The sequence below is a fragment of the Dendropsophus ebraccatus genome, chromosome 8, assembly GCF_027789765.1.
Source record: "Dendropsophus ebraccatus isolate aDenEbr1 chromosome 8, aDenEbr1.pat, whole genome shotgun sequence".
Classification (NCBI taxonomy): domain Eukaryota; kingdom Metazoa; phylum Chordata; class Amphibia; order Anura; family Hylidae; genus Dendropsophus; species Dendropsophus ebraccatus.
This window is the reverse complement of record NC_091461.1, coordinates 101339625-101411713: the sequence shown is the minus strand read 5'-3', so window position 1 is coordinate 101411713 and position 72089 is coordinate 101339625. Positions and strand designations below refer to the sequence as shown.

Here is a 72089-nt window from a genome sequence, read left to right as displayed (position 1 = left end):
AAACGGAGCCAGACCCACGACATTACAGGGGCACTGCAGCTCAAAAGGGAGGAACTCCGATCTCATCTTTTGCACGCCGCGAAGGCCACCCTCTCCAAGTGTAGGAGATATTATTACGAACATGGTAACAAACCTGGTAGGGCCCTGGCGCGCGCACTATGGACACAACAGGCACGCTCATACTTCCCTCTCATTCAATCAGACTCTCATACCCCACTACACCTCCCGGTGGCGATTGCTAAGGCGTTTCGGACATATTACGCCGGCCTTTACTCCGTGGACTCGACCAACCCCACCACTAACAGTTGTGACTTCAGGGAACGTATTTGGGCATACTTAGCGGACGCGGGCATGCCTAAACTGGAGGCGACAGTAATAGAGGCGCTGGAACAGCCCATCTCCACTGGAGATCTGGCGATGGCTATTTTAGGCTCCAAAACAGGGAGGGTCCCGGGCCCAGATGGGTTCCCCTTGGCATATTATAAACTATTTCAAGTGCAACTGGCCCCGCACTTTGTTAAGGCCTTTAATGCGGTCTCCGACACGGGAACGTTGCCCCTAGACACCACACGCGCCCACATTTCTGTGATACCTAAGGAGGGGAAGGACAGCACCCTGTGTAGTTCATATCGTCCCATATCATTGCTCAACGCGGATCTCAAGCTCTTTTCCAAGATCCTCGCTACTAGACTCTGCGGTTCTGGGGGGGACCATTCACCCTGACCAGGTAGGCTTTATGGCAGGACGGGAGGCTAGAGATAACACCATAAGGGCCATAGCCTTGATCCAGAAAGCTAAATCCTCTGACCTACCGTTGATGTTACTATCAACGGATGCTGAAAAAGCATTTGACAGGATTAACTGGACCTTTATGGTGGACACTCTCGCTTACCTGGGCCTCGGTCGCAATTTTATGAATTGGATCACGGCACTATATCAGACTCCGAGAGCTCGTGTCGGGGTGAATGGTCTCCTCTCCGAAGAATTCGAGATAAAAAACGGGACTAGACAGGGTTGCCCCCTATCCCCTCTTATTTTTTGGGGGGTTTTAGAACCCTTCCTGTGTAAAATACGGGATCACCCGGATGTGGGGGGAGTACCGATCCAAGGCACCACTCATAAGGTTGCTGCGTATGCAGACGACTTGCTCTTCTTCATTACGAACCCGACGATCTCCCTCCCCTCCTTGATGAGGGAGTTGGAGGACTTTGCTCGTCTGTCTAACTTTAAAGTTAACTTCACCAAATCAGAGGCCTTAAATGTTGGCTTAGCACAATCGGTGGTGTCTGGACTACGGGGCTCCTTTCGCTTCCGGTGGGCAAAAGATGCAATCAGATACCTTGGAATCCGTCTTCCCGCAGATCTACGTAAACTTTACTCTTTAAATTTCCCCCCCTTGCTATCCCAAATACAATCTCAATGTGCGACGTGGTCTGGAGGTTACTTCTCATGGTTTGGGAGATGCGCTATTCTTAAGATGACTATTTTGCCTAAATTCTTATACCTTTTCCAGTGCATCCCCACCAAGATCCCAGTCTCTTTTTTCAAAACAGTGACCTCCATGCAGACTAGGTTTGTGTGGAATAACAAACCAGCCCGTCTACGACGGGCCATGCACTGCCGGCCCAAGTCCCAAGGCGGGGTAGGGTTGCCCGAACTAAAACTGTACCATCAGGCAGCTCTCCTGACAAGAGTAGTGGACTGGTGTAGACATGGAGACACAAAGCCATGGGTGACGGTGGAGCAGTCTTTCACGAACGTGCCCCTCTTCTGTTTGCCGTGGCTGCACCCATCCAATGTCCCCTCCCTCCGGGTGCACCCTACCATCGGCCCAACCATCCTTGCCTGCGCAGCCATGATTAGCCGTGCTCACATGCTTCCTCACCGATCACCGTGTTTTCCAGTCTTGGGCAATCCCTCCTTCCCATCGGGACTTACTGACCCGGTGTTTAGGTCCTGGGTATCGGCAGGTAGGTTCAGACTGTCCACTTTCCGGGCGGGTTCGGGATGGGTCTCGGCGTCGGAGCTGGGGGGGGGGGTGTGGCGGATCCGGTCCCCTTGGGGCCTTGGAGGGTCATCCAGGTCAAGCACTTCCTGGGCACGTTACCAGTGGCCTCCGCATACGCCTCGTCTCCCACTCCCTTTGAAACGCTATGCCTGGAAAAGGGTCCCATGAGGCATACCCTTTCTCACACTTACGCACTACTGATCACGCCTCCGAATCCGGAACCCCCGGAGTTTCTCTTGAAGTGGGAGGGAGACCTGGGGCTGTCATTGTCCGCGGTCCAGAGGAACCGCATTCTCACCCTCGGCCACGGGTTGTCCATGTGTACCAGCTATCAGGAGACGGGCTATAAAATACTTACCAGATGGTACAGAGTACCAGCAAAACTTCATTCTATTTGGCCGGAGGTTGACCCTATGTGCTGGAGATGCGGCACTTCCGAGGGTACACATTTTTTGGTCCTGTCCTCTATTAACACCCTTTTGGGATGAAGTGAGCAGGATCATTAAGAAGGTATCTGGGGTGTCCTTTGAGCTTTCCCCAGCTCTGTTCCTCCTGCATCATTGCTCACTCCCGACAGGGCGCTATAAGAAATCCCTGCTGAAATTTTTGGTGATGGCGGCGAGACTTTGTATTCCGCTTTGTTGGAAAAAAGACTCCCCTCCCCCAGTAACACTCTGGATTGCCAAGGTCAATGACCTAATGCGTATGGAGGACCTGACCTCCTCACTCCACGACTCCAATGCTCGATTCACCACCACGTGGTTTCCCTGGATGGAGTTCAAAGACTCTCCGGATTATCTTTCCTTGGTGAGTGGGACCGGCTCGATTTAACTGCTACATAAGGCCCGGAGTCCTTGCCTGGGCGTGCGGTCGGGGCGGCGTGGCCCGCCTGGGCCCTAGGTGGGGGCCATCGCTACCTCTGTTCCCCCTCCCTTTTTCCCATACCGACCTGCCCTCCCCTCGTCTCCCCCACCCCCCTCTCCGCTCCCCTCCCCTGCTATTCTTCCTTCTCTTTGTTATTTCTTTCCCTCTCAACTCACTATATTCTCTTCCTCCCCCGCTACTCTTTTGCGGGCAGAGGTGGGCTCCTCATTAGGGAGCCTGCGTTGTTACCTTCATAAAAATCTATAGGGGTTGTGGAGAGGAGTTCGGCCACTGGCCTCGGCTCCTTACAATGGCGACTGGGTTAAATAATTTTGAGTTTATGACAGGTTAATTCCTATCTCTTCTTTGTCTTGCCGTTCCTTAAACTGTTGTAATGTTGTTGGATTTATGTGACAGATGTTGCTCACTGCCCTGTCTCATGTGTCTGTGACGGGAGAAGGGGTGTGAGTGTCCGTTCTTTCCTCCTCTATGACTTCAAAATAAAGAATTTGAAAAAAAAGAAGACTCAACAAATGTACCAGTTTTATGAAGTTGAGGGGGCACCAAACTCATTTAGAGAAAAATTGGGCACTAATATTTTCTGGAGAAAACATTAACCTCGTATGGAGGACTAGGATGCCCCTTTAATATGGAAAAGATGAAAGAGCGAATTTAACACCATCAGAAATTTCTTTGAATGGAGCAGAACATCTAGATGCAAATGAGACAGCAATGCTATCGAAGAGAATTATTTTCCTCATATGGATGACGAGGATGCCCCCTTTACTTCCTAAAGAGTAAAGGAAAAGACTCAGCACCTGCTTAGAAGTCTCAAGAGGAGGAGTCACCCATACCATCTACAGTCAAATGAGGATACTCTTTTTAATACCAGTTAGTACGGAAGACTCAACAACTACACAAGTCTCATGAACTGTTGACAGCTACCTAGACGTATCCAGCTTTCCCAATTATCCACCTGGAACTGCATATCTGCTACCCGAATCCTTCCAGCACTACTACATGACCTGCTTCAGGCCAATGCCACCTACTGGAACTGCTACATTTGTACTACTCTGGACTCTTCAGTGTCTACTGGTATTACCACCAGGCTACTAGCCCATTGCACTGGTCTTACAGTGAGGAGTCAATGCCACCTACTGGAACTGCTACTTGACTACTACTCTGGATACTTCTGTGTCTACTGCTATAACCACAAGGCTAGTTGGCCATTGCACCTGTCTCACCCTGTAAAGTCAATTATAACATGTAGAGGCAAATGAGACAGCAATACTATCTGAAGGTGTTATTTGCCTCATATAGTACAGACCAGTGCAATCGTCCGGAACGTCTACTAGATTACTACTCTGGAATCTTTAGTGTATCCTGCTATAACCACCAGGCTACAGCCCCATTGCTCCTTTCTCACCCTGAGGAGTCAATTATAACATCTAGAGATAAATAAGACAGCAATACCATTTGAAAGGATCATTTTCCTCCTATAGTTGGAGAGGAGGCCCCCTTAACTTCCTGAAGAGTAAAAGAAAAGACGCAGCACCTGCTTAGAAGCCACAAGAGGAAGAGTCAAGCATACCACCTACAGTCAAATGAGGATACCCTTTTTAATACCGGAAAGAGGAGACAGTTCAACAACTACAGGAGTCTCAAGTACTGTTGATGGCTACTTGGACATCTCCAGCTTTTCTACTGCTCCACCTGCAACCTCCTAGCTACTACTTGAAACCATACAGCTCTACTACGTCACTTGCTTCAGACCAGTCCTACTAACTGAAACTGCTACTCGATTACTACTCTGAACTCTTCAGTGCCTCCTGCCATAGCCACTAGGCTACTGGACCATTGCATCTGTCTCACCCCTGCCTGTTTCTCTGATCCTTGACACCGGCACTATCTGGCCTGCCTGGGCAGCTGTTACCTTAACCGGGACCACTCTTGTGGAGCGACCTGGTATCCTCTCGCAGCAGAAGTTCAGCTTCCGCATCCTGGAGCGGGATAAAGGGTGAAAACCTAGTGGATACTTAGACTCCGCTCCCGAGTTTGGCCCAAAGTCAAACCGGTAAGGTAACACAGTGGGTTTACACCCATTGAATTGTTACATTTAGCACCAACAAGAATCACATAGATTGGAGGAGGTGTCCAAAACATCTAGAGGCAATTTAGGCACTAATATCATCTGGAGAAAACCTTTTCCTTATATGAAAGCTGAAGATGCCTTCTTTAATATAAAAAAACTGAAGGAGAAAGCTCAATACCTGCAGAGCTCTCAAGAGGTGGAGTAGGCCTCAAAAATATCTAGAGGAAAATAAGGCGGCAATTCCATCTGTAGGAGTCATTTGCCTCATATGAGGGACAAGGATTTCCCCTTTATTACATGAAACTAGAGTGGAAGACTCAACAAATGTACCATTTTTATGAAGTGGAGGAGGCACCAAAATCATTTAGAGACAAATAGGGCCCATAATATAATCTGGAGAAAACATTGACCTCGTATGGAGGACTAGGGTGTTCTTCTAATATGGAAAAGGTGAAAAAACAAACTTAACACCATCAGAAGTTTCTTTGAGTGGAGGACTCACACATAACATCTACTGTAGATGCAAATAAGACAGCAATGCTATCGGAAAGAATCATTTTCCTCATATGGATGACGAGGATGCCCCTTTTACTTCCTAAAGAGTAAAGGAAAAGACTCAGCACCTGCTTAGAAGTCTCAAGAGGAGGAGTCACCCATACCATCTACAGTCAAAGGAGGATACCCTTTTAATACCAGTTAGTACAGAAGACTCAACAACTACCGGAGTCTCGAGGACTGTTAACAGCTACCTAGACATATCCAGCTTTCCTAATTATCCTCCTGCAACTGCGTATCTGCTACCCGAACACTTCCAGCTCTACTACATGACCTGCTTCAGGCCAATGCCACCTACTAGAGCTGCTACATTTGTACTACTCTGGACTCTTCAGTGTTCACTGGGATTACCACCAGGCTACTAGCCCATTGCACCTGTCTCACCCTGAGGAGTCAATGCCACCTACTGGAACTGCTACTTCATTCAATACCTGCAGAGCTCTCAAGAGGTGGAGTAGGCCTCCAAAATACCTAGAAGAAAATAAGGCTGCAACACCATCTGTAGAAGTCATTTGCCTCATATGAAGGACAAGGATTCCCCCTTTAATACAAGAAACTGAAGAAGAAGACTCAACAAATGTACCAGTTTTATGAAGTGGAGGGGGCACCAAACTCATTTAGAGAAAAATTGGGCACTAATATTATCTGGAGAAAACCTTTTCCTTATATGAAAGCTGAAGATGCCTTCTTTAATATAAAAAAACTGAAGGAGAAAGCTCAATACCTGCAGAGCTCTCAAGAGGTGGAGTAGGCCTCAAAATATCTAGAGGAAAATAAAGCGGCAATTCCATCTGTAGGAGTCATTTGCCTCATATGAGGGACAAGGATTTCCGGTTTAATACAAGAAACTGCAGAAAAAGACTCAAGAAATGTACCAGTTTTATAAAGTGGAGGAGGCACCAAAATCATTTAGAGACAAATCATCATCAATATCATCTGGAGAAAACATTAACCTCGTATGGAGGACAAGATACCCTGTTAATATGGAAAAGGTTAAAGAGCAAAAATTAACACAATCAGAAGTTTCTTTGAGTGGAGGACTCACACATAACATCTAGATGCAAATGAGCAATGCTATCGGAAAGAATCATTTTCCTCATAAGGTTGACGAGGATGCCCCCTTTACTTCTTAAAGAGTAAAGGAAAAGACTCAGCACCTGCTTAGAAGTCTCAAGAGGAGGAGTCACCCATACCATCTACAGTCAAAGGAGGATACCCCTTTTAATACCAGAAAGTGCAGAAGAATCAATAACTATAAGAATCTTAAGGACTGTTGATGGCTACCTAGACATTTCCTGCTTTCCTTCTTCTCCACGTATAACTGGCTCGCTGCTCTCTGAACACCTGCAGAAGTTGCGTGGAGGAGTTGGCAAAAAAATTGTATGTAAAAGAGGCATTAGTATCATCTGTACAAAACATTAAACTTACATGGAGGACTTGGAAGAAGCTTTATTATGGAACGGGCGAAAGAGAAGAGTGAACACAGCCAGAAGTACCCAGAGTGAGAAATTACACATAACATCATATGGTTGAAATGGATGTCTTCTTTACTTCCAAAAGAGTTAAGGAAAAGAAATTCTGCAGAAGTCTCAAAAAGAGTAGTCACCCATAACATCTAGAGGCATATCAGGATATCCTGGATAGCTGAAGCGGAGAAGACTCAAGAACTACAAGAGTCTCAAGGGTTGTTGACCTCTACCTGGACATCTCTAGCTCTGCTACTTCTCCACCTTCTACTGGTAAGGCACCCCCTGGACATCTTCAGCTATACTACTTAACAATCAACTGCCGGGCTGCTACCTCAACACTTCTAGCTCTATTACATCACCTGTTACAGACCAGTGCCACCTACTGGAACTGCTACCTGCTTATAATTTTGGACTCTTCAGTGTCTCCCGCTCTTACAACCAGGCTATTGTCCCACTGTACCTGTATCACCTGGAGGAGTCACACATAACATCTAGAGGCAAATGAAATAGCAATACCATCTGGAAATATAATTTGTATCATATGGTTGATGAGGATGCCCTAGCATGTGTGCACTTTCACCACTAGATGTCACTGTATTCTATGCACTACTTGTTACAACTAAAAAAAAAAAAGAATTATTACGGGTTAAACTGTGAACGTGTCTTTTGTCATGTGTTTTCCTGTGTATGCCAATGTCTGGGAAAATGACTTAGAGCCAATCCCTGAGCTGGGTACCTCACACTGGTTCCTCATCTTTATCTTTAACCTATGCTGAGTTAGAGTTCAGGTCTGATGTGTTTTCCCCAAATCTCACAGCTCCCAGAAAAGTATTTATGCTGAGGTAGAGCAGATTTGAGGTGGATTAGTCTGGTGGTTTTCTAGTGAGAGTGTGTTCCAAATGCAGAACTTTCCAGGGCCTGGCCTGGAGGCCATGACTCAATAACACATGCAGAAGTCTCAAGAGGAGACATCACCCATACCAGCATCCTGGAGCGGGATAAAGAGTGAAAACCTAACGGATACTTAGACATCTCTAGCATCTCATCACATGCCGTTACCATGCCGATGCCATGCAAGATATAGAGAACAGGTTATGTAGCTCTTAACCGCCCCATCCTTTTATTGCACAAAAATAACTGAAAATAGGAAAAAAGACGATGTATAGGGTAGAATTACTAGAAAAACATGAACGTGAGGTGTATATATGTATATATACTGTACTTGTGTGTATTATATATGTGTATATACTGTACATATAACCCCAACCCCAGTATCAAGTGTCCTATACCCGTACAGGGACCCCTTCCCCAGTATACAGTGTGCTATTACCAGTACAGAGACTAACACCCCCAGTATACACTGTGTTGTAACCCATACAGGTTCCTCCAGTATACAGAGTGTAAAAAACATACAATGTTCCTTTCTGGACCATCGTAACTTGAGACCAGACTCAACATACAATGCAACAGACAGTCAGGATCTGCAGCACATGTAAATAACTAGCTGATCAGCTGTCTGGTAGTGATTCTCTCAGTATAGTGTGATACTACATGTCCTGTGCTGCTCTTTACCTTCACCAGTTTTCCACAGAATTTTGGTCTCAACATACAATATTTTCAATATACAATCCCGAGCATATGGTGTGCTATAACCTGTACGGGGACCCCAGTATACAGTGTGTGATTTCTGCTTAATGCTCAGTTTTATTTCCTTTGCAAGATCCAGGTCAATAGAAAACAATATAGGAGTGGAGACAAATGGGGTGAAAAGAAGTGGTTTAACATTACGTTTGCAGAAAAAAAAAAATTCAGCAATTGCGTCATAACTTGGCTCATCACATATAAGGGTAATAGGGCCTAACTTGGTGGAGGGGGAGCAGGGCTTGACTCATCACACATAAGAGGAGGAGCCTAAGAGTGCAGGGTAGGGGGCAGGACTCATACGAGGGGTGGAGGATCGGTAAACTCCTGCTAATCGAGCAGAATTCCAGCATCGCATAGGTCACTTGATCCTCTCCTAATCTGGTTACCTACCAACCGTAGTCCAGACCTTCCTCTCCCCGGGATTTCATCATTAATCTCTTATACAGATCCTTCAGCCTCATCTTAATTACCTCATGTAAGACAGAAGGGTAGTCAGGGGCAGAGAGGGTAACAGGGTTGTAATTACAGGGCATCACCAACCTGGAAGATCTTCTGGTGGGACACCTGGAGATGGCAGTGTCCGGCCTTGGGATTTTGCAGCTTCTGAACCAGGTGGCGCTTGTAGCAGGCAATGTCATTGGGGAACTGGCATAGCGGCACCATCTGTTCCAGGAGTTGTTGCTGACCCCCAAAGGGGGTCAAAACTGGCATCAAAGTGGGCAGAGGGACATTTTTCCTTATTTGGATAAGTAACTGGTGTTTTTAAAGGGTTAACTGAGTTTGGACCACTGATATCACAGTACCAGCACACAAAAGGATGCCCCGGATCACACCCAAAACAGTCCAGCCTGGCCCAAAGTGGTTCTGGGTGTAAATGCTGGCAAAACAGTAGGCATATTGGCACTTTGTCATGATTTTGTGTTTTAACTTTGATGCCTATTTTTATGCCAACCATTGGGTACTTTGGGCCATTTTCAACTCCATTCCCCTCAGGGCATTTCACTTAAGGGTAAATTATGATTAATATAAATTATCTTCAAGAAAAAATGGCAAAAAAAATGAAAAAGAAAAAGCCTGAAAATATATAAGCAAACTTTTGCCCTGAATAAGAGACCAAGTTCAGCATCGTGATGGGCCGACCCAGGGGGTGGGCCTTCCTGGGACATACTTGTGCCGGGACTGTCCCTTCAAAATCAGGATTGTTGCAATTATGGTGGGTGTAGGGTGTTTATAAGCCAGTGGCCGCTCAAGGGCCCCAGTATGATTGGTAGCAGCCTCCAGAGAGCGCCAGTGTGAACTATAACTTTTTTGCCAAACACACAGCACGGCCCTCACCAGCGCCATCCCTGCCTCATGCATTGTCCCTTTAGTTTTGACTTTTCCCTCCTCATGTAAAGCCCATAACCTGTTTCCGCCCATTCAGCCATGACTCCTATTGGCTACAACAGAGCTGCCCGCCATTCTGATTGGTTAAGCATACCTGCAGGAGGTATCACCTCAGAGCTCGGACGTCTTGTGATCCTTGAGAGCTGCGCAGGTTGGGGAGGATTTAACATCATATTATTAACTGTAAATTAATAAAATAGTGAAACAGCTTCAGTATGTTGTGAATGGCACAGAAACTGGCACAGAACTGCTCAACATGACAGCTGAATTCTGCACAGAGACCTGTGAGGTATCCGTCCCCATTAATAGTAGTAAATGTGCGATGCTGAGTGGTTTTCACGCTGATTTTAAATGTGCATGGTGTAAAAAAAGAGACAGAAACTGGGTCAGGTTGATGACAAAAACGCATATGGGGAACCTTCGGCCCTCCAGCTGTAGCAAAACTACAATTCCCATCATGGACAGAGGAATCCGCCCATGCATAGAATGGAGTCTATGGCACGGGCGGAAATGTGCACAGTTGTCAGAGTTGGCGAGCGAGTTGCGGAATCCGCAACGGGTTTTCCGTCGGGATTCCGTAGTGTGCACATACCCTAAAATAGTTTTTAGGCACCACGCACACATTAGGAGAATATCTTTTTAGGAAACCCGGGTGGCTGCACTTGCCCAGGTTCTAGCACAGGTAAGGGTTGCCATACTATGCATCCAGAATTCCAGAAAAATTGTGAACGGTATCCGTGCCAAATACAACCCTATGGATCAGGAAATCTATCTGGATAGATTTGTGATTTTTAATCGTTTGTGGACAGTGTCACAGAGGCGGTGCTTCTCAGCTTAGTCCCCTCTCCCCACCTTGGTCCTTGTGACATGACATTCCTAGTGAAACAAGTACAAGACTGAAGAAGGGAAGGGGATTCAACAGCTGAGAAGCCCACCTTTGTGACACTGTCAACCAACAATTAAAAGAATTCCATGTGGGAGCTCTCTGCTGCATCCTGCCTGCCTCAGTGTCCCACAGTATCCCTATAAGAGGGTCTCGCACGTCTCTGCTTCTGTCTCTCTCTGCTCAAAAAATTTGACATGTCAATTCATTGCACGGAAAGTGGCAGGAGCATCAACCCTCCCATAGAGATACTGTGAGACACTAAGGCAGGCAGGATGCAGCAGAGAGCTCCGCAGTGGAATTCTGCCGATTTTACTCAGTGTAAACATACCCTAACAGCTGAAAGAAGCCCAAACATTGCTTACAAAGGTAAATGTGCAATGTGCTGCAGCCGCTTTTGTGCAAACACAGGTGACAGTATGGGGGAGATTTATCAAAGGGTGTAAAATTTAGACTGGTGCAAACTACCCACAGCAACCAATCACAGCTCAGCTTTAGGCAGTGCTGAAAGGAAAGCTGAGCTGGGATTGGTTGCTGTGGGTAGTTTGCACCAGTCTAAATTTTACACCCTTTGATAAATCTCCCCCTATGACTTTAAAAGGAAACAAAAAAAGAAGCTTGAACCCGGCCTAAAATTCAAACTCTCCAGCAGCTCCATAGAGAATGAATAGAACCACTAGAGAGCAGAATACAGCACTCAGCTCTTTCTGGCAGGGGGAGAGAAATAAGACAGCCTCCCCGGAATACTCACCAAGAGCGGAGAGTCCAGCGTACGAGGGGTCAGCAGCGGGCCCGGTGTGCGGAGGACGTGGGGGCCATGGACCAGGCTGTCAGCGAAGCCGGTTTCGGAGGTCCACATGGGGATTAGGTGAGTCCTGGGTGGCAATGGGTGGCCTTACTTTCGGGGAGATGCCTTACTTTAGGTTACAGGGTAGAGTAGGTGGGGTGTCTTATTTTAGCAGAGCATCTTATTTACCAATGAGGATCAGTGTGTCACGGCGTGGCTTCATTGTGGTCTTGCGGTGATGTCCAAATGCTGTGGGCGCCTCTCCACTGGCTGGCCTGCCGCTGAGCAGACCGGAAGTCAGGGTCTCCAATACATCCCTATAAGAGCGCTCTCACAGAGATGCACTGGAGACCCTGACTAAGGGCCCTATTCCACGGGACGATTATCGTTCAGATTATCGGTAAATCGTTCGAGTCTAAACGATAATCGTTCATTTGAATAGCAGTTAACGATTAACGACCGAACAAGAAATCGTTGATCCTTTAATAAAACCTGGACCTATTTTTATCGTTCGCAAATCATTCGCATTGAATAAGATGTCATTCAGTCGTTCGCAGTTGTGATGAACGCAATAGCGACGACAAGACGACCGTTAGAACAATCATAAGTAACGATTATCGTTCCATGTAAATGGGTGAACAATTTCAGGTCTTTCGCAATAGCGGTCGTTTGGATCGTTTATCGTTAACGATTATGCGAACGAAAACCGTCCCGTGGAATAGGCCTTTAATAGCCCTGGAGAAAGAAGAGGGGTCAGAAGAGATGTGACTTCACTGTGCACGGGATACGAACAGCGCCGCAGAGCCAGAATAAAGTTGCGCTGCGGAATACCGATCCTCATTGCTAGTATATGTGCCAGGCTGCTGCCGCGGGACACGTAAAAAAAATATGTGGGCTGCTTCTTTAAAAAAAAAAAAAAAAAAGTAAATTTAACAACTCATCAACACAGCTACTGTTACCCCAGCCTGACATAGCTGATAACAGAGAGTAATAGATTGTAGTCACCTGTCCTACAGTCACCTCTCCCCAGCCTGACATGGCTGATAACAGAGAGTAATAGATTGTAGTCACCTGTCCTACAGTCACCTCTCCCCAGCCTGACATGGCTGATAACAGAGAGTAATAGATTGTATATACCTGTCTTACAGTCACCTCTCCTCAGCCTGACATGGCTGATAACAGAGAGTAATAGATTGTATATACCTGTCCTACAGTCACTTCTCCCCAGTGGATGATAACAGAGAGTAATAGAATGTATATACCTGTCCTACAGTCACCTCTCCCCAGTGGATGATAACAGAGAGTAATAGACTGTAGTCACCTGCAGCGATTCCTATTTTCTTGAATACAGCGACCAGTTTTACATTCCAAGCAGAACACACACAGAAACTACATCTCCCATGAAGCCTTGCGGCGGGGTCTATCCGGTCCTGTCACTCTCTGCCTGTTTTATAACAAAACAATACCCCCCGCCCGTAAGTGCACACGGCGGCCCCGGGAATAGGGCTGAGGGGTTGAGGTCACCGGGTGGTCGCTGATATGCGGAGGCCCCGATCACGGCAGGAGTCAGGCGTGTGTGCGGGCAGCCCCGGCAGGACCCGCAGCTGGTGTGTGTCACTGAGAGTGAGCGAGCGAGCGGCGCCGGGGACACCGGGGAGACTGCAGGGTGAGGGGGGCCTCCGGGGAGAGAGGGAGGGGGCTGATCGGTAACACTGGGGAGACACCTGACATAGGAGAGACAGCCTTATTATATGGGAGAGACAGCCTTATTATATAGGAGAGGGCACACTCAGGAGAGACAGCCTTATTATATAGGAGAGGGCACACTCAGGAGAGACAGCCTCATTATATAGGAGAGGGCACACTCAGGAGAGACAGCCTTATTATATAGGAGAAGGCACACTCAGGAGAGACAGCCTTATTATATAGGAGAGGGCACACTCAGGAGAGACAGCCTTATTATATAGGAGAGGGCACACTCAGGAGAGACAGCCTTATTATATAGGAGAGGGCACACTCAGGAGAGACAGCCTTATTATATAGGAGAGGGCACACTCAGGAGAGACAGCCTCATTATATAGGAGAGGGCACACTCAGGAGAGACAGCCTTATTATACAGGAGAGGGCACACTCAGGAGAGACAGCCTTATTATATAGGAAAGGGCACACTCAGGAGAGACAGCCTTATTATACAGGAGAGGGCACACTCAGGAGAGACAGCCTTATTATACAGGAGAGGGCACACTCAGGAGAGACAGCCTCATATAGGAGAGGGCACACTCAGGAGAGACAGCCTCATTATATAGGAGAGGGCACACTCAGGAGAGACAGCCTTATTATACAGGAGAGGGCACACTCAGGAGAGACAGCCTTATTATATAGGAAAGGGCACACTCAGGAGAGACAGCCTTATTATACAGGAGAGGGCACACTCAGGAGAGAGCCTTATTATACAGGAGAGGGCACACTCAGGAGAGACAGCCTTATTATATAGGAAAGGGCACACTCAGGAGAGACAGCCTTATTATACAGGAGAGGGCACACTCAGGAGAGACAGTCTTATTATATAGGAAAGGGCACACTCAGGAGAGACAGCCTTATTATACAGGAGAGGGCACACTCAGGAGAGACAGCCTTATTATATAGAAGAGACAGCCTTATTATATAGGAGAGGGCACACACAGGAGAGACAGAAGAGTGCACACTCAGGAGAGACAGCCTTATTATATAGGAGAGGGCACACTCAGGAGAGACAGCCTTATTATATAGGAGAGGGCACACTCAGGAGAGACAGCCTTATTATATAGGAGAGGGCACACTCAGGAGAGACAGCCTTATTATATAGGAGAGGGCACACTCAGGAGAGACAGCCTTATTATATAGGAGAGGGCACACTCAGGAGAGACAGCCTTATTATATAGGAGAGGGCACACTTAGGAGAGACAGGTTCATCATACATGAGAGAGTACACTCAGGAGAGACAGCCTTATAACATAGAAGAGTGCACACTCAGGAGAGACAGGTTCATCATACACGAGAGAGTACACTCAGGAGAGACAGCCTTATAACATGGAAGAAGGTACTCTTAGGAGAGACAAGCTCATCATACATGAGATGGTACACTCAGGTGAGACTGGTTTATAACACAGAAGAGTGCACACTCAGGTGAGACTGCCACATTATAGAAGAGTGCACACTCATCATATACAGACTCAGGAGAAGGAGATTCATATATAATGGAGTTCAGACTCAGGAGAGACTGGCTCATCGAATAGGAAAGTGCACACACCATAGGGACTGGCTCATCCTACTAAAGAGTGCACACTCAGGAGACCCAGACCCAGTATAATGGGAGTCACAGATGGAAACTGACAGGCTCCTAATCCAGGAGAGTGCACACTCAGGACTGACAGACTACTAATCCAGGAGAGTGCACACTCAGGACTGACAGGCTCCCAATCCAGGAGAGTGCACACTCAGGACTGACAGGCTCCTAATCCAGGAGAGTGCACACTCAGGACTGACAGGCTCCTAATCCAGGAGAGTGCACACTCAGGACTGACAGACTCTTAATCTAGGAGAGTGCATACTCAGGACTGACAGGCTCCTAATCTAGGAGAGTGCACACTCCGGACTGACACTCATTTTATTGCACTTTTCACAGGCTCCACTTTCCTTGGGCGGTCGGGGTACCTGCACACTGGCGGTAGTGTTGGGGGGCACCTTCCATGTCATCTCTGTAATCAGCTGGGAGGTGACTGTGAGTGCCCCCTCCCCTCTGGGCTGTGTGTGAGCTGCACCGAGCGGAGCTGGGATGGAGCGCAACGCTGGGATGTGCTGATTCACCGTCATTCTCATCTGGAAACACAAACAGATTCAGCATCACCTCCTCCTCCCCCCTCCCCCAGGTCCAGAGATGGAGCGCAGGCAGGAGCAGCAGAGCCTGGACTTCACCATGGACAATGTGGAGAAAGTAAGTCATGATTTGTTATTCCTGGGCAGGTACATCCCATATGTACCACCCCTGTATACCACCCAGTGCTCAGGCAGGTACATCCCCTGTATACCACCCAGTGCTCAGGCACGTACATCCCCTGTATACCACCCAGTGCTCAGGCACGTACATCCCCTGTATACCACCCAGTGCTCAGACAGGTACATCCCCTGTATACCACCCAGTGCTCAGACAGGTACGTCCCCTGTATACCACCCAGTGCTCAGACAGGTACATCCCCTGATCCCCTGTATACCACCCAGTGCTCAGGCAGGTACATCCCCTGTATACCACCCAGTGCTCAGACAGGTACGTCCCCTGTATACCACCCAGTGCTCAGACAGGTACATCCCCTGTATACCACCCAGTGCTCAGGCACATACATCCCCTGTATACCACCCAGTGCTCAGGCACATACATCCCCTGTATACCACCCAGTGCTCAGACAGGTACATCCCCTGTATACCACCCAGTGCTCAGACAGGTACATCCCCTGTATACCACCCAGTGCTCAGACAGGTACATCTCCTGTATACCACCCAGTGCTCAGACAGGTACATCCCCTGTATACCACCCAGTGCTCAGGTGGGTACATACCCTGTATACCACCTAGTGCTCAGGTGGGTACATACCCTGTATACCACCTAGTGCTCAGACAGGTACGTCCCCTGTATACCACCCAGTGCTCAGGCAGGTACATCCCCTGTATACCACCCAGTGCTCAGGCATCTACATCCCCTGTATACCATCCAGTGCTCAGACAGGTACATCCCCTGTATACCACCCAGTGCTCAGACAGGTACGTCCCCTGTATACCACCCAGTGCTCAGACAGGTACGTCCCCTGTATACCACCCAGTGCTCAGACAGGTACGTCCCCTGTATACCACCCAGTGCTCAGACAGGTACGTCCCCTGTATACCACCCAGTGCTCAGACAGGTACGTCCCCTGTATACCACCCAGTGCTCAGACAGGTACGTCCCCTGTATACCACCCAGTGCTCAGACAGGTACGTCCCCTGTATACCACCCAGTGCTCAGACGGGTACGTCCCCTGTATACCACCCAGTGCTCAGACGGGTACGTCCCCTGTATACCACCCAGTGCTCAGACGGGTACGTCCCCTGTATACCACCCAGTGCTCAGACGGGTACGTCCCCTGTATACCACCCAGTGCTCAGGTGGGTACATACCCTGTATACCACCCAGTGCTCAGGTGGGTACATACCCTGTATACCACCCAGTGCTCAGGTGGGTACATCCCCTGTATACCACCCAGTGCTCAGGTGGGTACATCCCCTGTATACCACCTAGGGCTCAGTTGGGTACATCCCCTGTATACCACCCAGTGCTCAGGTGGGTACATACCCTGTATACCATCCAGTGCTCAGGCGGGTACATGCCCTGTATACCACCCAGTTTTCAGACACACATCCCCTGTATACCACCCAGTGCTGCATTAGGTATATCCCATATATATCACCCATTGTCCAGGCACGTTCATCACATATATGTAACCCAGTGCCAGGGCAGGTACATCCCATATATATATATAATTTCTCCTAGAATCGAGCCCTGCTGTAGCCTCACGCAGCATTGATCCAGCACGTCCCCTAAGCAGCCATGGAGTGCAGATCTGCTATTCTACATGAATGCGTCTCATTGCTTCTTCCTCTCTGCAGAGCGATGTCGGGTACAGCTGTGCCTCGCTCCGCCGCTGTACGGGAGGGGGGGGATGGGTGTTGTGTCATATCTGAAGTACATTTGGCTTTTGTTGTGAGCCTGGTGATGGCGGGCACAGAATTCTGCACATTAGTCAGGAAGCTTATGTCACAGCAGAGGGTGATCGCTGCTTGTGTAATACAATGGGATCTGCCATCCTAATATTGCTATTCAGTAAACAGCGTCTTCTGCTGACATGGGGACTGGCATCAGACATCACTAAGGGTTAAATAACATTGGTTATAGAGAAATAATAGTGAGGGATCACTAGCTGGGTCTGTGCTATCCTGCCTGCCTGAGTGTAATTGCAGCTTCCTGGCTACGGTCTCCAGGTTATGGCGTATCCCCGGGTATATTCCCGCAGGGGTCCTCCGTGCCTCCTCTAGTCTCCTGTCAGCTGCAGGTTTCTCGCAGGAGTACGCAGAGCATGTGGGTCTCACACCGACGCTGGGTGACTTCCCTGATGCAACATGACATTACCCAGTGCTCGGGGGACATCAGCAGCTGTGTGACCCTCCCTCCCTCCTCCTGGTGACAGGATCCTCCTGGCATCGGGCATGAATGACACATTAACAGGACACAGAAGAGGCTCTCACTAGAAAATCAATACGGCCTCATTGCTCTGCAGTCACTGAAGCTGTGGACTCGCTATTTTTAGGGTCTTCGGGGAAGCATCTATCTGTGCTTGCGGAGTTTAGGGAGGGGGCATGGTGTGACTGAATGTAACATAGGTCATACGAGCCGTTTCCTGCCCACAGCACCCGTCACCTCACATATAAGATATTGCAGATATAATATGTATGAGATAATGGTGTCATTGTGTCTCCCGTTGTGTAGGCTCTCCACCAGTTATACTACGATCCCAACATTGACAACAAGAACCTTGCCCAGAAGTGGTTAATGCAGGCCCAGCTGTCCCCTCAGGCCTGGCAATTTAGCTGGCAGCTCCTGAATGGCGGCAAAGTCCCAGAAATCCAGTACTTCGGTGCCAGCGCGCTGCACATCAAGATATCTCGATATTGGGGGGATATACCTTCAGACCAGTACGAGACGCTCAAGTCACAGCTCTTTTCTCAGATCTCTGCCTTTGCCAGCGGCTCCAAGATTGTCCTCACCCGCCTCTGCGTGGCACTTGCGTCATTGGCGCTAAACATGATGCCCGACACGTGGCCGCACGCGGTGCCTGACATGGTGCGGGTGTTCCAGATAGAGGATGGACAGACAGACGGCAGAGCTCGGTGTTTAGCGCTTTTGGAATTGTTGACTGTTTTGCCCGAGGAGTTCCAGACTAGCCGCCTACCCCCCTACCGTAAAGGACAAGTACGCAGCTGCCTGTCTCAGGAGTGCGCCTGTGTCTTCCCCTTGTTACGTCAGCTGTTACAGCAGAGCGACTCCCCGGGATTTGTCAAGCAGAAGGTGCTGAAGTGTTTCTCCAGTTGGGCCCAACTGGGCATCCCCCTAACAGAGTGCGAGGAACTGACCATGGCAGCGTTCTCTGCCCTACGGGATCCGGAACTGTTTGACTCCGCAGTGGAGGCTTTAGTGAATACCATCTCTCAGCCCGATGCACAAAGGTCAGATTCTCCATTGCTCTGGTATCATTGGCCCCTGTGGCATTGGCTTTCTTAGAGGATTTTTATGTACACCCCAATATCTGGTGCATTTATTGGGATACTTATGCTACGTTCAGTAGTTGCAGTCACAGCTAAATAAAGCTTCAATGTTATATAGTAAAGGAGAAGGGGAACTATCAGCAGCCCCCTATTGCACACGGTGCTGAGGATGAAGGAATCTCTCTTACCTTCAACCTATGCACTGTTCCTGTGCAGTTTTAATGTAATCCTGTATCCAGTAAGGCCATTTGGAGTTGCCCCCCAGCAGGCCAATTTGCACCCCTAATGCCCCCAGCTCTACTAATCAGTGGAGCTGGACAGGAGAGTACTCCAAATGGCCTTAGCAGACACAGGATTACTTGAGAACGGTTCGCGAGGATGAATGTAAGAGACATACCCTGATCCCCAGCCTCCCCGACACTATCAGGAGGTTAGGTTGGGGTACTTCTTAAAACCACTGTCTAAGATGTTGGTCTTGATACCCCACCATTGTGTTATGCCTATCAGCCTAAAGTCCATTGTTATAAGAAAGCCCAATCGCTATGTCGGTGCAATGGGGTTTGCGCGCATTATCGACTGATTGCGTCTTGATTGTATCCATGGACACCCGAAGTTCCGGATTAGCAGTGGATTTCACCGCTAATCTGGAAGCACCATTGTGACAGGTACACTTTAAAGTGACACTGTCCCCCCCTTTTTGCATTCTGACATCTCTACACAGGTGTAAAAGGTAAATTTAGCAGTTTTCATACCTTATTTTATATCATACGTGATGGTGCAACAGCGCCACTTAGCCCCTCCCACAGCGCTACATAGGCCCTGCCCCCTCGTCGACCATTGGAACAGGCTGGCCTAAAGGTCTAGGCCTCACCCCCTCTAGGTCGGCCCATACCAATGGGCATTGAGGGGTGGGGCCTATGTGCCAATGACGTTGCGGAGCGGTGGGGCCAAAAGTGGTGTTGTGGGCGTGGCTAAGTGGTGCTATTGTCATGAAGCCCCGTCCACTTAGCACAGACTGCAGATGATAAAAGATGACTTTTTACTTGAACAAGCACCATTACGTATGATATAAAATAAGGTATGAAAACTGCAATATTTATCCATTACACCTGTGTAGAGAAGTCATAATGCAAAAAGGGTGACTGTCACTTTAAATTTTAAATTTTACTACCATGTACTTGCTTAGGATGCCATGAGTACACACCTTCATATGCCCTCCCATTCCCAATTACTGACAGTTCAGTCATTAGTCAGATGGGCTTGAACTCCTATGATAATCGGAGTGAATATCAGGTGATGATACAGTGAGGGGTTGTGTATTAGGTATACATGACCCTCAATGTGTCACTCTTACCTGCTGTCTGTGTAATCACGCCCATCATTTAATCGGGGGGGGGGGGGGGGCTGCCCGGGTGTTCACTAGATCTTCTCGGCAGCCTGTAGTGGATATTGGCGGTCTCCAGATCGCTGCTATCACAGTTGTTTGTCTTTCAACATGTTTGAAAGACAAACGACGCAACGATCAGCCGACATGAAAGATGTCGCCTGATCGTTGCCTTCTATTCCACAGGATGATTATCGGCTGCAACAGCCGATATCGGCCTAATGCGGCCAATAATCATTCCGTGGAATAGGGCCTTTAATGATATTAACATTAAAAGGGGATATCCAAAGATTTCAGCTATTTACAGGACATAATGTAATAAGTAGTGTTTAGTAGATCTGTCAAACAATTCAGGTTCAGCAACTTTCTCTGAACTCGACATTCGTCTCACGGCTGCAAAGGTTGGATGTAGCCCAAGTCCTGGAAAACATAGATACAGCAATCTGACTAGTCTGCTCTAGACTAGTGATAAGTATTAGCTTGGTGGGACCATTGGAACCTCCACCAACCTGGAGAAAGAGGACTAGATAGCATTCTCGACCACTGCACCTTTCAAACTCTATGGAACTTGTATGGGTGGGTTCATACCGAACTGACATGTCACTTCTTTCGGCGGATAGCGGAATACGCCGGCCCATAGAATGGTGTCTATGGAGCTGGCAGAAAGGCGCGCAGCCATGTGCGCGGACAGACAGTGGAATTCCGCAGACATTATCCGCGAGAATTCCTTAGTATGAACTCACCCTAAGATAGCCGAGTGCTGTACTCTGCTGTTCTTGGAAATCCCATATTGAGTGAATGCAGTGACCTTCCAGCATGGTCATTCTTCTAGAAGGTTAAGGTTCTACCAGCCGGACCCACAACAATCGGATACTTATCATCTGTCCTGTGAATGGGTGATAACTTCTAATCTTGTTATAAGCCCCTTAGGGTCCATTTACACAGAAAGATTATCTGACAGATTATCTGCCAAAGATTTAAAGCCAAAGCCAGAAATGGATTTGAAAAGTGGAGAAATCTCAGACTTTCCTTTATGACCTGATCTCTGTTCTTTAGTCTGTTTCTGGCTTTGGCTTCAAATCTGGCAGATAATCAGTCAGATAATCTTTCTGTGTAAATGGACCCTTAGTTGAACACATTTAAAGCACCTGGAAAATTAATATTAAAATTAATATTATTCCACTGACATTGTTAGAATGAAATAAAATGGTACCCTGACTCCCGCCCGTCCTCCTCTTACACAGGAGTGTTTGGCATAGGCGGGCGCTCCTGTGCTGTCTGTAGTGGGGTAAGCCTCAGTCAGAGCGCTTTCACTGCAGCTTATCCCTTTCTGAATAAAGGGGACGGCCGTGATTTTCCTTACCGATCGACCCCTATAACCACTGACATCATCTGTTGGTGAAGGTTTAGAATGGCCCCTATTACACGGGACGATTCAGAGGAGCAAACTAGCGCCGACCTTTCAGGTCATCGCTCGCTTGCTCCTCACTGCTGGCGCTATAACATGTGTTGGCAGCGAGCAGGTAAGGGGCTGCCCGGGTGATCGCAGCAGATCACTGCTATTGTGATCGTTGATTTTTTAACATGTTAAAAGACAACGATCAGCTGACATTGTGCATATCGCCTGATCGTTGTCTTCTATTACATGAGACGATTATCAGCCATAACGGCCAATAATCGCTTTGTGTGGTGGGGCCTTAAACTGACAGCCGAATCCAGGAATGATCAAACAACTAAAGCCCTTATTACATGGGGTGATCAGCGGGAGCAAGCGATTGCCGACCTGCCATGTCAGCGCTCACATTGTCCTTGTTCCCGCTCACTGCTGCCGCTATTACAGGCGCCAACAGCAAGCGGGTATATGCAGGGGGCAGGGGAGCTGCAGGAGGGTATTTAGATCGTCCAGGGAGGAGCCCATAGGAAATAGCAGCGGTCTGTTGCCCCCACTCTTATTACACGGAGCGATGGCAGCAGATTGTTGCTGTCCTAGTCGTTAGTCTTTCAACATGTTGAAATACAATGATCAGCCATCATTGTGCATGTCAGCTGATCATTGCCTTTTACAGTGGTACCTCGGTTCTCGAACTTAATTGGTTCCGGAAGGAGAACCAAGCAGTGTTTTCCCATAGGAAATAATGTAAATGTGCTTAATTGGTTCCAGCACCCACCAGTAATTACCTACAGTACCCATATATTACATTGTATAGTGCCCAGTATAATCTCTACAGTACAGTACAGAACAGCACTATATACTGTACAGTACATTACAGAACAGCACTATACTGTACAGTACATTCTAAACAAGAAATGTTCAAGAAAACCAGCAATTATAGCACAGCAGTCACTAACTCCTCACTCTTCCTTTACTGTATAGTGCCCCCCCCCCCATACCTGCACTGTAATGTATGGGAGATAGTGGTGCACTGCCTGTACTACTACTGTACTGTATATACACTCCAGCAATCTTATACAGTACAGGATGGGAGATGGTGGTGCACTGCCTGTACTACTACTGTACTGTATATACACTCCAGCAATCTTATACAGTACAGGATGGGAGATGGTGGTGCACTGTCTGTACTACTACTACTGTGATGTATATGCACTCCAGCAATCTTATACAGTGCAGGATGGGAGATGGTGGTGCACTGACTGCACTACTACTGTACTGTATATGCACTCCAGCAGTCTTATACAGTACAGGATGGGAGATGGTGGTGCACTGACTGCACTACTACTGTACTGTATATGCACTCCAGCAGTCTTATACAGTACAGGATGGGAGATGGTGGTGCACTGTCTGTACTACTACTACTGTGATGTATATGCACTCCAGCAGTCTTATACAGTACAGGATGGGAGATGGGGGTGCACTGACTGTACTACTACTGTACTGTATATGCACTCCAGCAGTCTTATACAGTACAGGATGGGAGATGGTGGTGCACTGACTGTACCACTACTGTACTGTATATGCACTCCAGCAGTCTTATACAGTACAGGATGGGAGATGGTGGTGCACTGACTGCACTACTACTGTACTGTATATGCACTCCAGCAGTCTTATACAGTACAGGATGGGAGATGGTGGTGCACTGACTGTACTACTACTGTGCTGTATATGCACTCCAGCAGTCTTATACAGTACTGTACTGTATGTGAAGCCTCACCAGTGCTGAACTCACCAGGTACAACTCACCATCCACCCTCACAAAACGTTCAGATATCGAGTACTTCAAGACTGGGTGCCCGGTTTGAGTTCCAAGCAGTTTGAGAACCACTGTATTACACAAAGGGATTATGGGCTGATATGGCCGATAATCTTGCAATGGAGCCTTAAGGAAAATGTATTCGTATGTCATTGATCGCATTTTAAGGCTGACCATAAAATCATTAATTGTTCGCTAATCATTCGGTGTATGTACACATTCTTTATTTGTTCGTTTAGTATAGCGTGTATAAAGGTTTGTAATATCAATGGCAGGGAGCTGCTAGAGGGGCCGCCCTGCCCAGACGATGCTTATATCTTCCGGGTTGTCCATAGGAGATGGCGGACTCCTAATACACAGAGCAACGGCCAGCAGACCGCCGCTATTGTTGTCGGAATTTTAGGTAATGCTTTAAATCGACGAGCATGTCGGCTGTTTGTTGATTTCAAGCATGACCTATAACATGAAACTATTATCGGCCAAAACGGTCGATAATCAGCCAAGTGCTACCAATAATCGATTAGTGTAATAGTACCCTAAGGTATTGGCTTCCGTAGCTCACCGCACCATGCATTTGCGGTATTGAAAAAGCCCGATGGTATAATTACCAGCACAGAGATGTTGTGGCCCTAGGGCATGTTAGACCTTAGGCCACGCCTTCTTGACACTTTAGCAGCTCAAAAATACTGCAAATTTTGTTGGAATAAAGCCACAGAAACATCATTCTGCGGTGTTAACCGTGTCCTTGTACTGCGTTCTATCTAACAATGCTGCTGGTATAATATCCATTCTCCAGGCGACACTTTGAACACGGGTAACAAAAACATCCAAAGACTACAATGGAGACAGTCCTAAACACTCTACTTTGCCGCTGTCTGTTGGATCACCTATCCAAGGGCCGCTTTTCTCTGGTAGATAGTGGGAGCGCTGGTGCCCCCCCTCCCCCGGCCTCAGATATTTATAGCCTATCCTGTATATGTGCTATAAATGTCTTGTGAAAGTTAAAGCATCGGAAGTGATGTGATTATTTTCAGTTATCGGATTCACGGCCGATCTAGTGTCAATAAAGTTTAATGAGAGGGGACGTCCAGGAATAGAGGAACTTGACTGATTTCCTTGTAAAGATGAAAAGATGGCCCCCACCGCTGCCCGCGGTCCAGTATTGCAGCTCAGCCCAATTTATTTCTATAGAGCTCGGTGTCCTGACCAGACACAACCTATGGACAAGGGGGGGGGCGCTGTTTCCGGAAAGGAGATAGCTGTGTGCTTTTAATCGTGAATGATCCCTTTAATTTATAATGAGAGAAGTATTAAGCCTGGCCGTGTTTTTAGACTCTTGATGTAAAGTTGCGTTCACACGTCTGTGATGTACAGATCAATCAATGTAATTATATTGTTATATTGACCATCATTACGTATAGCACGGACCTATATGTAAGTGGGTGCCTCCCCATACTGAGCCTCTCTAGGTGTCATGTGGATCTGTTCTGTATTACACTCCAGCGTCCATGTCGGAGCATGCGGCCTGACCAGACTCCCCTCCCCCATCCCCCCGTATGCTTGCCGTCTTTGGAAGGTGTGTGATATGGGGGGAAGGTGCAGCTCCTGCTTGTGATCCTAGCAGACTGCATCTCCCATCCCTGGGAATTGGTACCCGTCGTGACCACAAACCCAGCCCACCGATTGGCTGCTCGACCTTCCAGTTGCTTAGCAACCACTTATCCTCTCCTTTCCCCTTCCTTCTTGCTCACTCCGTGTTCACACCAGCAATAATAAAAGGAAGTTAATTGCAGAGCTGAGCCGCTGTATTTCCCTCCACATCTGGGGACTGCAGCTCTATTAACCCTTTCAGCGTCGGGCAGAGGCTACAGGACAGATGACGCCTGTATTATCCCATACACTGCTGCAGAGGCTGCCGGGAGACTGTATGGCTGTCTCCACTATGGGCTGAGCATACTAAAGTCTAGGGCAAGGTCACTGCAAGGACAACGGCCGCATAGACCTGTCCTGCCGGTACACCCACAGATGCCATAGAATGAGCTGCTAGAAATAAATCTGATATTGCATTGATATTAATGCGGATCATACTAATATTCTATATACTACAAAGGCTTCCTGATTCCTGGATTTAAAGGACTTAGTCCTCCATTTCTTTTTTCTCTGAATCCAAGACAATGCATATTGTAATGTACTCGAAGGTCTTTGGAGGAGACAAAATGAATGTTTTGGTCATGTTTTTTTTAAATCGGAGCAGACTAAATGGATCTGGTTGTGTTTTTCTTTTTGTTGACAATTTTCTATGTTTCTATGAGAGGCAAGCCGTTGCCAGCAGTAGCTTATCCCTGAGAACAAAAGGGTGGACAGATAAAATCCAACATGTCTGATCCTAAGGCCCTATTACACAGAGCGATAATCTGACAAATCCGGGCAGTTTGGCAGATTATCGTTCTGTGTAATAAAGGCAATGGTCAGCCCAGGAACAGATCATCGGCCGATAATTGTCCTTCAGCATGTCTAAAAATATCTGTGCATCTGTGCTGTGCATGGCCGACTGCATTATACTGGAAACATATAATAGAGATTATACTTGACTATTCCTCCCCCCCCCCCCCCCCCCCCCCCCCCCCCCCCCCCGCCGGGTGTCTACAGCTTTTTGCCCACGTTCCCTGTTCACTACTGATGCTTCTGACCTCCTATTTTGAGTGACAGACAGTTCAGCCAATCACTGGCCCTGGTTCTGTGCCATCTCGATCAGTGATTGGCTGAGCGGCCTGTCTCTGAAGACCAGGACCAGGCGCATCAGCTTTGAGTAGGGAACACAGGCAAGAGGCTTCAGGACAGCGGGGGAAAATAGGTAAGTACAATCTTTAGTATTTTTCATGTAAAAAGCAAGGGCTGCCCAGACATTACTAACAATAAATATATATATATATATATATATATATATATATATATATATACACACACACAAGCACACACACTGCCCTTGCTGCATGATAATCGAGCTGTGTATGGCTCGTCGGCTTATCGCTGGCACTTTTACACAGGCAGATTATCAGCTGAATGATCACTTCCAGGAATGAATGTTGCTCATAATGCCTATATCCATGCTGTCAGTTTGCAGATCACACAGCAGTGTATACATTACCTAGTGTACGGTCGCTGTGATCTGGCATCCTCTTTTTTTGGCTCTCCCATTCAGCCGATGCATCTTCAGACCACCTCCTCCTCTGGAATGATTGACAGCTGGAGTAAGCGGGGCCTAAAGACGCAGTGGCTGGACAGGAGAGCCACAGCAGTAGCACACTAGGTAAGTATATACAGCTGTGTTATGTGGAAGCTGACAGCATAGATATATACATATCGGTGCTGTCCTTTTCCAGTGCTGCACAAATGACGCAAGGATTGTTAGTGCAGCCTGGCTGCTGGTTTAGTTGTGGTCTCACTGATCAGCGCTTGTTTGCAGCCCCCCGCGCCCAACAAATCTTTAGGTCAAAACCTTTCAATAGCTGTTTGGTTAAAGGGTTATTCTCATCTGAGCTAGTGATCTCCTATCTGACCGTCTGGACCACCACCGATCCTCAGAACGGGGGGGGGGAATTGCCTTGTAGTTAATGGAGCGCTCGGGGCGGCTGAGCAGCCACATTCATTCTCTATGGAGCCGCCTAGCACTTCCAAGTTTAGTGCTCGTAAGCGTTTGACAGCCCCATAGAGAATAAATGGTCGAGCAGGCGGGACGATTGTGTCCCTGTCCTCGGGATCAGTGAGGCCTGAGGTGTTGCAGCTTTTAGCAGATCAGGAGATTGGGAACGCCTCTTTACCATTTTGTACAGAAGAATAAAAGCAGGTTTCTATGCCAGTGTTTCCCAACATTCTCCACCAAGAGGGACTCCCTCATGAAAAATGTTTACTTTAGGACACCCCTACCAAATAATGTTCGAATATAAGAAATGGCTAAAAAAACACAATGCATATGTATCTGTTACCTATGTACATTACAGTGCTGGCATTTAGTAAATCACGGGTGACGTCTTCTTTGATCGCAGTCGTTTATTTCCCTTTTACACTCCATCTGGCCCAGACCGTCCTGACTATTTCTTCTAGCCATATTTCATCTCTGCAGAACCTGCCAGATAAACATATTGGGCTCCGCACTTTTCTTGCTACTTCCCTCTATTTTCCCACCTCTAGGCTCTGAAACAATAGGGGTAGGATCCCCCAGAGCATAGTTTTGCCCCTTGTTGGTTTGACTCCCCCCCCCCCCCCCCCTACACCCCTCAGAAGAATGTTTGCCCTGTAGGTAGTACCCACTGAGGAGGGTTAGGACCCCTCTGAGAATAGTTTGCCCCACTGTGGTTAGGACACCCCAGAGGATGGTTTGCCCCCATGGAGGTAGGACCCCCCCTGAGGATAGTTTACACTCCCTGTGGGTCTCCCTTACCTCTCTGTATATATCAACCGGCACTCCAGCACTTGTAGTGGCGCGGTGCTCGTGGCAACAACAATTGACCAATAAATGATAAATCCCGACACTCGCTTTTGTCAATGCTTCTTCAATTTATTGTAACATAATATACGAACGCTGCACGCGTTACGACCCTCCGGTCTTTCTCCGGAGGGTCGTAACGCGTGCAGCGTTCGTATATTATGTTACAATAAATTGAAGAAGCATTGACAAAAGCGAGTGCCGGGATTTATCATTTATTGGTCTCCCTTACCTAACAGCTATCTAACAGTGTCAGCAGTTTGTTGTGTGAATTACAGCTGACAGATTCCCCTTAAGGTCCTCGTACATTAGACTTGACCATGTTGGATTTCTACTTCTTGGCCCCTTTGTTCTCAGAAACCTAAGCTGACGCCATTGCTGTCTGACTTACCCTTCCTCTCTCCACTGAATACATTACTGTTTGACTGTTAAGATCATTGATGTCAATGGGGATCGTATCATTTTTCTTTCTGTGTCAGTCTATGGCCACCTTTTATAATAGTAACCAGAGGTGGACATGGTCGGCATTTCATGCTCAGTATACGTGACTATATTTTTGTGTGTGAAATGGTTTTCTCGCTGTTTTTCTCAGATATGTGAATACCCTCCTCAAACTAATCCCTCAGGCACTCGGCTTGCAAGACCAGCTCCATCAAGCAGTTCAGAATGGGGATATTGAGACTTCCCATGGAATCTGCCGGATTGTGGTGGCTTTAGGAGAAAACCATTCGCGGTATGTAAAGCTCATCATTCCCACGGCTGGATCTTGTGAATCCATATTTTGGTGGTAATATAAAGCTTATAGCCATATTTTTTTCTTTGCTTAAATGATTTTCTTTATTTTCCCCACCATCAACTCCCATAGGGGATTAAAGGAGTTCTCTCACCTCATGATTCAGCTCTGCATTGCTGCGTCCCACTCTCGATTCCTGGTTTAAAGGGGGGGGGGGGAGTGATGCCGAGCTGAATCAGTTCTGGGGGGGGGGGGGAGTGATGCCGAGCTGAATCAGTTCTGTGTCTCGCACAATCCACATGCCCTGGAGCTGTCTGTGACACAGAAGTTATATAAAGTATACTTTTATATGGCTCGATATGGAGCTGAGCAAAGACGCAAGCAAGCGCCATTCGGCAAGATCAGCACTCATTTGCAGTGTCTTCAGGAGGCTCCAGCATTTAAGCAGCTGGGCCACATGAACGATCACTGTATCATTTGTACCTCCATTTGAATATATTTCTATTGGCGGCACATTGCCTGTTTACACAAAAGATGCGATCAGCTGGGATTGGACGTTTTCCCGCTGATCACTGATACCTTTAGTCAGGGCAATTATCAGCCAAAGGAGCAGTTCTTGCACCGCTCCTGGAGCGATAATTGGCCTGTGTAGAAGGGACTGTACCAACTCTCGAGGTGCCAGCCACCGCTCACATGAATGATGGGCGATAAACTAGGTAACAAGTTGTAAATAAGAGAATGGGACCAAAATACTGATCACAAGGGTGGGAGTCATTTGAACTAAGCAATGGCTAGACATGTGCTGCCACTTCATTCAACTCTATGGGCACAATGAATATAGCTGAGTAGGACGCTAGGCTGTCTTTGTCAGACCCATAAAATGGAATGATGCACATTTGACTGCCACACCAAATTCAGGAGGTGGGACATCTCTCTTACTATTGCTAGGATCCCAGGAATCAGAACTTCACCAATTAGATGCATGTCACCTATACTAAAGATTGATGCAAAGTGTTGAATTAGGGGGAAACACCTTTAAAAGAGAAGTCTGGCAAACATTTTTATTAAAGTATTTTATTACCCCCCCAAAATTACCAATATACACTTATAACAGGAAATGCTTATAAAGTGTTTTTTTCCCTGCACTTACTACTGCATCAAGGCTTCACTTCCTGGATAAAATGGTGATGTCACGACCCGACTCCCAGAGCTGTGCGGGCTGTGGCTGCTGGAGAGGATGATGGCAGAGGGATACTCAGTGTCCCTCCAGTGCCCTGTGTCCCTCAGTGTCCCCCTACCATCATCCTCTCCAGCAGCCACAGCCCCAGAGCTCTGGGAGTCGGGTCGTGACATCACCATGTTATCCAGGAAGTGACATCACCATGTTATCCAGGAAGTGAAGCCTTGATGCAGTAGTAAGTGCAGGGAAAAACGAAATACAGCCGTATGACCATATAAGACACCATTTTCTTTAAAGGGTTACTCTTTAATTAATCAACTGGTCCCAGCAAGTGCCAGAGATTTGTAATTTACTTTTATTAAAAGTGTATCCTGCAGGAAGGGGTGTATTCTTTCCAGTTTGGAGAGCAGGAGAGGTTTTCTATAGGGATTTGCTTCTGCTCTGGACATTTCCTGACATGGACAGAGGTGGCAGAAGAGAGCACTGTGTCAGACTGGAAAGAATACGGCACCTCCTGCAGGACATACAGCAGCTTATAAGTACTGGAAGATTTGCGATTTTTTATTTTTTTTTTATACAGAACTAAATTACAAATCTCTAGCACTTTCTGACACCAGTTGATTTAAAAAGAAAAAGAATCTCACATAAGTACCCCTTTAAGTGAAAGGATACAGGACATTGAATGCACATATGTAGTTCAACATTTGATAATCCAGCAAACAATTGCAATAAAATGTGGAATTTTGCTTTAAAAAATTAAATCCCCCGCAGTGTTAAGTTTTTAGGGCTCCTGGCCCGCAGAAATCCCCATGTCTCCATGGACAGATGTTGGTCGTGCAGTAGACACTTTAGAGCTTACACTGCTGTAGTCCCTGGTGGTTTGGTCATTAGCTACTGGTCACGTGTCAATCCTTGTGTCTTCTCTTACAGGGCCCTCCTGGATCAAGTTGATCACTGGCAAAGCTTCCTGGCCCTGGTGAACATGATCATGTTTTGCACTGGAATTCCTGGGCACTATCCAGTCAATGAAACCACCAGTTCCCTCACCCTGACATTTTGGTACACGCTGCAGGTAGGTATTCTCTTCCTTGATACATGTGTCTCAGTATAACAGGTCCCATGCATAATTCATGAACTCTGGGTTTTGTGGTTCATCTGTTGCTCCTCCTAAATTTACACCAAAAAAAATGATGACTGTATGTTTCCCTACATAATCTAGTAATGGTGCGTGTGTGTGTGTGTAGATGTGATATAAAGCAAGTTTGCAATATACATTCATTTATTTATTTTTTTTGTTATCATGCTGTAAAACAAAGCTGTACTTACCAGAAATCCAGGTCCAGTGTTCAGTTTTCTGACTTGTGCTGATTGAAAAGAACAGACCTAACATAGGAATTCCGGCCAGTACAGAGAGTCACGGCTCAATGTGTCCGTCAATCACATGACTGCCTTCTCTCTGTGAGCGCTCAGATGACCTGGGATACACAAGACTTCCTGTTTTCTGACTGTTTCCTGTTTTTTGAGGAAAAAAAAAAAGGAAGTTCTGTGTTTTCCATGATAATTAAAAAAAAAAAAAAAAAAAGTAAATTTTAAACTTGCTTATTATCACATCTACTGTTGATTGAGATTTTAAAAGTTATAATGACAGGTACACTTTAAGCCAACAAATAGTTGGTCTAAGCTAGACAGTCTGACAATATGACAAATTTATGGTACGGCTTAATAACCAGTGATAAAACTTGCACATTCTTAGGCTAGTTTAAATTTTGGGCCCTATTTCACGGAGCGATAATTGGCCGATTATGGCTCGGTGTAATAGAGACAACATATGACCGTTTCTTTAGGCCCAGTCCTAAAATTATCGTCTGCCGGCCATGCATCGCCTCGTGTAATAGCGATGCGCGGCCAACAGCTGATGATTGCAGAAACAGTTAATACTTTACCTGTCCACGCTCCCAGTCTTCTCCTGCGCTCTGTATGCATCCCTACACCGCGCACTGCAGCTTTAGAGCGGCATGTCTGAGCTCGGCCAGTGAGCTCGGCAGGCCGTTCTGAAGCTGCAGCGCACAGTGTCGGGACGCTTACAGAGCGCAGGAGAAGACCAGGAGCGTTGACAGGGTAAACTATTAGCTGTTTGGGCGAGTGCTGTACGGACATGCCTAACAATGTCCGTGCAGCCCTTGCTAAACGATAGTCGGGCCATGTAATCGGCGCTCGTTTACTATATTCATCGGGTCGCCATCAGCCCGTGTAATAGGACCCTTACACTAAGGCGTTGTTCACAAGTTCCGTAAATTTGTCTGTAGTTGCTGATCTGCAATTTTACAAACAAGTTTAGGGCCCATTGATTTCTATGAGAAACAGAGACTTCCCATGTTCTGATGTGGCCAGCAATGTCTTCTTGGGTGTGTGGGACCCCATATAGTGTAGTTTAAATATACCGTAATTACATAAACCATCATTACAAATCTTTCTCATCATAATGTAAAGTGGGCTCAGAATACTAATCGCTTTACTTTCTATTCACAATGTGCAATACGCCTTGTCTTCCAGGATGACATCCTCTCCACCTCCCTTGAGACAGAGAAGCAGACGGTGTATTTGCAGGTTTATCGCCCGGTCTATTTCCAGCTTGTCGACGTGTTGCTGCAGAAAGCTCAGTTTCCCGCTGATGATGAGTATGCGTCTTGGTCTTCAGATGAGAAAGAGCAATTCCGAATCTACAGGTACAGAGGCTTTATCCTAATGTGCATTGCATCCAAATCACTGTAGCCCAAATTAGGTTGATTGTAAAACCAGGTGAGGTTGGACCGTGGAGTTGTTGCTCTGGCTTTGATACTACAGGAAGTTTGAGTTTACGGATGCAATCGGGCCATGTGGTGCAAGTGCCCGTGTCTTGTCCAGAGGAATTCTTATCCATGATCATTTCTATCTGCAGATTTTGAACTGACATCTTCTTTCCTCTTGTCTTGCAGGGTGGACATATCGGACACGCTTATGTATGTGTATGAGATGCTGGGAGCCGAGTTGCTTAGTAACTTGTATGATAAGCTTGGGCGCCTCCTGACCTCTTCAGAGCACCCCACCTCATGGCAGGTAAGCCTGGCGACTGAGAGTCATTATATTATGTCATCCTTTTTTTTGTCGTTGTGCCAGCTATGCAGATAATTTAAAGTACTTTATCTAAAACCTTTTATTATCCTTTTGCGCATCATAGTTTATATGCAGTGATATAGTAAAAAGTGACCCTGCTTTTTAATGCACTGCATGACTTAGGCTACATTGATGCTGTATTATACCCCAGAGCTGCACTCACTATTCTGCTGGTGCAGTCACTGTGTACATACATCACATTACTTATCCTGTACTGATCCTGAGTTACATCCTGTATTATACTCCAGAGCTGCACTCACTATTCTGCTGGTGGGGTCACTGTGTACATACATTACATTACTTATCCTGTACTGATCCTGAGTTATATCCTGTATTATACTCCAGAGCTGCACTCACTATTCTGCTGGCGGGGTCACTGTGTACATACATTACATTACTTATCCTGTACTGATCCTGAGTTATATCGTGTATTATACTCTAGAGCTGCACTCACTATTCTGCTGGCGGGGTCACTGTGTACATACATTACATTACTTATCCTGTACTGATCCTGAGTTATATCCTGTATTATACTCCAGAGCTGTGCTCACTATTCTGCTATGGGGGGGGTCACTATGAGGTCACATTTTTCATCCTGTACTGTTCCCGAGTTACATCCTATAGCCTCTAACAGCTTAGCTAAGCTTATAAATGGATTGCTAGGAGATTTATGCTGTGAAGTCTGCAGAATTGTAATTGTGCACAGAATTGGCACCTACTGAGACTGTCTTAAATGTAAAATAAGTTTCTTCAGCCTTTTTAGATTTGTTACAGGCTTGGACTAAAGCCCATATTACACAGGGCAACGGAGAGGAGCTTGTTTGCTCCTCGTTCCCCGCTCGCAGCCGCTGCCAATTCACGTGGCAGCAGCGAGCGGGTGAAAGCTGGGGGGGGTGCCACAGAGAAGTGCGGGGGCGCTGCCCGGGTGATCGCTTGGTCATCCGGGTAGCCCATAGCATATAGAGGCGGTCTGCTGCTGGTGCTCCTACTGCACGAGGCGGCAGCAGATCGCTGCTATATGAGTCGTTTTGTCTTTTAACATGTTGAAAGACAAACATATCCAACAATCAGCCGACATCGGTTATGTCGGCTGATAGTTGTGTACTATTAAACAGGGCGATTAACGGCTGTAACAGCCGATAATCGTTCTGTGTAATAGGGCCTTTTTTTTTGCCATTTGTCTTTCACAAGTGTCATTAGTGAAATGTGACAGATGTCGCTGTAGGCCGCTGCTTTATTTATACTGACATTGTTGTTACTGAAGGACAGAGAGCTTGAATATAGCTGACTTGGTAGTTTCTCAGTGATGAACGCTTCCGCCTCCTTCCCTTAGGGGTCTGTATAAGGTGATATTATAATGTAACCTACAGCTGTCCGCTCTGGCCTCCGCTCAGAGGACTGCTGACACTGCACAGACCGGCTCCACATCTGTATAATTGCATTAGAGGGGTAGGACTGCAAAACCACAGTGTGTAGCTCACTCTGGGAGATGATCCGTTTATCTCCTGGTAAACCAGTGTATAATGGGAAACGAGAGGAACTTCATCTGATTTTAGAGCGTTACAGCTGTGAAGTCTTCAGAATCTCTGCTGCAGCCTTGGAAGTGGTTCCAAATATTGGCTCAGAGCAAGGGCCGTATTAGACAGCCCGACATTGCCAAGCAAGTGAGCGCCAATCTGCTAGACCCATACACGGCTTGATAATCGTGCAGCCCTTGCTTTTTTCATAAAAAAATTATGAAGTTCGTACTTACCTATTGTCCCCCGGTGTCCTGGAGCCTTTCCCTGGTGTGTTCAGTGACTGGCTGCTCAGCCAATCACTGGCCAAGATGGGGCACTGCTGCAGCCAGTGATTGGCTGAGTGGCCTGAAGAGTCAGCGGTATGCAGGGAAAAACTGCAGGATACAGGGGGGAGAATAGGTAAGTATGAATTTTATTATTTTAACAGTGTCATCAACCGTCAGCCCTCCACCACTACATGTACTGATGCGCATCCCGTACAGGTCTGACAGCTTTGCAAGAAATTGCAGCCTATAATGCAAAACTTTATATATCCTTCGTTGTGCTTTCCCTGTGTCTTAATCCCAGGGTACTTGCCTGGATTGTGATGGCAGTCCTATACTGGGGAGCAGGGTTGTTACTATTTGCCCTCAATGATTATGTAGGGTAACTATACTGTTAGAACCCTGGAAAAAAGATGTTCTGAGGTCCCTGAATGTGATGGTGTACTGGTGTACTAACAGTGCCTGTTCTTCTTCTTCCTTACAGCATACAGAAGCATTGCTCTTTGGTTTTCAGTCCATTGCTGAAACAGTGGATGTCAATTACTCAGATGTCGTCCCCGGACTTATTGGCCTCATCCCAAGGATCAACATCAATAACGTACAGCTTGCAGACACTGTGATGTTCACCATTGGTAAGGCTGGTATTGGGAGCACAGTACATGAAAATTCTATGCCGTACTTAGGTACCAGAGCTTGCCTATGATTTAACCAGAGGCGCCCTAGTGAATTTAAACGATAATCGTTATGTATAATTGCAGGCAATGATCAAAAAATCGCTTGTGTTGTTGATCGTTGATTTAGATCTGGACCTAAAATTATCGTTAATCGTTCGCTAATCATTTGCTGTAATTCCACATTCGTTCGCTCAAGTTCCGCATTTGTTCTCTAATCGTTCAGTGTAATTGCACATTGTTCATTGTTTTGCTGGGATTAGAAGGAATAAACGATTATAGTAACGATCTAACTAATGACCATCGTTCTCTGTAATATGGTGAACGATTTCAGGTTAATGATAAACCATCTCGTTTGCAATCGTTAAAAATCACCCCGTGTAATAGGACCCTAATGGTCCTTTTAGACGGAACGATTATCGTTTGAATTTGCACAATAACAATCGCATTTGAGCGATAATCATTCCATGTAAACACAGCGAACGATCAAGCGACGAGCGAGAAATCGTTTATTTTGAACTTTCAACATGTTCTCAAATCGTCGTTGATCTTTCGCAAAAAATTCGCTGAACGTTCCGTGTAAACAGTCTTTCACCGATTTCACCTATGTGTGAGATAGGCTTAAGCGATTGCAAAACGATTTTTCCGTACAGTCTTATCGTTCCCTCTAATCGCTGATCGTTATAAAAAGCACATGGTTCATTCAAAATCGTTAATCGTGTGACCGGGCGAATTATTGCTCCGTCTAAAAGGACCGTTAGGGTGCGTGCACACTGAGAAAAATAGGCAGACTCCGTTCGGAATTCCACCTTCTTCAGTGTCTTAACGTTAAGTATAGGGTGCCTTCAGTCTCCTTGGCTCTCCACTGAAAGAATTGACATGTCAAGCAATGATTTTTTTCTTTCAAACGATAGACCTTGAGCCGAAGATGTAAATCGATAGAAAAGTCGTTAATGAGGATGTTCACCCAAATTTTTTTCTTTCAGATCCACTGGTCCCAGCAAGTGCCAGAGATTTGTAACTTACTTCTATTAAAAAATCTCAAGCCTTCCAGTACTTATCAGCTGCTGTATGTCCTGCAAGAAGTGGTGTATTCTTCCAGTCTCACACAGTGGTCTCTGCTGCCACCTCTGTCTGTGACAGGAGCTGTCCAGAGCAGAAGCAAATCCCTATAGAAAGACTCTTCTGCTCCCCAGACTGGAAAGAATACAGCACTTCCTGCAGAACATACAGCAGCTGATAAGTACTGGAAGACTTGAGATTTTTTTTTTTTTATAGAAGTAAATTACCAGTTAATTTGAACAAAAACATTTTTGGGTGAACCTCCCCTTTAATGCAGTCGTTTTAATCTTGTAATATAATACTGATCTCTCCGAACAACCAGTGTTTAGACTCAAAGACTTGCAAACGATTATTGATGATTTTGAGGTCAGCTCAAAAGATGCGATTTCATGTTCCTTGTTTGATCATTGCCCCATTTGCATCGGTAGATTATTGCTTAAAGTCATTGATATTATAATTGCACGATAAACAGACCTCTCAATCCAACGTTATGTTTCATGTGGCTCTCGGGCAGCCATATTTATGAAGACCACTTTAAGGCTATGTTCACACAACGTAAGGTTCATATTAATCATGGCCGTTGTTGCTGTTTTGAACAACGGCCGTGATTTATACCAACCTTGTACTGCCTTCTAAGGGATCCCAGACGGAGTGTTATACACATGGTATACACTCTGGCTGGGATCCCTAGCGGCGCTACGAGAAACTGACACGTCAGTTTTCTGCTGCCGCTATTCATTGAATAGTGGCCGCAGAAAACCCTATCAGTGCACACTGTGGAGCGAGCGGCTCTGGACGTACACTCCATTGTGTGCAGTGGGGAGTTCTAATGCGTTCGCACACGGATGCGCCCACATCACAACTCAGTGGTGCTAAAGATCAACTTCTCTAGGACCGGCTGTTCTGTGACCCAGCCGGGCCACGGAATGGCTTGTCTCTTAAAAGGTGTGAACATAGCCTAAGATTGCAATGACAGATGAAATTAATTTCCTCTGGACATCACTCTGCGTTGAATCAAATGTTAATTTTATATTGTGGTGGACTTATTATTTTGTTAGTCTTTTGATGGCATCCTGTTGGAGGGGGAGCATGTATATAAAAGTTTACTGCGCTATATGAGGCCTTGTAAGTAATAATTGTGTTATTTTCATCATAGGGGCACTGGCTGAATGGCTGGCCGACCACCCAGTGATGATCAGTAAAGTGCTGCCATTAGTCCTCCACGCCTTGGGAAATCCTGAGCTGTCAGTGTCCAGTGTTTCCACCTTGAAAAAAATCTGCCGGGAGTGCAAATATGATCTTCTTCCCTATGCTGCAAATATCGTTGCGGTGTCCCAGGTAGCACAGATCATCTTGTCTCTATGAATTAATCCTTTTTTTTTAAGGATTTTATGTAGGGCTGGGCGATATGGCCAAAAAATAAAATATCGTTTTGTTTTTTTTATATAAGTAGTTTTCCCAAATATGTGCCACTCTGTGCTCCCATATAGTATAGGAGATCTCCTTTGTGCCTCCATCTAGGTAGGGTGTAATAGTGGAGGTATAGTGGATAAGGGGTGTAGTAGTACAGATATAGATGAGGGGTGTAGTAGTAGTACAGATATAGATGAGGGGTGTAGTAGTAGTACAGGTATAGATGAGGGGTGTAGTAGTAGTACAGGTATAGATGAGGGGTGTAGTAGTAGTACAGGTATAGATGAGGGGTGTAGTAGTAGTACAGGTATAGATGAGGGGTGCAGTAGTAGTACTTGTAGTAGTACAGGTATAGATGAGGGGTGTAGTAGTAGTAGTAGTAGTAGTAGTAGTAGTACAGGTATAGATGAGGGGTGCAGTAGTAGTACTTGTAGTAGTACAGGTATAGATGAGGGGTGTAGTAGTAGTAGTAGTACAGGTATAGATGAGGGGTGTAGTAGTAGTAGTAGTACAGGTATAGATGAGGGGTGTAGTAGTAGTAGTAGTAGTACAGGTATAGATGACACATTTACTATTTTCACAAAAAATCGAAGCGATTCTAAAATTCCGGGTGAATTAATCGAATTAATTTGATTAATCGCCCAGCCCTAATTTTATGTAAGCAAAGTTTAAATGATGTATAATAAAAACTACAACTTTATTACATATATTCACCATAGATACAAGGTTAGTTAAAGTAGGTTGTGGCCCTGATATCATTTTGCTGTGATTTTCTGTAATACTGCAGCACAAGGCAGTGTTACCCAATGCGCTGATCAATTGGTTTAATGTTGTAAATTAGAATAATACTTGTGTGATCAATGATTATTAATTAATTTTTTTTTTGTCTTCCTAGGATGTGCTGCTGAAACAGATCCACAAGGTAATGTTGATATCCCCCCCCCCTCCCCTGTGTCAGCTTGTGGACTGCGTGTCACCGGACTGGGAATAACTCATGGTGGTTGTTGTCTTTCAGACCAGTCAGTGTATGTGGCTCATGCAGGCTCTGGGCTTTTTGCTATCGGCGCTGCAGGTGGAGGAAATTCTGAGCAATCTGCACTCTCTTATCACTCCGTATATCCAGCAGCTGGAGAAGCTGGCAGATGAGACGGTGGGTACAGCTTCTCGTGTATAGCTCGAACATTGATTCTGCGAGTTTCTAACATACATTACCATCTCTGTTGTTGTCTCTATGTGGATTGTAATGAGCACAATTTTCTACCTTTACCAATGTGTTCAGAATGTCATGGAAGCCACAGCACCAGTTCTTCCCCAATAGCCCACAATGTTGCCGGGATTATGACCAACATTGAGCGGCTATTGGGAGAACTGGGGTTTTGGTTTGCTTGGTTTTAAAAACGTACATATGTGGAAACGCAACTTAAGGGTTGTATTAGAATGCCCGATACGTCAGATGAGCTTGCTAACAAAGCCTATTACATGGCTCAATTATCTTGGGGCAAGGGCTGCACGGACATTTTTAAAGGAAGTCCAGCAATTTTTCAGTTGGCAAAGGCCGGAGGGAACATAATAAACGATCACTACTTACCACTCTCTGTGCCTCTGCACTGCTGACTTGCCCACTCCAGGCCTGCCCCCCCCTTTCCCCCGGCCTCCGGGATCTCCTTCAGCTGGAACGTTGGAACCTGGTTGATGGACTGCCGCTCAGCCAGTCAGTGACTGGAGTAGCACACCACTGCAGTTATCATCCATCAGCCAGGTCGAGTATTCTTCCCCAGGTTGTGACAACATTGGAACTTGGAGAAAAATACCTTCTGGCAGGGGCCCCAGAGCCTGTGAGATGGCGCTTTTGGGGCACGGGGAGAGGTAAGTAGTGATTGTTTATTATGTGACCCCCCCTCCCCATGCCAGCCCCTCCCCATGCTCCTCTAGTGTCCTGTGACCTTTTACCCCACTGACTGGAGCCGTACCCAGACACTTCCTAACCAGTCTCCGAAGTGACAGGCCACTCAGTCAGTCACTGCCCAAGACGAGACAGCATCCCAACCAGTGATTGACTGAGTGGCCTGTCATTTCAGAAACTGGTTAGAAGGTGTCAGTGGGGAAAAGACAGCAGAACACTGGGGGAGCATGGGCAGGTAAGTATCCATGTTTATTATTTTCTGTACTCGGAGTACCCCTCTCATGAGCCGCCAGCCGCGCATCACTTTTACACGGAGACGAATCTAACCTGCTGATAGCCACCTATTATACAGGAGATGACGAGGATGATGGTATGTCTGTTAAGCTTCATCCTCCGTGCCGTTCCTGTGCAGTTTGTAGTTTACTCTTTGGTCCAATAAGCCCGGAGCACTGGGGCAACATTAGGAGCACTGCCCTGCCCCCATAGTGACGATACCGCCCGCTCCATTGATTATCATTAGAAGGGACGGGCTGGTCCCAATGGTGTCTCAGTGCTTCAGTTGGTCTTACAGGACTGAGATGGAAACAGCGCTGAGGATGAAAGTAACAGACATACCTTCACCCTCGGCATCTCCTGCGTAATAGGTTTTTTTTAGCAGATTAGATTCATCTTACCTGCTGATAGTTCCTCTTTAACATACAGATCACCATATGACTTGATTACCATTCTTTTTTGCAGCCGAATCCCTCCAATAAATTAGCGATCATCCACATTCTTGGGCTCCTCTCCAACTTGTTTGCCACTTTGGACATCAGCTGCCATGATGACGATCATGAGGCGGCAGAAGTAAAGAAGTTACCAGTGGTGCAGGGACCCAACCCGGTGAGTGCAAAGTCTTGATCGTTACCCAGAATTTTACTCCTATTCAATCTTCATTCTCTATATCCACTATGTTCATGTTATAATAATGTCCCTGTTGCTTACGGGGTGCTGAGGATGAAGGAAAGTTTCTTCCCTTCATCCTCTGTGCTGTTTCCGTGCTATTGGTTTGATCTCTAAGGTAATTGGGTATTCTGCTGCACCCGCCCCTTCTAATAATTATCAGCAGAGCGGGCCAGAACGGGGCACTAAGGGCGGTAGTCCTGTCCCCATTGCACCAAATCAGAGGATAAAGTGAAGGAACTTACCTTCATCCTTAGAGCCCTGTGTGCTAAAGAGACATTACATTCTTCTAACCTGCTGATAGTTTCCCTTTCCAATCAATATAAAAACAATAAACTAGCAAAAATATCAAGTTGGACTTTAGTTTTATAAATCTCCCTTTTGGCAGATGACACCATACCCTGTGATCATGTGATATACTTGTGTGTACTTGTATGTTCATCCCCTCCATCTGCACGCACTTACTGTAGATCTTAATTGGGCTGGGTAATGTGTTTTGCTGTAAAACAAACCCTAAAATGCAGCCATAGATTAGCCTGTGCTTTGAGCATTTGTTGCTATGTCATTGCTATATCCTCTATCTCTGCAGGTTGTCCTGGTTCTGCAGCAGGTTTTCCAGCTGATAAGAAAAGTTCTCAGCACTTGGCTGAATGACGCCCAGGTTGTGGAGGTAAGTGTGAGAAACTGTGATTGCTTTCACTCATAGGGATTACTATCTTTGGTAACCTTGTGTTAGAAAGGAGAACACCATTTTATTTCTAAACGGGGAGGGGGTGGGTGAAAAAAGTAACATCCACTTGCCTCTCCGGCTCCAGTGCTGCCACCCACATGCTACCACTCTGGTCCCCGATGTCCAGCCGATTTCTGGTCGCTCAGCCATTCAGCCTCTGTAGCCGTGTTCTGCCTCTGCCACTGAATGGCTGAGCTGACCTGCCACGTTATGTCCCAAGTCTGTTCTTAAGATCAGGACATCAGGGGACCAGAGTAAAGGAATGTGGACTGCAGCGCTGGAGCTGGGGAAGCAAGTGGATGTATTTTTTTTTTTTCAACCATCCCCCCCTAGGCGGTTTGAAAAAAAGGGGTCGTAGCCAGAGATCTCTTGGTATTAATGTTGCATCACATGATTCTACGTGGCTTACGTTGATTTTTATTGCAGCATACTGAACTTAGTCATATCTGTGGCCCTTTTGCCTCTGTGGGCATTCATCTCCTTAGTCCTCACCCCCTCTTCTTACTTTTGCAGGCAGTGTGCACTATATTTGAGAAATCAGTGAAGACATTACTGGATGACTTTGCCCCCATCGTGCCTCAGTTATGTGAGATGCTGGGCCAGATGTATAGTACAATTCCACAAGCGTCTGCCATTGACCTGACACGGCAGGTAAGTGCTTTATCCCAAGGGGAACAAAAACAGTCCCCTGTAATACAAAACTTGTGAAGTTAGTTTAGTGGGGTGCGGCTGAACTCTGGAACCTCTTTAGGGCCCTATTACATGAAACAATTATGGGACGTACTTTCAGCATGTACTAAAATCCCGACAACAATAGTGACAGACAGCCTGCTGCTTGTCACACCGTGCAACAGGAGAGACGGCAGCAGACTAAGGGTACTATTACACGGAACGATAATCGCCCCAATCGGCCCTATCCAGCCGATTATCGTTCTGTGTAATAAAGACAATGATCAGCCGGTGATCGTTGTCATCGGCTGATCGTTGATATAGGTTCTGACCTATAATCATCGGGCGCCCACCGCTACGTGCAATAGCGGTGCGCAGCTGACGATATGAAAAGAGGAATACATTACCTATCCACGCTGCAGGGCTCCTCTTCCTCTGTGCTTCTCCCAGAGTTCTTCGCGCTCCAGCTTCACAGCGGCTTGCCTCAGCTGACAGGCCCCTCGGCCAATCACGGGCCGGGACCGCCGTGGCCAGTCATTGGCTGAGCAGCCTGTCAGCTGAGACAAGCCGCTGTGAAGCTGGAGCGCGCAGGACTCTGGGAGAAGCACAGAGGAAGAGGAGCCCTGCAGCCTGGATAGGTATGTTTACAGTTTAAACAAAGGCTGCAAGGACATTGGTAATGATGTCCCTGCAGCCCTTGTTAAACGATTATCGGGCCGTGTAATAGGCCCAGTAAATGAGGGCCGATCTAGCAGATCGGCGCTCGTTTACAGGTATTGTTGGGCCCCAATCGGCCCGTGTAATAACACCCTTACTGGACGATCTAAACATTGACCAAGCAGCTCTAAGCACATAGAGCAAGCAGGGAACGAGTACAAAGCAAGCGCTAACCTGATGGGTCAGCCAGTATCCAGTTCCAGACAAGAGGTTGCCGTATATACACAGACACGCTCCATTAAAGTCAGTGGGGGATGTAGACAAGTCAGTGGCAGGTGTGTGTGTGTATGTGTATATACACATACAGTGTGTGTTTATGTATATATATATATATAATATATAATCCCCCGCCCCCTTTATCTTGTCCAATTACATAATGTGCACTTGTTTTGTTCTCCCTTAGATGGTTCATATCTTCGCCAATGAGCCGGCGCACTTTCCTCCCATCAGATCCCTGTTCCTGCTTGTTACCTCACTGACGCTGTCGCTGTTTCAGCAAGGTTAGTCCCCCCGGGATGGATGCCCTCCGTGCTGTAACTACAGCCTCTCTGGTCCTATCTGACATGCCAGTATGGAGATTGTTCATGGGATATTGTGCAGTAGGCTGTCAATGTAGTGTCTGCTCCCATTGGACTCTTCTCTTCATAGGGAAGGGGTCGCCTCCCTCATATTGTAGGATATAGTCTGTGATAAGACGGGAGATGCTTATATCCCCATCACAATATCTATGCACAAACAGGAAGTCATTGAAAGGGAAATTCAGATGGTTAGTGCTATTTCTACTTATCTTGACCACTATGGAGGCGATAACTTCAGCTTTCAGACTATCATGCTTTAACCAACTGTATATGGGAAGGGGATTGACGATGTGTTCAGGCCTATGACCTCCAGCAACCAAGTAGTGGTGTTAATAAAGACAGTCTTAGCCGTCTGTACAGGAAGACACATAAGGGTACTCCGGAGATTTTTTTTATTTTTCACTTTTTCAAACCAACTGGTATCAGAAAGTTATATAGATTTGTAACTTATTTCTATTAAAGAATCTCAAGTTTTCTAGTACTTATCAGCTGCCGTATGTCCTGCAGGAAGTGATGTCTTCTTTCTAGTCTGACACAGTGCTCTGTGCTGACACCTCTGTCCATGTATGGCACTGTCCAAAGCAGGAAAGGTTTTTACTGTGGATTTGCTACTGCTCTGGACAGTTCCTGAGAGCACTGTGTCAGACTGAAAAGAATACACCACTAACAGCAGGGCATATAGCAGCTGATAAGTACTGGAAGACTGGAGATTTTCAAATAGAAGTAGATGACAAATCTGTATAACTTAAGGGAAACTGACTGCAGGGAGTAGCTGGTAAAACCGCTGTCCATTATTAAGGGGCCTATTCCACAGAACGATAATCGCTCGGTGGAATAGAGAAAACGATCAGCCGATAATTGTGTCATCGGCTGATCGTTTATTTAGGTTTAAACCTAAAATCATTGGGCACCCACTGCGCAGCGCTGCGTGGAATAGCGATGCGCGTTGGGCGACTGACGATCTCACAAGCACCATACATAACCTACACATGTTGCAGGTCTTCTCCTGCGCTCCTTCTTCCTCCTGGTCCTGCGCAGAAGCAGCTTCGGTGCGGCCTGAGACCGCACAGCCAATCACTGGCCAGGAGCGCCGCGGCCAGTGATTGGCTGAGCGGGCTGTCAGCTCAGACAGGTCGCACCGAAGCTGCTGCTGCGCGCCGGACCGGGAGGAAGAAGGAGCGCAGGCGGAGCCGTGCAACATGTGTAGGTAATGTATGGTGTTTAAACAAGGGCTGCAAGGACATCGGTAACAATGTCCCTGCAGCCCTCGCTAAACGATTATAGGGCGCTCGTTTACATTATTACCCTGGCACCTATTGGCCTGTGAAATAGGACCCTAAGTGTTAGGGACATTTTTTTTTTTTTTTTTTGAAAAAAAAACATCTTAATTTACTCCCGTAGTGTCCTCGAGGCTGCTCTGCTGCGTCACCAAACCCTGCTTTTAGTATTCTTTTAAACTAATGTCAATGAACATCACAGAAATATTAAAAAGCTGAGGATTTCATATACATCAGGAATACTTCCTCATCCTGGAGTCTCTGCAGGTGCAGTAATGTAAAACTAAACCTATTGTGAACCGCAGTAGTTAGACAAAGGTTCCTCCCTGCTATAGAGCTTGGGGGGGGGGGGGGGGCATCCCTCTGGTACCCTGTCAGTATAGAACACCTTGCACTACTGCTCTCAGAAGTAACTGGATTGAGAAGGTTGAGGATCGTCACCCACTGGCCTTAGTGCCTGAACCTATGCAGACATTGCCTGAAATAAATCGGCAGGTGACAGGTGAGGGACGTAATTTCTAATTCTGCCAGATTCCATATTTACGGATCAATGATATTTAGTAAATTTCATGAGAAATAATAAAATAATTCTGCTGCTTAATAACACTAATCTTAGGTGCAGTAACACGTCTTGCCAGTATGAGATACACTAAATGTAAAAATCACTAGGCTGTGTTATGCTCTTGTACATTTTTCCTTGTGCGTTTAGTGTGGTAAGACCACTAATGGCCAGCAGGTGTCGCTGTTGAAACTGTAGGAGATATTGGAGCTAGTAAGTCTTGGAAATAACAGCCCAGTTAGATTGTTCTGTAAATGCGGTTCTTCCTAATTGTCTATTTGATTCTATGCAGAATTAGATTAGTCTTTTCTAGGAACTACTGTAGTGTGCAGGATTCATAGAGTACATGGCGCTCCTTCCTACCCATCTCTGCTTTTAGCTGAGAATACTTAGCATTTACCACTGTAATTGTAGTTGACTATCATTCACTTACTGCATGTTATTTAAGGATTGCTCGTCTTTCAATGATTGACTATGCAATTTATTGAGTAGGACATCCTGTGTTTCCCTGTTTTTAAGAGTTGTGCCCATGGCTAATGTATTACTTGACCATTTTCCAGCAGGTAGATAGTGAATCATACTCTGAACGTGGATTTTCACTTTGCAGCCTGTTTTTACTTGTTTTTTCTGCACTGCGCTCATCTACTGTGCACATATCTGTATAATGTATCTGCTTAGTCAGGGGTTAATGGAAAGAATGACATTTGGTACAGCACTCTGACACCCTAAGAGCCCCAGCAGCACCACCACCACCACCATCAAGATGCAGGCACCCCAGATATTGCTATTGTAGGTCTCTTTATATAGAACTTACTGGAAAGCGAGCTCGAAAGACGAGTCTTTTATTTAGAAAAATAGTCTGTATCACATAGGTCTACACTTGAGCTTTATGCACAGAATGATAGGACGTTTTTGAGCAATAAAATGGTTGCAGAATTGTACATAGCGAGTCACAAACTGCTAATCCTGGGGCGTAGTTCATGTTCTTCTCTCTGCTTGTGGCTGTTCTGCTTCTCTCCTCCCCGCTTTGCATTGCATGCCGTCACTCTCAGTCTGTAGACTTGGACTAGAAATGCCATTATGAGTCTGGCTCGTCAGGTGACCTCTAGGACTGTTCACACTTCATTCGGCATATGCACCTGGAAAGCTTTCAATGCACATAACAAACATAGCCTTAGGCCTCTGTGGACCTGACACACACCAAAAGAGTGTCTTTTTGTCCTCTGCCATTATATTGTGGACAATACTTTGGAGGGACGACTCCTGACATATATCTGCAACATCACAGCAGGGTGAACAGAGCCTAAAGGCCCTATTACACGGAGCGATTATCGGACGATAATTTTCCCATGTAATAGAAGGCAGCGATCAGCCGACATGAACGATGTCTGCGGATCGTTGCTGTCGTTTATCTTTCAACATGTTGAAAGACAAACGACAATGATAGCAGCGATCTGCTGCCGTCGCTCAGGGGAATAGGAGCAGTGACAGCAGGCCACCGCTATCCTCTTTGGGCTGCCCGAATGATCTAGCGATCATCCAGGCAGCCCCCCCCCCCTCACCCCTTCTGCACGTACCAGCTCGCTGTCTGTGCGTGTAATAGCACCGACAGCGAACGGGGAACGTCGCCCCATGTAATAGGGGCTTAAGTTGAGTACTACTGGCTCCTGGCATAGGTATGGTATCCCATTAATAGGTGCAGTGAACAGCGGCCATTTCTCTGTTGGCCATTCAGGGGCCCCCGTCCCGTATGGGGACAGCGCTCCATGACCACTGACTCGTCCACGTCCTCCTTCCGCATTCCATCACTGATGTCTTGAGTGTGCGGGATGGTCAGGGTCTGAGGCATCTTTCTTTTTAATTTGTTCGTTCTATTTTTTGGGTTTTCCAAGTCTCATAATTTTGTTCCTTTGACAAGTTGTTCATGTCTTTTTATCCCTCCTCCCCCCCCCCCCCCCACATCCCCCCTGTGAACTTCTTTCTGTATCACATGACTTATATGAGATTAAGTTGCTGTTTGTATAATTTTCTCTTAAGTTACATCTTTATTATATTTTTAGGACCCAGGGACCATCCTGATATTGTTGATTCATTTATGCAACTCCTGGCACAGGTGTGTTTTGGGTTTATTTCATTCACTTTTCTTTCTTTCTCTCTCTCTTCCTCCTTATTTGATTCAATTTTAGCTTTCTGTTCTCTCCCCCTTCCTCCCCTCTATGATTTCTTTATGTTCTGTAGCCTTTCTCCATCAAGTTTTGCTCCAGTTCTTTCTTTGAGACGCCCTCACAGAAAGCAATAAAACAAATCTATATCTATTCCCTGACTGGTGCTGCCTACATGTCTAGTAAGAGCTGGGCCTTTTGGGCAGCTAGGAGTTAGCGCCCGTCAATAGGTCATTGCTCCCAGGCCGGGCGCCCGCCAGGACTATTAGGTTACATTAGACGCTCGTCCTAATCTCCATGTAAATGTCGCTTTCTCTGTGTCATTGCAGCTGGTAGACACAAGGGAAAGATGGGAAATGTGCAAGGATTGAACAACAAGCCGTAAGGCGAATGATGCTGTGTTGATAATAACGCTCTTCTTCCTTTTAGAAAGCTGTGTGTGAACGATTACAGCGATGGTAACTCGGCTTTCCCAGAGTCCTGAATGGCAAATCTGACAACATGCACTCCGCATACACTTGTTGTGTATCATTACATATCTAGGCAGGTTTGTCATTTCAGAAGACTGGGAAATCTGGCGTATATCCCCAGTTTGACCAGAAACTGGAATCCTATGGAGATATTGGGCGACAAGCTGTATGACAACCCATGGGGACCGCTACCCAGCTTTTCTAGACCAAACTTGTAACGTTAGCTTATCACTTTCATAATGAAGTAGAGTTTCCATTCCGAGCTCTAGAAAAGCTGGATCACAGCGAGAACCCAGCGATCCCAGATCACTTAAGGAGTACACGTTTAGCTATAATGAGATTTGTTTACAGCACAAGGAGTCCCCATCAGTCCTATATATGTGGATACATAGATGTACATGGCAGATGAAGTTTCGGAAGCAGAAGGACAGTGAAATGAGGTGGACCGTCACCCTATCGATGCTGTTTTGCAATAACCTGACCTTTTTCTCTTGTTATAAATGTAGAGAGATGCATCTAGTTTGATTTTGCATTCTCTATGTTTGGGTATGAAGGGCCCCGGCTTACTCCCCACCAGCAGCACCATGATGATGCTTTACCACATCTACTATATACAACCTTATATTCTGCAATGAACCATGTCTGTCAGTCCTGTAATAAGATTATCTTACGCGGTTAAATGACAATGTATTAAAGTGTATAACAAAGGTATCTCGGACCTTACATACTTAAACAGTCTGTTCACTGATCGAGTCCACGTTCATATGTACCGTGTTTCGCTTCCAGAAACCTGCAGCAATTTTAGGTTTCTTCATAGTAAATGGTTCTGTAAAGAACAATCCTGTGTGGTGTTTGTTTGTTTTTTCTTACACCATTCACTTTGCTGGCACCTAAGAACCCGACATGTTTCTGGAAGTGAAACACTCAGCAAAAATATGCAGTGTCAAACATGCTGTGAACACGGTAAATGTGAGTGTACCATAAAACCATTTGATAGCTTTAGTCATCAATAATTTACATTTGGAAATACATTACATTACTTATCCTGTAGTGATCCTGAGTTACATCCTCTATTATACTCCAGAGCTGCACTCACTATTCTGCTGGTGGAGTCACTGTGTACATACATTACATTACTTATCCTGTACTGACCCTGAGTTACATCCAGTATTATACTCCAGAGCTGCACTCACTATTCTGCTGGTGGGGTCACTGTGTACATACATTACATTACTTATCCTGTACTGACCCTGAGTTACATCCTGCATTATACTCCAGAGCTGCACTCACTATTCTGCTGGTGAAGTTGCTGTGTATGTACTCCACCAGCAGAATAGTGAGTGCAGCTCTGACGTACAATACAGGATTAAACTTAGTATCAGTATAATATGAGTAACGTATATACATAGTGACCCACCTGTTGATGTAGAATAATCCTGTATGTAAAATGGTTTTGCAGTGAACATACTCTTTAACATACTGTTGTTTTGGTAATAATCGGTAATATAAGAACGTCTCTAGGAGCATCTTCTAGTATAACTACTACTGCTACTATTACATGTACTGTTACCTGGCTACCTGTGCTCATCTATATACAGAATCCTGATTGGATATACATTGTATATATACATTGCATCATGTACTGTACTTGTCACCTACACACGGAGGAGACCATCTTATCGGCTTCACAAGCTCTTAATGTACACTGTCATTGTCTTCTATAACAAAGGCCTGAATGCTTGGTGAAGATGATGATGATGGGTAATGTAGGCTCAGTCTCTGAGGCTCTACTGTGTAGGTGACAACCAAACGCTGACAAGTTTCCTGCGTATTGTGTTCATCACTGCAGAAAGTGGCTGTGTGTCCGGCTTGGGTGTCCGTGTCTGGTGGCAGCCTGGGCACAGGTAAGTGACTCAAGGTGGACTCATGTGACTGCCCAAACCAAATCCTCATCTCTCCATCTCTTACAGGCCCTGAAACGCAAGCCGTGTCTCTTCACGGCCACTGAGCTGGATGTAAAGGCGGTGTTTCATTGTGGTAAGGTGACACATCCGATCTGTCGAGCGTTTGTGGTTTTTGTCCTCTAATATACATAGAGAGCTTAGTTCTGTAGTTGGAGGTTCTGGAGACCCCCATACACCAATGTGTACGAGCACCTTTGTTATGAGCCATATGCTGTTTATTTCCATTCAGACTTGTCCAGTGTGACATTTTGTTACCTGGTATATTTCTGCAGGAGTCCTCTCTCTGAAGTTCCCCGAGCCAACGACTGTCAAGTCCAGCTGCCTGTTCTTTGTGAGTATACACATAGAAATAAAGCCATGAGAAGAACCATTTTGTCCAGAGTTCCAGGACTAGAACATTAATGACCTCTTCTTAGAAAAGACAAGGGGCAGGAAACCTTGGATCTCCGGCTGTTGCAAAACTACAACTTCCATCATACCTGGGCAGCCAAAGCTTTAGCTGTCCAGGCATGATTGGAGTTGTAGTTTTGCATCAGCTGGAGAACCAAGGTTCCTACCCCTGGGATAGACCATCAGTGTCTGCTCAGTATTCCAGTCAGTTGGCTGGAGGTGCAGACTACAGCGTTACTTACAGGGCACCGCTCTATAAATAAGATGGCAGCTCTTCCTGTTGTTACAGCTCTGTCCTTGTCTCTTACATGGACCTAAAATGCAATACCAGACATTGCCACTACCTACTGTATGGCACTATGCCTGGTATATGAAGGTGACATGGTACTGACTGGTGCTCAGCCCTATTTAAAAGGGTACTCCGAAGACTAAGTGACTTTTTCCAATGCATTGCTTTAATAAAGTTGTATTACTTTGTAGTATAACTTTATTTTAAAGTGGAAAAGTGGCAGCAGTAAAAGGCGGAACCGCTATGACTATGCAGAGCATGGTGCATCCCCACGCTCCACCTAGTGTATTGCCTGACATGATCTCGGTGTCTGGCAGCCTCTGCAGAGGGTGCGGTGTTGGCAATGACAGCTTACTCAGCAGGGGCTGCCTGACACAATGATCGTGGTGGGCAAACTAATCTCCCCACTGTGTACTGTATATCTGCTTGCTCTCCAACACCTTTTTTTGTTCATTGCTTGTTATTATTGGTAGATGGAGTTCTTGCCAAGATGTAGAGAGCTCACACCAGTCGGGCAAGTGGTGCATGATCATGGGAAGATGCTTCTTCAGGCTACGATGGAGGTGAGAATGAGACGTGCTCCTCTTGGTGCCGTAAAGCGTAACACAACACTTTTTCTGTCTGCCAGTCTTTAGCGTCTATTGGTCTGCTGCTGTGTGTAGCTCACAGAGGATTACTTCTATTAATACACCATAGCAAGCTGGACAAGCAGAACTGCATCAGACCAAGTTTTTTCTTTCTAAATAGTAACATTTTTATATTCTCATCCAGCAAGCAGAGACTGGTATGTTAAGGCTCATTACACCAAACAAATATCGGCCGTACTTGGCCGATTAATTTCCCGCCGATAATCGTTTGGTCTAGTAGCGCATGTTAAAAGACCACGCTCAGCCGACATGCACAATGGCTCAGGGAATGAGGGGCAAGCGAGTGCTGATCTGACAGGTCGGGGCTCTATCCCCTTTTTTATCGCGCCATGTAATCCCGCCTTTAGGAAGTCGTCAATGTAGACTTTAAACTATCAGAGGCAGGTGACACCAGCATCTATCATACATTTATGCCATGAATGGGTGAGATGAAATATTTCTCTAACTTGTCACAAACCGTTTCATGACTGTCGCTTATGTCTGCAGGGAATCGGCGGTCAGGCCTCGCGCAATCTGATGGACTCTTTTGCAGATATCCTTTTCTCTCTCAGTAAGAACTGCTTCTCCTACCTGGTCGTCTGGTTAAAAGAATTAATGCAGCAGGATGGCTTTCCCTCCCCCCGTGTGACGCAAGAGCAAAAAGATAACTTTACTCAGCACATCCTAAGGTAGGCCGGCATATTAGATCATCTGATCAACAGGGAGGAGCTGGAAAGGCTATGAACAGCTTTTAAAAAGTTTTGTTTATTTTTTCATTTTTAATATTGCTCTGCACTTTTTCTAGTCCAAAAGACTAGATCCATAGATCTTCTTTAAAAATATGCTTAGTTTCTCTTATACAGCATCTACAGTTTGCTGTGAGCCATGCTTTCCCCTACTTATTTCTTCCCTGAAAACTGTTATTAGTGTTTTCTCCTCTTTCTGCACCCTACGTGAGCTGCCCTCCAAGGATTCTCTCCCCCATGTCATATTTATATATATATATATATATATATATATATATATATATATATATATATATATATATATATATAAATATATGTAATCTCTATATCCCTGCTCTGTAACCCCCTCCGTGCAGCTGTCTTTAATATAGTCCAATATCGCTTTTATAATAGAGCCAGTGATCATGTGGCTCATGTGCCAACCAAATACACTTTCATAGCTTATATTTTACCTATTGATCATATGATACAACACTAACCTGTTCTCTGTCCTATAGGGAACGAGTGAACAAACGACGAATACGAGACATGGTGAAGGAGTTCACGTTGCTTTGTCGTGGATTACACGGGACAGAGTACACTGCCGACTACTAACTGTTCAGAGCGGGCTGGAGTGCTCACCCACCTGCGCTTTTGGGACATGTTATTCTGCTGCACCAATCCTCATAGAGAGCTGATAGACGTTCCTCTAAAAAAGTGTGAACCCTGCGGACCCTCTATCACCACTTTCTCATACAAATCTGCAGGGGGTAAGGGTGGAGGATGGGTGGCCATTCCAGCATTTGGGACTCGCTTGCTGGGTGCTCATCACTGTTGGAACTTCCAGGTTCACACCTCCCGTTCTTGTAAGACTTGGAAATATGTAATCGCCACAAAGGACATGGTTTATAAGGGTTTGGGGCAAACTTTAATGGCTGTTTGTAGGATATGTACAGGGAGCTTAGAGACGTCTGCTGCTTCCATTCTGACTGTATTTACTATTAACAAGCATGTCTGCAGATTTTACTACATATAGTGAAGCGTCGCAAGGTCTCACCGATCTGCTCACTTCTAAGATATGGAATAAGGGGCAATGGTTTTACATGTCCTCTCTGTGTCTGAACCCAGGGATTACCATTAAACTATGTTTCTCATTACACAAACTGCAAAAGCATGCCAGCCTAACCACTATTAAACCAGCCTGTTCTACTCCTGCTGCACCCAGCCCCTGGTGTGGATGCCTGGTCTGTGTCTTTTATTGGTCTCCTTTCCACAAGTTACTCTCGTGAGCGCTCTCGTCCGACAGAAAGTGAAGCTTCAGGCAAAAGTCAAAAAGATAGGAAACTGGTAAAGTGTCATTTCCAGGATCCAGACACCAAAAGGTAATTTGGTGGCCATTGTGGCTTTACCAGAAACCATCAGATGCACTTTGGATATTTCCCATAGTCGGCAGGTGCAATTCCTATAATATCCCATAGTAATGACTAACCATTGTGTAATGAACGGCTCTGCGATGGTCAGTGAATGAGCGCATGAGCATTCAGAGACTGAGAGCTTGTCCTTATTAGTGTTGTTCGGATTTGCCAAACGTGTCAGCAACGGTCTCCAAACCCAAGCGCTTGGCATTTGACTCCCGGCAGGTGCCGTCCTAGGGAGTCCTGGAAAACTTGGATACAGACATAAGCTGTATATATGTTTTCCTGGCAACACCCAACCTCTCCAGCCGCCGAGACTCAAATGCCAAGCGCTTGGGTTTGGAGAACGTTGCCAAACCCAAACAGTTTGGCAAGTCCATTTGATACTAGTCCCTGTTTGACACATGCATGTTACAGGGGAGAGCCCTGACACATTGTAATGGTCTGAGTGTCCGCAGATAGATCTCATAACAGACAGGTGCTCAGCCTTTGGATATAACTGGAAAAAGTGGGTTAAGAACCTGCCCCTTCCTGCCAGTCCCACTCCCAAAGCCGGTCCCGCCACCGAGAAATTGATGCCCAGCAGCCGGCATGCTCAATATGTAAATGTGAATAGATAAGTCCAACATCTATTTCCTATGGATGTTGGACTCATCTCTTCTCATTTATATATTGAGCATGCCAACCGTTGGGCATCGATTTCTCCACAGCGGGACCGGCAGGAGCAGATAACTATAGGGGGCTCTATCCTGAATGATGAGGAGAGGACTAGCCAATTGAAGTCTCATTTTGTACAGGAGAATCTGCCCATGCTTGAAGATGTCCAAGATTAGAAAAGGGGGTCTGTTTTTTTGGGAAACAATGCCACATCTGGGTGTGTAGCGAAGTCCACCTCCCATTCAGGTGGCTGCCAGATGTGGCACTGTGGGCAGGTGTGGAGCTTTTTCTGGGAAGAAGATAAATGGACATCCTATTCTTATCTCAGACTAACCGCACGTATTGTTCCAACCAGCTTCTGCTTCATGTGAAGGGAATAATGAATAGAGAAAAGCACAAGTTAGAATAAGGATTTTGGTGTATATCAGAATCAGTGAATATTTCCCTTACTATTGTTGCGTTAATCCAAATTATTAAAAGTTGCTTTATTATATTTTGGTTTATTTTATCTTTTTGCTTTACATTAAAATTAGTTTTACAGTGTTTATTTAAATAAAAATGTTATAAACCTTAATAAAGTAGTTATATTCTTGTACATAGGGGACAGTATTATAGTAGTTATATTCTTGTATATAGGAGCCGTGTTATAGTAGTTATATTCTTGTATATAGGAGCATTATTATAGTAGTTATATTCTTCTATATAGGAGCATTATTATAGTAGTTATATTCTTGTACATAGGGGGCTGTATTATAGTAGGTATATTCTTTTATATAGGAGCAGTATTATAGTAGTTATATTCCTGTATATAGGAGCAGTATTATAGTAGTTATGTAGCAATGTAGATGAATAGAACGGGCACTCACCATTCAGTAGCTGACTAGCGCATCATCCGGTCGTAAGCTTATATGCATCATGATTAAAGAGATGCAGCTACTGAATGGTGAGTGCCCGTTCTATTCATCTACATTGCTACAGTTCATTTTTCTTCATGGAGCACCACCTTTAGCTTTGCTATTATCTATTGTGTGTATTACTATCCACTCACCCTAGAGCCCAGGTGCAGGAGATTTGCCCAGAGTGCTCCCCCCACCCATACTATTTGCTTTGGATTATAGTAGTTTATATTCTTGTATATAGGAGCAGTATTATAGTAGTTATATTCTGGTACATAGGAGCAGTATTATAGTAGTTATATTCTTGTATAGAGGAGCACTATTATAGTAGTTATACCGACCTAGAGAAAGAGAATTGTCTGCACCTCTTACCCATGATTCACACTAATGCCTCTCGGCCATATTTAAAAACCAACGCCAGGATGTTGGTATATAATTTGATCAAACCATATTGCCTCATGTACCACGTGCAGGTCTTCTGGCACACATGGGTCCCTACATTAAAAACAACACTGTGCCAGTTAGCGAACGCCAACCCCGGCAAGCGATTGCCAACAGGGGAGGGGGCCACAGAATGGCCCTGCAACCCGACTGTCACAGGACCAAACCCGTTGGGCCCCACCCCCCGTAGCCATCGCAGGCGGAGAAGGCGGCCGCCAAGCAACACAAGTGTGAACAAGGTGTTACTACTCACCACTGCACCGGAGGTAGAATGGGAGAAAGAGGAGGAACTTACCATATGAGCACAGGTGCTTCCTGCTAATTGGGGTCACATGGGTCTTACAAGGGAGAAGTGCTAGCCACTCCTCCTTTGTAGTTATATTATTGTACATAGGGGGCAGCATTATAGTAGTTATTGTTGTGTATAAAGCAGCAGTATTATAATAGTTATATTCTTGTACATAGGGGGCAGTATTATACTAGTTATATTCTTGTACATAGGGAGCAGTATTATAGTAGTTATATTCTTGTATATAGGGAGCAGTATTATAATAGTTATATTCTTGTACATAGGAGCAGTATTATAGTAGTTATGTGTATAGGTAGAAAAAAGTCCAAGCACTCACCGGATGAAATGATCTCTTTGTGCGTTTATTCAGACATCACAGGGAGGGAGCGTGTAGCAGACAACTGTTTCGCGCCTCAGCGCTTTGTCAAGTCTTAAGACTTGTCGGTCAGACTTGACAAAGCGCTGAGGCGCGAAACAGTTGTCTGCTACACGCTCCCGCACCCTGTCATCGCTCCCTCCCTGCGATGTCTGAATAAACGCACAAAGAGATCATTTCATCCGGTAAGTGCTAGGACTTTTTTCTACCTATACACATCGTACTGCCTTTGTCTCTGTTTGAGCACCGCCGCCATTGATCAGTGCACCTTCTTAAGCCCCTTATCCGACTCCAGCGCACAGCCACTGTTTGAGCAGTATTCAGACAGTGCCGGCACCTGTATCTTCCTTAATATTATAGTAGTTATATTCTTGTATATAGGGAGCAGTATTATATTAGTTATATTCTTTGTTCATTGTTATAGGTGCAGCCACCTTATGTAAGCTGTTTTAACAGCATTTAAAGAAATGCTTTACAGTAACCTCCATAGACATAAAGCAACAATAAACAACTGCTGTTTATTGACATGAATAGGAAAAAGTACTGGTCATACTCTGTGTACTTTGTAGAAGTCATTAGACAGGGAGGAGGAGGCTGAGCTGTAACCTTCTGCTATTGTCTTTTCTATCTACTGGTGTTACCTCTTAGGGTACTATTACACGGAACGATAATCGGCCGATTATCTAAAGACACCGATCAGCCGATGATCGTTGTCATCGGCTGATCGTTGATATAAGTTCAGACCTATAATCGTCGGGTGCCGAACGTGCACCGCTACGTGTAATAGCGGTGTGCGGCCGACGCTGACAATTAGCAAAGAAGAATACATACCTAATCCATGGTCCAGGGTTCCTCTTCCTCAGAGCTTCTTACCAGGTCCCGTGCGCTTTGGCTTCTCAGCGGCCTGTGTCAGCTGACAGGCCCCTCGGCCAATCACAGGCCGGAAGCGCCGCAGCCAGTGATTGGCCGAGAGGCCTGTCAGCAGAGACAAGCTGCTGTGAAGCTGAAGTGCACGGACCTGGGGAGAAGTTAAGAAGAAGAGGAACCCTGGACCATGGATTAGGTATGTATACAGTTTAAACAAAGGCTGCAAGGACACCGGTAACAATGTCCCTGCAGCCCTTGTTTAACGATTATCGGGCCGTGTAATAGGCCAAGTAAACGAGCAACGATCTAGCAGATCGCTGCTCGTTTACAGGTATTATCGGGCCCCCATCCGCCCGTGTAATAACACCCTTACTTTACAGATCACTTTGCAGCAGCCTCCTCCTTTTCATCACAGACAGAACAAGCTGTCTCAGCTTAGTTTTGGGCTCAGTGCCTCTGAAAGATTTCAGGATTTATTTTATAACACTTACACAGCAACCAGTCTGAAGAAGCAGTGCTGCAGTGTAAAGCAAGTGACACGAAGAGAGAGAGGTGGATTTGGATAACCACAGGCTACGACAGAGAATGCAGCTGAGCTAGAGATTCAGACATTGATCTACACAGCAGGTAAGCACCATGTAGGTACGGTGTCATTACATGTGCATTGTGTTGTGGTTTGCATGCTCTTTCTGATGGACACACAATGTATCGGCTGAATCACCGGCTCCACAACAAGGTAAGTGCTGCGTAGTCTGATCAATAAGTATTCATAGAAGAGCAAGAAAGGTGCTAATGGAGCCCCCCCCCCCCCTCCCGGTGCTTATCGGAGAGTCTGGGGTGCATTATGTAATGAGATATCTCAGTCAGAGAAGGATAATGTGGTGGGTTCCTGAATAAAAGCCCCTTCCTCTTATCCTGAGACTATTGTTTTTTTCTATATGTCATGTTACATAATCACCACATCAGGACCGATCCAAGCGTCGGATATAATTTGTGGCTCCAGACGACTGCGTGGTTTATGTAACTCGACTGCCAGTGCCTATTATTATATAATCCTAAATCACACAGGCGTTCTTAAAGGAGACCTTTCATTAAATTATATAAAGGGGGTTTCAGTTCAGTGTTGTCATAGGAACATTATACTGAGTAGTAGCATTTATGTGCTATGTTCCAACACAGACACCCGTGGTGCTGATTTAACATTATTAGTAAGTCCTGTAAACTGGACTTCAAAGTAGTGGACGTCACGAAGTTGTTTCTCTACATTGTTCTCTACCTCCTCCTTCCCCTTGCTGCAAGCACGCCTCCTGACTGATGACTGACAGCCCCCCCCCCCTGCTGTGACACCAGCACAGGCTGATCTAAAATCAAACAAAGAGGGCTGTTAGTCATTGTGTAGGAGGCATGCTTGCAGCAAGGGGCAGGGCCATATTTGCCACTGGGCTCCTGTGGGCTGGTGGCTAGGGTGGAACCTATGCCGGTGACCACAAGGAGGAAATCGGGAGACAGTACCGAAGCAGGGCGTTTGGCAATAGATTGATTTCTGCTCCTGTACACATTTCGTTGCGCACTACTCTAATAGCATACCTAACCCCCTTTGCGGACAGCATGGACTGCAGTGTAATGTTGGACTCCTGGCTCTGGTACTGTATGGAGCACAACCATTGTCATCTGTGTCCTTGTAATGGCGCTGGCACAGGGCAGGGAGCTGGAAGTGATTGGGAGCGGCTGTGATGCCTGTACAGGCTGCTCCATGAGATTAACCTGCATCAGGCAGCTTCCGGTGGGGCACCGCAGCGTGAAAGATTTAGGGGCGGGGGGAGCACAGTAGGGGGCCTTAACACTACTGACGGACATAAGGGGGATCATCACTACTGGGGGGCACAGGAGAGGAAGATCATCACTACTTGGGGGGGGGGGGAGGCAGTGGATCATCATTACTTCGGTGCAGGAAGGGGGGAGTTCCACTATTTAGGGGCACAGGAGAGGGTTTTTCATTACTTAGGGGTACTGGACAGGGTAGTATTGCTATTTTTAGACACAGAGGGATTATTGCTACTTTGAGGCACAAAGAGGGTGCTTGCAACTTGCAGAGCCTAAAATAAATAGATAGATGCTGTGGGGACAAGTCATGCCTAAAAGAAGTCTTCCCAATGGCCAGACCAAATGGTGAAGAAAAGGGAAAGTGAACAACTCTTAAGAGAGCAGACACCCCCTGTAAGTCACTGGATGTAACTGCACTGTAATCACTATACTGTCACTATGTGAGAGAAATGCTGGATTCTATACAGTGGTTTTTATTCAGTATCTCTACTAGTGGTATTTTATAGTCATGGTCAGGATGTGGTGGTAGTTTTAGACATAGATATTAAATTCACTAAATGGGGTGTAGGAATTATAGGGTTTCTAGGGGACAATACATGGGTATTAGATTGGCAATATATGGCTCTATTAATATACGCACACAACCCTCTGAGTGATACAGGTCTCGGCCGCTCCAAATTTATTCTTTTGAAGCATGTCTGGACTGGACAAATTATAAATTGAGGTACATGTTGCCATCTCTTGCCTGGTTGTCTCAGCTGCTAAGCAGCATACAGATAGCCACCAGGTGGTGCTGTTGTATTGGTGAAATCAATGCAGCAACTAAATGGTGATAAATGTGTTATATGAAGTATCACAGGAAACAGATTTCTGGCCGTTTCCATGAAAGGATGACATCTCAGCTTGCACACTACCTGGAATTTGCTTCTTCTTCCCTGACCCTGGGCTTCATGTACCTGCAACAAATTGCCTCCTGGCTGAAGCCTGCTGCTGCTCCTCTGCAGATCATCGCACTGGGTGATGCATTATAAACTTCAGACCTGTAATAACCCTGAGTTGTAAGGACATTTTCCTCTAATTTTGCTCCAAATGAAAGTAAAATGATTCTTAGCAATGTTCCCAGCAGGGCCGGGTCTGCAGTAATTACCTGGCTGTCAATGTGGTTTTCAAGGTGACAATTTTGGGCCCACAAATTTATCTGATTACATCCAAATGGTGGAAATGCACTTAAAATCTCTTCCGAGATACTCCAGAGATCTCAGCCCCAGAAGCGGCAGCGGCGTTACTGATGATAATCACCGGGTCTACTTTATATCACATTTACCATTATAGTTGTTTGTTTCTTGCTGTTCTCTGACTGTTCTGGATATTGCAGCTCTCCCCTGTAGCCCTGTTCATCCTGAGCTGCCTTGTTCATGAGCAGAATGCCAGAGACTGATGCATGGGGAGTACGAAAGAAGATAACGGATCACCTAATGCTGCATTTACACGTAACGATTATCGTGCGAATTTGCGCGTTAACGATCGAATTCGAACGATAATCGTACGTGTAAACGCAGCGAACGATCAAATGACGAGCGAGAAATCGTTCATTTTGATCTTTGAACATGTTCTCAAATCGTCCATCGTTCGCAAAAAATTAGCAGATCGTTCCGTGTGAACAGTCATTCGCCGATTTAACCAATGTGTGAGATAGGCGTAAGTGATCGCAAAACGAATTTTGCGTACGATATATCGTACCGTCTAAACGCTGATCGTTATGGAAAAAAAAATCGTTACTCCGACATCGTTAATCGTACGATCGGGCGAATTATCGTTTTGTGTAAACGCAGCATTAGAACCAACAATTTGATGGATCCAAACCAGCATGGCTTTCCTGCGAGCGGATCATGTCAGACTTATCTCATTGACTTCATAGACTATGTCACATGACTATGCTGGATGAAAGTGCTATGGATATCACCTATGTGGACTTCAGCAAAGCCTTAAGCCCCTATCACACGGGGTGACAGAGGCTATCAGCGCTCATTTGCTTCTTGTTCCCCGCACGCTGCCCTGCTATTACACGCGGCGGCAGCAAGCGGGTGAGTACTGGGGGGGGGGGGGGGGGGGGGGGGGCTGGATATTCCTGGAGGTGTCAGTAATATGGAAAATGATTTAGCTTTGCTAGATAGGTGGTGCAAGCATTGAAATTGAAGTTCAATGTTTCGAAATGTAGAACAATGCACTTAGGGAGGAGGAATCCTCTATCCGAGTATCATATCATCACTTCTGTGATGGCAAAGACTTCAGAAGAGAAGGATTTAGAGGTAGTGATGTCTGACAGCCTTAAAATAAGTCACCAGTGCAACCAGATGGTGGGGAAAGCAAATCGTATGCTGGGCTGTATATATATAATGGTATGCTGGGCTGTATATATATAGTGGTATGCTGGGCTGTATATATATAGTGGTATGCTGGGCTGTATTATATATATATAATGGTATGCTGGGCTGTATATATATATATATATAGTGGTATGCTGGGCTGTATTATATATATATAATGGTATGCTGGGCTGTATATATATAATGGTATGCTGGGCTGTATAGCTAAGAGGTATAACCAGTAGGAAGAGGGAGATGTACTTTCATGCTGCACGGCTGAAGTATGTAAAGGGTTATTGTTTATTTGTGTGTCACATGGATCTGTGAACCTATAGAAGTCCTCCCTTCTTATCTCCTATGATCTCTGTCCTTAATTCTTCTATTGCACTCTTCACCCACTCACAGCGCACCTTAGATATGCTAAGGAAGGAAGTAACATGGGTGGAGGAGGTGCATGAGTCTTTTGTGTTGGACATTGTAGAGGAAGGACGCAAGCTAGACAGCTTTCTACAGTGGTCCTCTCTGGGCCCTGACCCTCTGCCAGTTCCCCTACCTCCAAGTGGGTCAGTCTTAGCCAGAACCACGTATGGGTAGGAAGCAAGACACAGCTAACAGTTTCTACTTAGTAATGCTACACAACACTATGCAGTGTTAAACCCCTTTCAGGAGAGGACAAGTCAGAGACAACCTCAACCCACGCCTTGGACTAGGAGGGTCACAGAGCAGGACAGTATCCACAGACAGCACTAAGCTAGGAACTGATCAGGATAGAGCAAAGTTGCTAAGAGCCCAGGAACTCTATCTCGCAGCGCGGTTGTCAGCAGGGAACCCTCAGCATTCCACTCATCCCACTTCACCACCTAACAAGTTACCAGCCGATCCTCAGACACAACACTCCGGGGGTACACGCCACTGAATCATCAGTGTAGGTCTGGACAAGGCTGATATAATAATAACTCACAATAATAATACACAATCCAGCTCCACCATAAATAACCCTGGTCAGGCACTACCTTCCATACTTGGTGAGGACAAGAAAGAAAAAGTTTCAAAGTTTCCAATTGCACTAGTGTGTAACCAATTCTTCAATCTTTATTGCTTCTCCAAAAATAAAAGCTCCTGACATATACAAGAGTCAATGCATTGTGACTGCTCATGGTGATCTTATTCATGGCCATACTACCACTACACCTTCTGCTCCATATAAAGGGGCAGTAATCACTTGTAGTTTAGTGATGTGTAAAGCATATTATAATACCTGCAAAGTGTTCACAGTCCTGACTTCCTTGCATTCTATGTCTGTGTTCATCTATCATTTACAGGTCATGGAACATGCTCCCCCTCGGAGACTCTACAAACCTGCCGCCTGAGCAATAAACTGATATGGCCTCATGGCAGGAACCGCCCTGGGTCTGGACGCTTGCTCCAAGATGCTTGATAAAGACCATAGTGATAGGTTCAAACGCCCTGTAACCTTTGGAGTGCTGTGTGAATGTGTGTGTGTCACCTTTGCAGGACGATAGAGGACAGTATGGCGTCCAGTACACATTAGATAATAGGATGATCCTGCTAAAATTGATGGGTACCCCCTTGTTCTTGTGTTTGTGGCCAGCTTTAGAGACCAGCTGCTCACAAGGGGGTCATCCACCCAACTCTACAGGATCATCAACGTCTCCATTTTCCTAGTGAGTAATCCAGTTTCCGCGAATCCTGTGTAACACAAATGATGTTTCTTCAGTCTCCCGGGATACAAGTGAAAAATAAACCATTCCTCGTAGATCCTACTAAAACGTGGAGTAATTGTGCCGTGTGTAATGTGCGGTCCATGCAGCTGAGCGCGCCCCGTCACTGGCTGTGGGTGTTGTGGACATCGTAAAAGCTTTCCGCCAGCGTCTTGGCCATACAAGTGTTAATTAAGCTGCGTGGTTTATTTAAGTAAATAGAGAACAGATGTATGTCACATGGAGTGGGGGGGGGGGGGTGACTCCCAACATTGGACCCCCCAACCCCCACCGCAGTCTACAGCTATTCCTGTTGTCTGGCACAACACACCATGAAAAGATTTATTTTTGCTCTCGATTTAGACTTTGTGAGAACATATTACACTGCAGGAGCTGGAGGTGCAAATATATATACAGTGGTGCCTTGGATTACGAGCATAATTCATTCCGGGATGGCGCTTGTAATCCAAATCTACTCTTAAACCAAAGAAAATTTTCCCATAACAAATCATTGAAATGCAGACAATTGGTTCCACACCCCAAAAATAATGATTTTTTTAATTCTGAATAACATGTAGAACAGATGAAACGAACATTCAGAAACAGCAGCATATGTGATATTATAAGTTACTGTACAGTAATAGCAATCAGCATGTGGTGTATAATGTATAGTAAGTGCATAAGAATGAAAAAAACAGCAGCAGTTTGTAGATACAGGATGAAACTGCAGATCCCCATAATGCAGTAGCGTAGTACAACAGGCTAGAACAGAGAAGCAGGGCTGCTGTCAGAGGTCTGTGTGGTTACATGATTACAATGGGGAAGGGGCGTGTGTTCAGTATAGACCCATCAGGAAGTGAGAATCACAGAACTGTGCAGGAGGACAGTGACAGAAACTTTTCTATACAGCAGTGTGAATGGTTGAGTGTAAGTGCAGGCAGATTATAGCAGCAGTGTTTATAGCTGACTGTGAGTGCAGGCACATTATAGCAGCAGTGTGTATAGCTGAGTGAAAGTGCAGGCACATTATACCAGTAGTGTGTATAGCTGAGTGTTAGTGCAGGCACATTATAGCAGGAATGGAGAGAATGAGAAAAACAAGGGCTGATAGAGACTGCCGAGAGCATGAAGGAATTAACGGGGCAGATGTGGGCACATACATGCAGCACTTTCTGTCCGGAGAGAAAAGGGTTACAGCTATGGAGAGATTACCACCACTGTCCTGTCCCCTGATGCAAGCCCCAGCCTGAAGTGGATCTGCTATGATTTGAAAGGTGAGGGAGACTTCCTGGGTCAGAGTACAGTGCTGTATACCCCGCTATGCAGGCCATGCCCCTCCTTCACTCGTGCTCCCACCCAGTACAGGGAGCTCTTACACCAAAGCAAAAACTGTGAGCTCTTCTTACAAAACGCTCTTAATCCAAGTAACTCTTAAACCAAGGTAACACTGTATACATAACTGTGTGTATGTTTAGGTCTATTGTGTATGTTTATGGATATTGTATATGTTTATGTGTGCTGTATAAGTTTATGTGTGCATATGTCTGTGTGTTGTATGCGCTTATGTGTGTTGTTTTTGTCTGTGTTTTATAGGTCAAATTTTCCATTAACTGTAAGGGAGTTACAAGAAATGTATAACCCACTGATGCTTTATGGAGGGCTACGGATAATCAGTGAATAGATGGGGATGAATGTAGAAAAGAGATGAACACCAGGGTCGTAGCTAGGATTCATGGGGCCACATAACAAAAAAACTACACCATGCACAACACAAAGTACTGCATATACATATATATATATATATATATATATATATATATATATATAGGCTCATTGATGTGGCCAAAAACCAAAATCTCTTGTGGCCAGAGACAGAATGCTGGCTGCAGCTACAAGAGTAACTGGCAGAGCATAGAGTCAATGGCTGCTTGCTCTGTCAGTCCACTGTATATAACGATAAGGGCCCATTAGGAGCCCTTATGGTTAAATACACGGGTGCAGGAGCGGACTACCTTCTGCTTCACCCCTTGTGTACTGCAGAGTTAAAGTGACCCAATGTTCTCTTACATGCTGCAACACAAAAAAGAGTTTAAAAGGAAGACAAGGAGATCTCTGCTTTAATGCTCATGCACTGATAACATCTGACCTCTGAATGGAGCTCTGGAGAACAGAGGTCAGGGGTTATCAGTGAAGTGAAGCAGAGATCTCCTTGTCTTCTGCTTATTAACACTTTTTTTTTTTTATGTTACAGCATGTAAGAGAACACTGGGTCACTTAAACACTGCAGTACATAAGGGGTTAAACAGAAGTACACAGGACTGTGCATCCACGGGTCCCCCTCCTGCAGGAGCCCCATAGCAGCTGCCTTCCCTGCCTCTATGGTAGCATTCCCACTGGTGAATACTCACTGGACCCAAATGAGATTACTGATGCATTTGGGGCAAGGGCCCGTACACAATGATAAATAGAGCAGAGCTGAGTGCGCTGCCCCAGGGCCACAGCCTGAATCAGTCTCAGGGGACACAATAAAAAGGGTGTTTGTTTTTTTAACCAGCTAACACTTTGTAGATTGTAGAAAGTGTATTATATTATTTTATTTTAATATTGAATGCTCATAGGTGCAGACTCCATCTATTAGACCTTTTATCAGGACTCCCACTTATTGGGGGTCCACTTCTCCCACAGTCAGGACCAGACTGTGCTATGATCTTCATTGTAGTTACTGCTGCTGAGACAGCCAAATGCTTATCAGCCATGTCAGGCTGGGAGAGGTGGCTGTAGGACAGATGGCTACAATCTATTGATCTCTGTTATCAGCCATGTCAGGCTGGGGACAGGGCCGATTCCAGGGTTTCTGCCGCCTGAGGCAAACCTCAGGCGGCCGCCCCGAGTAATGGCCGGCATGCGACCCCCGCCCCCGCGCTCTCCGCTGTCTCCACATCCCGTCAGGTCCCGCGACGTCACCCTGCAGCTGTCACGGACCTCCAGGCTGTGGTGAGTGAGTGGGGTGATCGGGTCACGCGGGGCGGCCCTGCGCGACCCGATCACCCCAGCGCGTCCCCCACCGACCCCGGGCACTCACCACAGCCTGAAGGTCCATGACAGCTGTAGGGTGACATCGCGGGACCTGACGGGATGTGGAGAGCGCGGGTGACAGGACAGGTGAGCGGCCGCTGTCATTTTTGTTAAGTGATACTTAACAAAAATGACAGCAGGGGGGACATAATGCCGGACCTCAAAATCTGCCGCCTGAGGCGGAAGGCTCATTCCGCCTCATGGCAGAGGCGGGCCTGGCTGGGGAGAGGTGACTGTAGGACAGGTATATACAATCTATTACTCTCTGTTATCAGCCATGTCAGGCTGGGGAGAGTTGACTGTAGGACAGGTATATACAATCTATTGCTCTCTGGTATTAGCCATGTCAGGCTGGGAGAGGTGACTGTAGGACAGATGGCTACAATCAATTGCTCTCTGTTATCAGCCATGTCAGGTTGGGGAGAGGTGACTGTAGGACAGGTATATACAATCTATTACTCTCTGTTATCAGCCATGTCAGGCTGGGGAGAGGTGACTGTAGGACAGGTATATACAATCCATTGTTCTCTGTTATCAGCCATGTCAGGCTGGGGAGAGGTGACTGTAGGACAGGTGACTACAATCTATTGCTCTCTGCCATCAGCCATGTCAGGCTGGGAGAGGTGACTGTAGGACAGACGGCTACAATCTATTACTCTCTGTTATCAGCCATGTCAGGCTGGGGAGAGCTGACTGTAGGACAGGTACATACAATCTATTACTCTCTGTTATCAGCCATGTCAGGCTGGGGAGACTGTAGCGTTCATCAAAGTGGTGAACGCTCTGGAACCAAGGGTGCTGTAAAAATATAATTGTGGTGACCCCCGCTGTGGAGGTGCGGCCGGTCACTTGCCAGATGGTTAGGTATGTCGCCAGTTCTATGGTGGCTGGCCGAGATATAGCTGTGCCCAATGATGTTATGTCTTGATGCCAGTGCCAGTTGGGCACACAGGTATGCTGGCACACCTGCTTTTATTTTAAGGAGCCGGCTATACCTTGTTCCCCTGTGGTCAGTGACATGCCAGGTTGTTGCGGGGTCCCTTATCACGGTGGTTTGGAGTGGAATAGTGACCCACCCAGTATATTGGAACTGCCACAAACAGAAAGTGAAGATGACCCAAGGAGTGTGTGTGTACTGTGTCGGTGCTTGACAAGGAATCACAGAGTCTCTTTAGCATAAATATAATCTTATTTACTCTGAAGACACTTGAGGTAGGCAGTACATCATACAGCTTTGCCTTGATACAGTATATTACACTTGATAAGGTACCTAATACTTTAGGATCCAGATCTGTATTGAGAGTAGAAAGAGTGGTACAGTCATGCTGACTGAGCTCCATGCTGAGAAGTAGAAGAAAGGATCAGTAGTATTGTACTCTGCCAGAACTTCGGAGGTAGAAATAGAAGAATAATTGAGAAGAGAGAGAATACTTGTGCCTGTGTTTTGACTCTTTGGTCTTTACACCACCTATTGCCCACCAGTGTCGAGTGACTCATCCTAGAGGTTGACACAAGCCCCAGACCTTGTTACCTGGGATGAGCGGAATGCTGAGGGTACCCTGCTTACGCCCGCACTGCAAGATAGAGTTCATAGGCTTCTAGCAACTTTGCTCTATCCGGATCAGTTCCTTAACTTTCTTTATGGATACTGTCCTGCACTGTGTCTCTCCTTGTCCACGGCGTGGGTTAGCATGATCCCTGATATGTCCTCTCTAGTGAAGGTTTAACACTGCATAGTGTTGAGTGAGGATGCTTGAGAAGAAACGGTGTCTAGGTACATGTGCTCTACGTCTAGACCACAACTTAGACTGGGGACCTGGTAGGGGCCAGGGCCTAACTGGACCGCTGTAGAGAGCGTTCTGGCTTTTATCCTTCCTCTACAGAGCCCAAAGGTAAAAGACACTACACTTCCTCTACCCATGTGACTTCCTTCCTACAGCCCCTGTAAGGTTTGCTGTGAGTGGGTGAGGAGTGTTTATGTGAAAAGTAAAGAGAGAGATGATAGGTGAGACGAAGAATGATATAGAAAAAAATGTGTTGTGCCGCGCCAAGTACTTAAAGCCCTTATGCAATCATGACTTCCAATGTATCACACTGAAAGAAACAGCTCACCCATTCATGTGCGTGAGCTGGCTTGGATCTGTAGTCCTACACGTCCGTGATCCTGTACATCCACGATATAGCTTTCTTGTAGATGCCGTGAGTGTTCTTTTAAAATCAATGAAGTTGGTAACTATGTTGTTACAAGTTGATGCAGAGAGTCATTTCTATTCGCAAGGCGCGCGTCCAGGCCAGTGGCTCGTATAGCACTTGCTGGGACGTCACAGATACTACGGGACGCTTTGTGAGGCAAAAAGGATACGTCTCTCAAGAGAAGAAGAATGAACTCTCATTGGCGTACAGATCCATGTGACACACAAACAAACAATAACCCCTTAAGTACCCAGCTGTGCAATAACTCAGTATACATACTTGCAATAACAACATCTTGTGGCGAAACTTTGGTACTACTACATCACCACTTACACTCAAAAAGTACAGGCTTTTACAAAGGGTGTAACCAATAGCAACACCTGTGGTGGGACACATAATAATAATAAAAATGCAGCAACTTCTCTGCTGCCCTTGATCACTACTTTATGATGCCGCTATCAGTCACCACTCCTTTTATAACGCTGCTGTACTGTAATAAGATGTGACTAATATCAGCCTTCTCTTATCAGTCACACCTTATTACAGTACAAGTGCATAATAAGAGGAACGATGGCTGATATCAGTCACATCTTATTAAATTACAGAAGCATCATACCAGCCACTGCTCCTCTTATAATGCTGCTGTTCATGTGACTGATTTTAGCTCCTTCACTTATAACACTCCTGTGCTGTAATAAGATGTGACTGATATGAACTGCTCCTCTTATAATGCTCCTGTACTGTAATAAGAGGTGACTTATAGCCATTCCTCCTCATATAACATTCCTGCGCTGTAAAAAGACGTGACTGATATCAGCTTCTCCTCTTATAATGCTCCTGTATTGTAATGGGATGTGACTGATATCAGATGCTCCTCTTATAATGCTCCTGTACTGTAATAAGAGGTGACTTATAGCCATTCCTCCTCATATAACATTCCTGCGCTGTAATAAGATGTGACTGATATCAGCTACTCCTCTTATAATGCTCCTGTATTGTAATGGGATGTGACTGATATCAGCTGCTCCTCTTATAATGCTCCTGTACTGTAATAGGAGGTGACTTATAGCCATTCCTCCTCATATAACACTCCTGCACTGTTAGGCCATGTTCTCTCTGCGTAAGACACCGGGTCATGGGACGGGCGGTGTCGGAGAAGATCATCCCTGCAGTACCGGCCGGATGATCTTCACTGCCACTAAATTCGGATGTGGGTGCTTCAGTGTGCACCCGCATCTGAACTCCCCGCTGCACACAACGGAGCATGCTGCCGGAGCCGCACACTCCACCGTGTGCACTGACAGGTCTTCTGCGGCGGCTATTTATTGAATTGCGGCCGCAGAAAACCGTCATGTCAGTTTTTTGTGGTGCCACTAGGGATCCCGGCTGGAGTGTATACTATGTGTATACACTCCGGCCGGGATTCCATAGAAGGCAGCCCTACGTAAGCTACATAGTAATTATGGCCGTTGTTGCAAATATGCAACAACAGCTGTGATTACTACGTAGCTTACGCAGTGTGAACATAGCCTTAGAGTATACGCACACTGAGTAAATGTGGTGGATTTCGTCGTTCCACCCTCCCCCCCGCCCATCACATAGGCTCCATTTTATGCTTGGACGGAGTCCAACGTCCACCCAATGCAGGAGCACCTGGCGACAAGCGACGCAATCCACGCAGTTATCTGCCACATGTACTCAGTGTGCATATACCCCATTAAGATGTGTCTGATATCATCCACTGCTCTTCTTATACTGCTCCAGCACTGCTATAACTTCTGGGCTTTGTGGTCAGTAGCCTCTTATCGGTAGATGCCCATGTGTGGGGTGGTTCCGGAGTGTTGCAGTTGCCTGGTGGCTTGTATGGGCGTAGACGTCATATAGATCCAGCTGGATCGCTTCCATCCCTTCCGTGGTGTTTGGGATAGACTCTGGGGGCTCCGGGAGATGAAAGAGCATTTGCTGGCGCCATGTGAGGGAGCTGCAGACGCACTTGCCAGGGGCAAACCCACTTCAAAAAGCCAGCAGCGGCCTAAGATGCCAGGGGAGACACTGAGTGCAGCCGCCCCCTCCCGCCATCCCTGGTGACTCAGACGTTGCTCTGGGATCTCCCGTCTGTCTGGGAATTCTATCCCGCCCAGCAGTGGTTTTCATTAACTCTTCACTGTGCACTACCTAAAACGGGACCGCACATCCATCATAACCGCTCTCCCTGAGTCATCGTAATTTTGGATCTTTCGTTGTTACAATTACTGAAGCCGCCATTAGATGTCAGACAGAGGTTGTTACTCAACTTTCTCAGAATCCTGACTGGCAAATCCGATTATTTTGCAGCTCTGTGCTGGGAATAAATGCCAGATTATCAGAACATTTGGGGCCCAATAATGCTGGATGAATGGAATATTACTATAAGGCATTGTTCCCACATGCAAATGGATGCGTCTGAAACTATGCACTCTTGTGTTCTCCTGTGGCTTTAAGTCCCGTCAACATTGTGTCCCCTTCGGAGAATGCAGGGGGTGTGGTTACAGATGCTTTCGCTTGCATTTCTGTAATTATAGTTTTGTTGCATTTTCTTGTTTATATAATTAGGAGGAATTATGTCTCTGCAATTTGTGCTATACTGACTGTTGGGGATTTGCCATGTAATCAGCATCACCAGGCCTCATCATGTGATCAGCATTACCAGGTCTCATTGTGTGATCTGCATTACCATGCTTCATCAAGTGATCAACATCACCAGGCCTCATCATGTGATCTGCATTACCAGGCCTCATCATGTGATCAGCATTACCAGGCTTCATCATGTGATCTGCATTACCAGGTCTCATCGTGTGATCTGCATTACCAGGTTTCATTATATGATCAGCATTACCAGACTTCACCATGTGATCAGAATTACCAGGCTTTATCATGTGATCAGCATTACCAGGCTTCATCATGTGATCAGCATTACCAGGCTTCATCATGTGATCAGCATTACCAGGCTTCATCATGTGATCAGCATTACCAGGCTTCATCATGTGATCAGCATTACCAGGCTTCATCATGTGATCAGCATTACCAGGCTTCATCATGTGATCAGCATTACCAGGCTTCATCAGGTGATCAGCATTACCAGACTTCATGATGTGATCAGCATTAGCAGGCTTCATCATGTGATCAACATTAGCAGGCTTCATCATGTGATCAACATTACCAGGCTTCATCATGTGATCAGCATTACCAGGCTTCATCATGTGATCAGCATTACCAGGCTTCATCATGTGATCAGCATTACCAGGCTTCATCATGTGATCAGCATTACCAGGCTTCATCAGGTGATCAACATTAGCAGGCTTCATCATGTGATCAACATTACCAGGCTTCATCATGTGATCAGCATTACCAGGCTTCATCATGTGATCAGCATTACCAGGCTTCATCAGGTGATCAGCATTACTGTACTTCATCACATGATCAGCATTACCAGGCCACATCATGTGATCCGCATTACCAAGCTTTATCAGGTAATCAGCATTAACGTGCTTCATCATGTGATCAGCATTACTGAGCTTAGTAATGCTAATCACATGATAAAGCACGGTAAGGCTGTGTTCATACAACATTTATTTTGCATCAACAATGCATTTTTGCTGTGAATTGCACAATCATAGCAAATAAGTACAATTTTTGCTGCAAAACCACGGCAAAAATTGCACTATTTTACTGCAAGTTGGGCAATTCACAGCAAAATAGCAACAAAGTTGCAGCACAAAGCGCATCATTAATGCAAAATAAACGCCATGTGTGAACACAGCCTGATGCTGATGATGAAGCCTGGTAATACTGATCACATGATGGAGCCTGGTAATGCTGATCACATGATGAAGCCTGCT

The 72089-nt window shown here is 46.0% G+C and overlaps 1 protein-coding gene across 3 annotated transcripts; it reads left to right on the top strand.

Moving 5' to 3' along the window:
• Positions 1–13284: 13284 nt before the first annotated feature.
• IPO13 (importin 13) lies at positions 13285–54098 on the top strand. Of its 3 annotated transcripts, none has more exons than XM_069981264.1 (21): positions 13285–13354; positions 15353–15661; positions 18241–18977; positions 28688–28828; positions 30939–31080; positions 32562–32734; positions 32984–33104; positions 35429–35576; positions 37834–38015; positions 38986–39012; positions 39106–39240; positions 40732–40875; positions 41525–41605; positions 42179–42316; positions 43455–43551; positions 47526–47578; positions 50068–50134; positions 50334–50392; positions 51214–51303; positions 51874–52055; positions 52610–54098. In XM_069981264.1, the coding sequence occupies exons 2-21, from the start codon at positions 15605–15607 to the stop codon at positions 52704–52706; spliced, it is 2871 nt and encodes a 956-aa protein (XP_069837365.1). In that variant the 5' UTR covers positions 13285–13354; positions 15353–15604; the 3' UTR covers positions 52707–54098. The 3 variants fall into 3 exon arrangements, with proteins under 3 accessions (XP_069837365.1, XP_069837367.1, XP_069837366.1); XM_069981265.1 differs by having other exon boundaries at positions 13294–13311; XM_069981266.1 differs by lacking the exons at positions 50068–50134; positions 50334–50392; positions 51214–51303; positions 51874–52055; positions 52610–54098 and adding an exon at positions 47957–49259.
• The last annotated feature ends 17991 nt before the right edge of the window (positions 54099–72089 follow it).

Coding starts and splice junctions, on each gene's coding strand:
- IPO13 (XM_069981264.1), top strand. CDS start 15,605: ATGGAGCGCAGGCAGGAGCAGCAGAGCCTGGACTTCACCATGGACAAT. Junction 15,662..18,240: donor CCATGGACAATGTGGAGAAA/GTAAGTCATGAT, acceptor CCCGTTGTGTAG/GCTCTCCACCAGTTATACTA. Junction 47,579..50,067: donor TTATGCAACTCCTGGCACAG/GTGTGTTTTGGG, acceptor CATCTCTTACAG/GCCCTGAAACGCAAGCCGTG.